Raw genomic sequence first — 72,089 nt, 5'->3', positions numbered from 1 at the left:
TGTGTACACAGCATGCAGCTCCTGCACAACCTCCGCCGAACAGCTGGGTGTCACAGGGTAGTGGCGTGCAAATGCATGCACAGCGCACGTGTCCAACTAGGACGCCTGGCCCCATGCGCAGCATACTGGTTGAGACGGAGTCTGGAACCCACCACCGATGCTATCCATAGAAGACAGGGCTATGCTAGACAGGATTCTGGCCTGACAGAATACTTGCATTAAAAAATGGGAGATGAACATGACCCAAAGGTGCTTTTTCAAGAGGTAACTGGACTTTCTGGTTTTCCATTGAAGATGTTCCACTTCTTCAGCTTTGATTGGATAGTGGGTAATGAAAAGAATGGAGCTGGACATGAATTACTCTACTTGGCAAGGGGGGTTTCCATCACTGATTACAACCTTCCCCTAAATAAGGGTTTTTTTCCTTAGAGAAGAAGAATAATGGGAATAATGCTAAATGGTTGGCCTTTGCATTTGAGACAAGATTATATAGAAACATTGAAGAACCCTTACTTCCTTTTTACAGGAAGGTTAGGCCTTAGGGCAAATGGAGAGAAATTAATTTATATGGCAGGGAGCCTCAGGTCTAATTGAACTACACAGGCTGGGTGTCAATATGTGCTGTACCTGATCAAATTTGAATTTTTGCTGTGAATTATTATTTACATTTAGAGAAAAGGATTTGGAGATGGAGCATCGTGAAAGTTACTGAGATTTAACATGTAGGATTTCATTTTGACTTGACTCTGGCTGAAATGTATAACTGTATCCAATTTAATCACCAAAAGAGAAGCTACCAAAAGACCCAGATGTGAATAAGATTATTTGTTTAAATAGCTCTGAGATCAGTGGATAAAAACTGACTGTATGGTTAAATGCTCTAGATAATGTGCAGCCAAGCACTGATTAGGATAAATGGTTAGGGTTCAGGTAGGATTCAACATACTGTTAGATCAGGGGTGTCAAATTAGTGGCCCGCAGTCCGGATGCGTCATGCATTGGTCATGCCCACCCCAGCTCCGTGAAGGGGGAGAACATCGTGTGATATGTCACGTGACGGCAATGTGATGCTATGAGTTTGACACCCATGTTTTAGATAATCTTCAATAGCACTTAAAAAGGTTTTAATTCACATGGAGAAAGAGTCTTGATTATAACATCTTGAACATAAATATTATTTTCATTCATTTGCTGGCATTGTTATTGAGAAGTTTTGCAAGCAAGGAATCCCTTTGGGGAAGCTGCTTATTTCTGCAGAAAGCATTTAATTAAATGTGCTATATGAATGTTAAATACTGAATCTCCCCACTCTCTCTCTCTCTCACACACACAAACACACACACACACACACATGATGCAAAATGATGGATGACAATGCCATACAGACCAATATTTTCTGTCTTTTTTGTTCTAATGTTCTACTTTGAGAGGAATTCTTAGTTTTTCAAAGTAGTATTAAGCTTATTTTGGTATACTGTAGTTTTCATATAACGTCTAATGAAAAATGGCAGCAAAATTCAGGGGTTTCTGGGGATGGAGAAAAATTGGACTACAGGTCTTCAGAATGGAGTACCACTTCTTTTCTTTTTGATCTCTAATAAGTGAAATGACTTTTATATCTCTATCAGGCATTGCAAGACAGCCTGGAATCTATTCTGCTTCTACCATTCAATTCAGATATTTTTCCTCTTGAATATTTCTGAATTCAAGCAGGATGCTGATTATCTTTATTTTGTTTACTGTGATACATGGTGAGTAGCCAGAACTTTTATCTCATTAGCTTTTTCCTCACATGTTAGGAAAGAATGACACTAATGATCTAATCAATGTTCATTCAGCAGTTAGATGTAGGATTCTTGCAAACAGAGAACTATCAAAAGATACCAGGTGCAGTATGTTCAGCCATTTCCTTCTGAACTGATTTTGATTGGAAGGACAAATAATGGAAGAACAAGTAAGGAAAAAAGATGGGTTGACTGGACAATTCTGTGAATAAGATAGGCCAGTGGTCGGCAAGCCGCGGCTCGCGAGCCACATGCGGCTCTTTACACACTTTAATGTGGCTCTTCTGTGTGCCGGGCGCCCGCTCCCCTCCCTCCTCTCGGGCACTTCAAAACAAGCGCCTCTTTCTCTTTTTTCTTTTCGACCCACAATGATTAGGGAGGATCCTGAAGTCGGGCGGGGACGAGAAGTGAGGAGGCAGAAAAAGAAACGGAGGCTAAGGAGCTTCCCCCCGCCTCCTCCCAGCAAAAATCTAACCGGGGAGCCGGGCGGGCAGTAGCAAATTAGCCGATCACGCGGCGTGATCAGCTAATTTGCTACTGCCCGCCGGCTCCCTGATAAGATTTTTGCGGGGGGGGGGGGAGAAGCTCCTTGGCCTCCGTCTCTTTTTCTCCCTCCTCGCTTCCTGGGGCTCCACCAATGGGGGAGCAAGGCCCGCCCAGCGCCAGGCTTTGGGCTAACACAGAGGTCTGCAAAGTTGGCTGTTTTAAGACTGGTGGACTTCAATTCTCAGAATTCTGGGAGTTGAAGTCCACCAGACTTAAGAGCCAATTTTGCAGATCCCTGCCTGAGCTAATTTGATTGATGCCCTTGGTGGACTTCAACTCTCAGAATTCTGGGAGTTGAAGTCCACCAGTCTTAAGAGCCAATTTTGCAGATCCCTGGGCTAATATGATTGATGCCCTTGGTGGACTTCAATTCTCAGAATTCTGGGAGTTGAAGTCCACAAGTCTTCAAGCTGTCAGGTTTGAAGACCCTGGGTTTTTTTCTAAAGGGTTAGGGGTGCAAGGGTCTTGCAACTTGACAGCTTTAAGACTTGCATGCTTCAATGCCAGAGTTTCTGAGCCAACATGACTGGAGGAGGAATTCTGGGAGTTGAAGTCCACAAGTCTTCAAGCTGTCAGGTTTGAAGACCCCTTGGGTTTTTTTTCCTAAAGGGTTAGGGATGCAAGGATCTTGTAACTTGACAGCTTTAAGACTTGCGTGCTTCAAATGCCAGAGTTTATTGAAACTAAAAACAGTGTACCATCCTATGTATTTTCGGTTTTAAAAGTGTGGCTCTCAAAATAAATTTCAATCGTGGTTTTGGCGAGATTTGGCTCAGTTGAAAAAAAAGGTTGCCCACCACTGAGATAGGCTAATAGCATCCTTAAAACAGCAATTGGGTGTGTGTGTGAGGCAACTCCCAAGCTTATTTTGGGGTTCATTTTTTGTGGTTTCCCTTTTCTATGTATATCAACCACTCAATCTTTTATTTATGTATTTATTTATTATTTATGTCCCACCTTTATTATTTTGGTAAACAATTCAAGGCAGCTACTCCTATTTTCCCCACATCAAGAACTGTATGAGGTAAGTTGGGCTGAGAGAGAGGGACTGGCCCCAGGTCGCCTAGCTGGTTTTTATGGTGGGACTAAAACTCACAGTCTCCTACTTTCTAGCCTGAGGCCTTAATCACTAGACTGGCTAATTTATGGACTAAATGGTTTCTTAATCAATATAGCTAATGCCTTGCTACTATTTCTATACTCCATCTCAGCTTTTATTCTTCTTAAACCAGTTCTATAAGTTTGAATGTTTATTTTAATATTGAACAAAATGGCTTTTTCCAGAAGTGTACATTTACATTAAAGAATCTGAAAATAAAGCAAGATATAGCAAACTACATATTTTTTCCTGTTGGATATTTTCAAATAATTAAATATTTGTTAATTGATTACCTTTTAATGTATTAATTAGTAATATTTAAATAAATATTCATATTACTCAGAGATGGATTGCCCCCAGTTCAGGTGAACCGGTAGCAGCGGCAGTGTATGCGCAGAAGTGTTGTGAGCGCACATGCGAGCACAAGCAGACCGGTAGTAAACCAGTTAGGAACCCACCACTGATATTACTATAATTTCTTTCTTGCTGATATAATGAAAGAAGTGTTGCAATAATATAAAATAATCCCACTGACTCCAGTACTACAGTAGAACCTCTGCTCACAACCATAATTTGTTCCATAACTTTGGTCATAACCCAGTTTGGTCATGATCCAAACCTAATTTTGGAAATTTGGCACTTACAAAAAATTGGTGCGAAAGGGGAAATTGGGAAAGGAGGGAAAATGTGAATTTTTTGGTTGGAACCTGATTTGGTCATGGTCAGAAGCTTTCGTGACCAGAGGTTCTACTGTACTCCAGTACTTACTGTCAAATGAGATTATATGGCAATAACTGTAATAAACAAAATATGTTCTATCAATTCATGATTACTAAGATTTTATCTGATTTAACTGGATCTGGGTTAAGATTATTAATTTTCTTTCAATGATTTAGTTGTAAATCTTGTATTTATCTTTCTCTTCTTTTTGGGGGGAATAATTTGCTGACTGCATTCCTTCTTTTTCTTCAAAATAGTTTCAAACACATTATATGGACCAGGTCTACTGATACGTCATGTTGGTGGATCAGTGACAATCAAATGCTATTATGTACCAACATCGGTGAATAGGCATGACAGAAAATTTTTGTGCAACGAAATGCCAAATAAAGCCTGTCAAACTATCATTTCTAGCCGTGGTTTCATTAATCAAAATTACAAAGAAAGGGTATCAATGTACAACAACCCTCAACAAGGGATTTTGCATGTGACAATAAGAGAGCTGAAAAAGAAAGATTCCAGTTATTACAGATGTGCCATTGGCAAGACACATATTGGTTTATATGCTAGAGTGAATTTAACTATTTTAGAAGGTAAGTAAATATCATAAATGTATTCTTCTCCAAAGAGTATATGTGTGTACCTTACTTATAGTAAAGAGTATATGTGTGTACCATGGCTTATAGTAAAATATTACAAAAGCAAGTAGTAATAAAAGTAATATACCAGTATTAATCCTAATATTTTGTGTGTAATCAACTTGATTTTGGATACATATGGATATCACTTGATTCAAAGAGAGGAAAGGAACAAACAGTTTTATATAAAATAAGCAACTAACTCTGCCTTTTAAGAAATTATTTTACACAAAATTATACATTCCTTTACTCTCTTTGCACCAAGTGACATCCATATTTAACCATGCTTATATACTACTGATTGCAATGGTAAAGTTTCACATTTGGACTTCATGTTTGTGTATCACTAGACTTTTGTAAGTACTGTCCACAATGCTTAAAGGGACATTTTTCTTTTTTTAAAAAGCACAAAGATAAGCAATTTAGGGAGAGAAATGTATTAGTTAAAACGCATAAAACACATTTCTTGCTATGTTTCAAATCAAACACCTCAGAGGTGGGTTGCTCCTGGTTCGGTCCGCTTCAGCCAAACCAGTAGTGGCAGCAGCAGGAGCACGCGTGCGAGCACAAGCAAACCGGTAGTAAACCAGTTAGCAAACTACCACTGAAACATATTCTACGTGAGAAGCAAGTGTTATAGCCACTGTGATGGTGAGAAAAGATTGCTGCAATACCATAGGTGTGGAGGAAAATGAGGAAAAACAGGAAAAATACAAGAAAAGTATTTTTATTTTAAAGCTCTTGTTATGCATGCATATATTTTGATGCTTTATCTTTGTGCATATGAGTTTAGCTTGGTATGAAAGTTTTATATATGATACACATATACATATAACAGTATTTCTCTCCAGTAAGACCAACCAATAGAAAGCAATTCCCATGTCCTTTTTAATAGGGCCCAGAAGTAGAGGGATTGTGAAGATGCAGTAACTGGTAGTTTGGTCTGGATACTTTGCACATTGTTTCTCAGGATTAGACTCAGCCTAGTTTGGACACAGGAGAAGCTCAATTTAAGGGCACAGCATAGCTATGGCCACAGTGGATCCAAGGGTGGGCTGCTATGGGTTCTTCCAGGTTCGGGAGAACCTATAGCTATGGCTGGTTCGGAGAACCTTCAAATTCCACCCCTGGATGGCCCTGCCCATTTCTGCTGCCACCCCACCATGTTCCTTCAGGAGTCTCCACACAGTCCATTTTGGATGTGGCGTAAGTGCAGGGCCTGCACGGAAGCTCGGGGAGGAGGAAAAACGGGTCTCCCAGAAGGCCTCAAGAGCCCGGGCAAGGCAGTCTTCACCCTCCCAGAGGCTCAAGGAAACCTTCCGGAGCCTTGGGAAGGTGAAAATGCCCCCCCCCCCGCCGTGGTGCAGAAGGCCAACTAGTCCATGGCCACCAAGGCCAGGTCCACCTAGCAACTGAGCAGAGTACCCATTGCTGAAATTTTTGAAGCCCACCCCTGCTTAGATCTAAAAGTTCTTTCCCAGAGGGTTGTGCCTGGTGCACACTATATTATTTATTACATTTGTATGCCCATCCCAAATACAGGACTATGGTAATTTAACAATGATACATACACAAACAGTGTAAAAATACAGAGCAACCAGGTAAAATGACAAAACATGAATCAATCTCTCAACACAACTACCAAACGGACTCCATTTGTACTTGGAGAGTCCAAGGTCAAACACAGAGCCAAGATTCCAAAGCCTTATAGAAAGCCAATGTGGGCGGCAATCTAATCTCCAGAGGAATGATATTATGCAATGTGACGCCATGGCAGAGAAGGCTTCCCGCTTGGCCCACACACCTGATACTGCCAGATTGGATAGGATGGGCAAAAATCACTGGGATGAGACAGCCCTTAAAAATGTAAAATGAAATGTGATAGTATGTTACTAATAAAGTTATTAAAAAGATATATTGAGGTTATCATAGTCTAGTGATACTGGGAATCTGGGAAACCAGATCACAAAGGAAATCTGTTTATTTATTTCTTTGAATTTATTAGCTCAATATTTAAATGTATTAAGTCATTATGAATGAGTTACCTGAGTGGTTAGAATCACAACAAATAAGCTATAATTGCAAGATTGGTAAGTTGCCATGTGATTTATTAAGCTATAGATAGATTTATCTTTAGGCCTGTGATTTGAACAAACCATGACTGAAGGGGATCAAACATTTTAGTCTGGGGGAAAAAAATCCTCAAATGGTATTGAGATAAGTTTCTGTAATGTTTGATTTAGTTCACAACAGTTTTATGGCAGAAACAATAATCAATGTACTTTGTGAACTATTGACCACATTATTAAACTAGGTACAAATTGTAAAAACCAACCATCCAACCAAACAACAAACAAATAAGAGCTGCTGCTTTGGTGTTATCTTATTTAACTTATCTTCAATGAATATTGTCCATCCATTTCCAAGCTCATGCCTTTTGGATATTCCAGTCTGAGTCATTTGGGAATGATCCAAATGATAATCCAAACTATCTGGAGTGGTTGAAGCTGGAGCAGTTTGGCTCTGGTCCCCAAAGTGTAACAGCTTTTTAGAATTATTTAAATTAATGGTATCTGTTCAAAGCCCAGTATGAAAAAAATGTAAAAAGTGAATGATTAAAATTGCTAGGCATACTAATTTATTTGTTCCTCTTACTGTGCATTTGGAATGTTAGCTGGAATTATATAATGTTTCATTGCTATCTGATAATCAATTTGTCATGTCTTTGATATTTTTTTTAGCAAATAAAGGTCAGTATTTGCCAAAATCTCCTCAAATTGTTTGGGGTAAGCTGACTGGGTCAGTAGAGCTCCAATGCCCATCTGAAACTCCTGGAAGTCCGGAAATGAAGAAATTCTTGTGCAAGATGAAGCAAAATGGTTGCTTTCCCAGAGAGGGAAAAAGTAAGAATAGTCAGCAAAGTCACCGAATTATTATGGCCAATGGAAATAGCTCAGGAACTTTCAGTGTTACTATAAATGATTTGAAAAGACAAGATGCAGGAGTCTATGTATGTGGGACAAGAACATTGGGCAAGAATGCAAATGTAAAAACCATACAACTGCAAACTGTGGAGGGTAAGCATTAACAGAAAAACTATAAAAGGTAACTGTAGCCTCACGAAAGAAAACTGTACAGGAGCAGAGATGAATTGATTTTTCATTGTAAAATCCCTTATTCGGTTTTCTGACTCTGTGTTATTGAACAAACCAGGACTGAAACCAGGCAAATATGCTTTTGTAGTAATCACCTATTGGCTTAAATTGAGGTGCACCTGAGGAATAAGCTCTGCAACATCATGTCTATGACATCATCCTGGATGAATACGTCATCCAGGTCATGGTGGTCCCAAAGGTGCTTTTTCAAGAGGCAACTGGACTTTCTAAGACATTTTGCTTCTCATCCAAGAAGCTTCTCTCTGAAGAAGCTTCTTTGATGAGAAGCAAAACATCTTCAAAGAAAAATCAGAAAGTCCAATTGCCTCTTGAAACAGTACCTTTGGGATGGTCTGCAACATCAGATCTCCAACTCCTGTGATGGCTTTTGGAGCCAAAATGTGCTGCTTCTTGCTCTTCCTTTGAAGCAGACCCTCAGCTGGCATGTTTCCCTTGATGATTTTCCTTAAACAGTAGGTCTCCACATTTTTTGGAAGGAAGTTAAGGGGGCTGACTCTCTCTTCTCACTTGACAAATCTTCCTACCAATATCTTTGCTCTTCTTGACTTTTCCTGTCTCACTCTTCTCCCCACTCTTCTCCCCACCATCTCTCATCTCAACCCTTTTGGATTCTATTTTTTCATTTAATAGATTTCCACTCCGAACAGGCAATTGTTAAATTTCTTACAGTTTTGTGAACTGATTGAAAGAAGAGCTGAGCCAGGGCTTCTAAAATGCCAATCAGCTGTTTGGTGGCTTATGTCATGGCAATATTAACAATGGAGCTGTCAGAGCTGGTTGTAATTCATATATATCAGCACAGAACTGCCTATACTTGATTTAAATTAACATTAAGCAGCCTGAGCATTCTGTAGTTCTATTTGTCTCTACTTAATATATCAAAATGGCATCAAGCCATTGTTTGTTCTTCAAACTATCTGTTTAGTTAAGGGTTTGTGCTTGCAATAATGGTTTTTTCCCCCTTATTCATAATTTAGACAAAATTCCACTATTAAACTAAGCTGCTTCCCAAAATACATGCAGATGGAATCATATGCAAATTTGCAAAAAGTCTGCTCACAAAATAGTCAGTAATTTCTTGAAAACGTGTTGACTTAATACTAATTTACCAAAATCCCTTCTGACTATCATTTGCCTGAAGGGATTATCAAATTCAGCATAGTATAACTTGTCAAGACATTTAGCTTTCCTTATATTAAAGGCCCATTTGAAAGTCAGAAATGATAAATTGTTGACTTTGACCTCTGGTAATTTTGCATTTTTAAAAGAAAAAAAGGAGGAAAACTTTCAAAATAAAATTTCTAAAAGAAAAATCTCTATATATACAAATAGTTATTGGAATTATTTTTCTACAAATATCCTTTGTCTGTAAATATGGCAAAACATCCAATTATGCGAGATTCTACTTGCAGTCTTGCTAATGCTGCTTAAGTAGCATTAATTTTTGAACAGCTGGTGGGCAGTCCAGAATGTTTATGTGTTCATAAAAGGAAGAGCTGAAAATCATTGGTAAAGCATATGCTTTGTAGGCAAGAAGTCAGAGGCTAACTGGATCAGGGCTATCTTAATCTCCAGAGAGTACACGCTGCCACAGAGAAGTCATGATTCTGGGATCCAACAAGATCATGTTATTTAATGGAAGGGACCTGGATCACACTTTCCCTGCTGGATGTGGTGGAGCAAGAAAAAGCAAGAAAAAGCGATGGGAAATAGATGGACCTGAAAATAGCCTTTGGATAGTGTTTGTCATATTCCAGCAGTACTGCTTTTTCTAGAACAAAAGATAAGAATTGGAAGTCCCCTTAGATTTCAGTTTCCAACATTTAGGCTGTCGGCTACATTTCTGGTATGTTTCTGGCAATTCCAAATAATGCTACTCAGATGGAAGGCTGATTTTTAACATATAAAAAGCAAGGAAGGTTCACCTTGGTTTAGAAATATTTTGAATTTCATGCTATAACATTATTCTATTTTATTTTTAAAACAGAATCAGTTTTCTATAATATCTTAAGTGATACCCAAACTACATATGAATCACAGACTACTCCTTTGTATTGGTACTGGCATGTGACATCTACAGATGACGTCTACAAAGAGAGGTATAGTTAATGAAGACAGATGGTTTCTAATTAAAGCATTTTTCCATTTATTAGTGATAGGAATTTTTCTGAAATGTAAGCTTCAAACATTTTATCACAATTTGTCTCCGAACCAGACATCCCTAATCAGTATCCTTTGTAAACTAAGACCCAGGAAAGAATAAGAAACTGGATTGAATATAAATAAATATATTATTTAAGTGCTACACACACTAGAGTAGCCATATAGTTGGATTCAGACTCAATGTATTTCTATTTTTTTAAGTAGGTCCGTTTAGAACATGGCTAAGTCTGAATATTGCCCAAAATTCTAAGGTTTAGTGTGTGCTATTTTTAGAATTCAGCTTCATAATCAACAATGACAAGCTGTCTAGTATATTTCAGTATTCTCTTGAAATGTACACCAGGTATCCCCTTGAATAAGCATAAAATTTTAGGTACCAAAATATACTTTAAAAAAAAAACAGAGTCAACTTATCCCATGAATGGTCTTATCATCAAGTATATACTGTAATACTTGTTTTAAAATACCCATATTTCCCATATATCCCTGCAAATAAGTTCATCTTTAATTTTTTTATCAAAAAATATTAAATTTGGGTGGTATATTTTTTATATTTTAGTTAAACATTTGAAAATTGGGTTTCCCACAGATGGCCTTATACACTAGAATTAAATACTACTTTTCTAGCATAATGCTGGAATATACCAGCAGGGTGAATATACTAGCTTTACTGGAATGCAATAGCATTATTGGATTATACTAGATTGTTAACAACTTCACCAAAAACTATATGTGTTTGTATCATACCTAAGAAAAAATTGGAAATAATTCTTGGGTTTTAATGAATGAATTAATTTATCAATTAATTAAAGATAAGCCAGTAGATGGCACTCCTTTCTTATGGCTTATTACATTGGTGGAGATGTGCATATTTCAGTTAGAAAAAAAATGTGGTTTCTGCTACAAGATAAGCAAAAAGCAGATCATCTGTGTTGTCATCCTACCATCTGATCAATTTATTTTGCTTAATAAGTACAGACAAAACTTCTTAACCATCAATTCATTGATTACGTCCAATGTTTTCAATGTTTATTCAATATTTTTTTTTAAAAAAAATGTTGATTGGTTCAAGAAAGACTTTTAACAGTAAAACATGCCAACTTCAGAACAGGTTTTTCTGCTAAAGAACAATGCGTTAATTTGCACCACTTCTTGTGAAGTAGGCTATTCCCTTTGTTGCTTTTATCACTACAAATGCAAAGTTTGACTCAATTCCTCATGAGTGATTGTGGCAAAAATTAGCAGCTTCCTCTATTGATTGCATGTTTGAGCAATTTATGATGTTGCATGAAGCAGATCCAATACTCAAATAATGAAATATCGACTCACCTTATTCCAATTTCTAAGAGAGTCAAAAAAGGACTCTCTCCCACTCCCACTTTTAAATTTTTATATCAGTGGCATTCATTGTTCAGATTCTTAATAAAGCAGAATTCCATCCCGCTTTCTTGGCCAGAAAAACCATCTCCAATCTGCTATATGCTAATGATGGCTAATCTTGTCTATATCTCAAATAGAGTTGCAACACAGGCTTCACACAATAACTTCCCATTGCAAACTAAAATACTAGAAATTAATAATGCACAAAGAAAGATGTATTCACAATACAGCACACTAATCATCCCCACAATTGGAACATCACCAGCAACTGAACTGAGCAGGTAAATGCTTTTAAATATCTTGGCATTTATTTCCAGTCATCTTCTTCCTTGAGGCTTCACTCCCCAGATCTTTCTCTGCATGCCTAAACAATCTCAATGCAATAATTACAAATTGAGCATGTAGGGCAACAAACACATCCCTGCAATAATTAAATATTGTAACGCTTAAGTGTTGTACCTTCCTATGACCAAACAAATTTGCAGTTCCCATGGTATTCAAAAATAATTTTTGATTAAGTAATCTTGTCGAGCATTAATCCTATCATGTACAAAAGACAGATGCCAGTGGAACAACTCTTAATGATCTTTGCTGACTCCTAATTTTATTTTTACATATTTCTGGTTGTTTGTTTTAATTTGATTTTATGCCACCTGACTTCAGATGATTCTGGGTGGCTCACAAAACATCAGACAATGTGAAAATAGTTTAATATGAGGCAACAAGCAACAAAACCAAAGAACAGAAGAGAAAGGGAAAAAAATTGATAAACTCATGATAAATCCAAAAACGAAAAAAAGATGACACCCAATAACTTTTCACATCCAACAAAAGGGGTTTCCATCACCCTGACTCAAGCCATAGGAGAACAGTCAGATCTTTATAGTGAGTTCAACCTGCCCTTTCATCTGAACTCTCTACTTCTGTCTTATGTTTGTTTCAAATTGACAGCATCAATTTGCTTTCATTTTGCCTTTCCCAAGTGCTAAAACCTAGTGGTTAGACATTGGCACCAACTTCCTCTGTATGGCATTAAGCTGGGGAGACTTTCTATAATATGATGTAAATATGATTCTCCTAATTACTACTTTGACCATGATATTGTTTATTGCAAGGTGTTTGAAACTGAGACCCAATCATTATGTGGGCCAAATCCAATCAATTCTGGCAGGTTTATAGCAATGACCATAATATGCAATGATTTTCTTATAGGATTTTGGTGGTTTTTGTTAGTTTCCGGCAAAAACACTCATTCAAATGAATATGTTTTTTAAACAACTGCAGCATTTGCTTAATGACTGCTCTGAAAAGGGCATAAAATTACTTCTGGTCACATGGGTCCCTCGACTTAGAACCATAAATCCAACTTAATAATAGAGTATTATCCCAAAGTTGAAACTGGGTCAGGCATTTAAGGTCCTCCAGAATGCCATCAGGTGCATCCACGGAGATAAAAGTAACTAGTCTGCCAGAAAAGGCACACTTCCAAAGTCCCTATAGAAGTGTGCCTATACTGCTTAATCAAAGGTGTGCCAACCCTGTTGGATCAAGGCTAACACCGCAAGAAAGGTGCATCAATAAAACCAGGTGAAATAGGGCCTCACAAATCATGATAAGCACCTCGAATCACACTCAAAAACAAAGTAACAACCAATGTAACTCATTTAAGAGGGGTATCATATGCCCATTACTGTTCACACTACTGTTTTTTGGAGCAGTTGAAGTTTCCAGAGGTTTCCAGATGGTCTTAACCCACCAATTATAATTCCTACTCAATTGCTTGAAGAGGTGACCAAATCTATATCCTACCCCCCAAAAAGAAAATGAAAAGGTAGTTTCTTAAAACGCCGGAACATTCAATGTTATCACCTACAATTTTCCTCAGGGTTAGGTGGAATCATTGTGATTGATAAAGAATCCTTTTCATCATGAGAACAGTTACATTTCTTGATGGTTGGTATTACACTAAGTGTACAATAGGCATTTTAACAGCATATGTGATACATTTCTAATCTGTATTTAAGTCTTTTTATGATCCAGATGATAATTCTCCTCTTTGATTTGGCCAATTTCCAGGCACAGGAAGTCCTTAACTTACAACAATTCATTTAGTCACTGTTCACATTTACAACGGCACTGAAAAAAGTGAATTATGACCATTTTTTACACTTATGACTGTTGGACCATCCCCATGGTCATGTGATTTACATTTGGATGCTTGACAACTGGTTCATATTTATTGCGGTTGCAGTATCCCAGAGTGATGTGATCCCCCTTTGCGACCTTTTGACAAGCAAAATCAATGGGGGAAACCAGATTCCCTTAACAACCGTGCTACCAATTTAACAACTACAGTGATTCACTTAACAAATGTGGCAAGAAAAGTCATAAAATGGAGCAAAACAAATTTCTCACTAAGCAAAATAAAATCTGGTCTGAATCGTGGTCATAAGTCAAGGACTACCTGTACTTCAAAAAGGTTGCAAAATACTTAACAATAGATATGGCTTATAGAAGTGATTCGGTTCCTTCCTTGCATTATTAACTATTCAAACTTTTCTTCTAACCTTTAATTATTTTTATATTTCTTAATCTGGGCTATTTATTTATTTATTAAATTTATTTGCTGCCCATCTCACCTCAAGGCAACTGTGGCAGCTTACAAAGTTAAAAGCAATAAACAATACAAATCTATATTTCAATAAAATTATATGTTAAGGTAAAAAGATGGAAAGCGAAGGAACAAGGTATGCAAGGGGCAAGGTGGGATTTGCTATTAGTCCATCAACCACTTCCAGCATGAAACCCACTATGACAGGGGTGTCCAAACTTGGGAACTTTAAGACTTGTGGACTTCAACTCCCAGAATTCCCCAGCCAGCTGGCTGTGGAATTCTGGGAGTTGAAGTCCACAAGTCTTAAAGTTTCCAAGTTTGGACACCACTGCACTACGGGGTCCCAAGTCAATTGTCAGTAGAGAAGGTTCTTTTCCTGAAACCCACTAGCTGAAATTCTTTGTCTGATGGGATTGATGCATTTTTATGGATGGACTACGAATACATAAACTCCAAATTCTAATAATGGACATTTATACTGTATCTGTTTTCAGATCTTCACACAGTGAGCAAAATCTATTGGCAATTGTAATACCAGTTCTTGTTCTACTTCTACTTCTTCCTGCTGTGATTATTTTGGTTCTTGTTAAAATAAGACAAAGGAAAACTGGTAAGTAAAAATAATAAATTATTATTGGGTTCTTCAGAACTGAAATTTTGAAATGAAGGACAAATCTTGGACATAGCACTATCTGCAGCAAACCATAATTATTTTAAAATGAGAATATATACTGTGTTGTTTTTATGCAAATACCACCATTATATACTTCCAGCCTGATGAAAGTTCAAAAGTTGCAACCTTTATGTGACAATGTCATTATGCATGTTTTATCATTTGTCTTCCTTGGTCCATGCAGATTCCCATGCTTATTTACAGTAACACCAGAATATTGGAGATCAGTCAATTGTTTAACATGCAGTGTAGGTTTAAATTAAATAATAAAGATGCACAAATATATGTGCTGAAATAAGTACCATGATAATAAATATCAAAAATATGTCAAGAACTAAGATTGACTTAATTCTGGAAGAACAAGGATTTTCACAGGCAGAAAGAATAACATGGACCATATCAGAGAATATGTTCCCCCTAAAATGCAGAATCCACAAATGATTAATGATGCTCAGTTCTTCATGGGCCTCATTCTCACCTCATCCAAAGCATCAGCAATCAGAGATCTCTGTCCCTGAGAGTGATTTCAGTGGTGAAGGTATTGCCATAATATTATGGATGCAAGCAACATTGGGACTTTTACTATTACAACAATGGCCTGATTTTAACCTCAAAACTAGCTGGCAATTGATGCTATGTTTCCAATAATTGCACAATATGTTCTGTGCAGTTGGCAACAGTAAGTGATCTAAAATCACATTTGTAAACAATGGAGTTTCTCAATAACAGTCCTTCACCTACCCTTACAGAAAACTAATGCAGAATTTACCCAAATATAAATAATAATTAATAAATCCCCAAACAGCAGGCCTCTTAGTCAAAGAAAGGGAACAAAGGAGAGGTGCGGAAAGAGGAGGAGAGAAGAGATGAGGGAAAGGGAGTGGAGGGGAGAGGAGAGATTTTGGAGTCATGGCATTACTAGATGTGATTCTCCAGATTGCAAAAAATTATGATGCATTTATGTTTTGCTAGTAACTGCACCCATTCAATATTCTAGGCAAACCAGGTTCTTAGTTGAATAGGCAGAGCACCTACATCCGTGTTTGTCAAGTCAATAACACAAGACCAGAGTAAATATTGTCTTTTATTTAGAAGAGTCCTAAATCATTTTGAAGCTCTCTACAAGAGGGAGCTTCCATAGAAATATTTTGAATTAATTTTCACTGTTAAATACTCAAAGTCGAGCACATGTGAAATATTTCTTCTCTTTTATATGAAATAAGTATTTAAGAATTGGTTTCACTACATTTTTAATAAGCACTAGGAGCTTTTGAATTGACAAACAGGGTCCAAAATATTCTTTTGGGTGTGTCATATTTATTTCATTTTTTCCAAGTAATAATGAAGTATTAACCTTACAATGTTACTTTTCTACATGGGAATGTAAAACATGAAATGTCTTGAACAAACAATAACTCAGCTAGGCTCATATTAGATGACTGAGACCAATTTTTCTGCTACTGAGAATAACAGAAGGGATTCTTCAAACTTCTAATTACTTTTATGGAATTTTGCATTTTGGGTACAGTCATAACTAAGATTATTGGTAACCCCATAGATGTCACTCCTTAAATCTGGTAGTAAAAAAAAATTGGCAACCAACATATATACCAGTAGTGGGTTGCCAATTTTTGCATATATATATATATATATATATATATATATATATATATATATATATATATATATATGATTTGTTCCCACATTAATCAGGGTACAGTAATTCTATTATGTCAATGATCAATGGATAAAAATGTAAGGATCTGTTTTCTTTTTTAAAGGCTTACTTAATATTCTTTCAAAAAGTCCTGAAGGAGAAATGCGAGAGACTAGCCAAAAGGTTTTGGAGGAACATACCCAAAATGAAAGTAGAAATTCAGCAGATGAAGATGGGGGTGCTCTAAATTCTAATGAAGGTACAATATTTTCACCTTTCTAACTCAAGAGTTCTTCATTTGACTTTGATTCATGCAAATAGCAATAATTCTGACTCCCAAATTCTTTTCAACTTTTCATTCCTTACCAAATAGACCTACTTTATCTGGGTTGCAAAATCTGGCCTATTTGGAAACAAAAAGAAAACAAAACACTTTTTTTTTTGTCATCTAGTAAGTCACCTGGAGTTTGCACATACGATGTGCTTGTCTTTGGATTCAAGTGAATTTAGGTTGCAGCAACTTGTCAAAATCAAACACACTGATGCCTACCAGCTGTTCTGGACAAAAAAAATCATAATTTTTGCTATAATGTTGGAATTAATAAAAGTAAAGGCATCTGAAGGTCACCAAACTGCCTATTCATTATTTAAAAGAGACATTTTGGAAAGTTATCTAGGTTCTTGAGAAGAACCATGCATATGAAAGCAAATGCCAGCTAAAGAACCAACACCTGTGACTTCACATTGTTATGAACAGATGGTAGTATTTTTATTCTCAATAATTCATGTGTTTTTGTATTTACCCTTCCTTGAATAAACTTTTCCAATAATATCACTCTCTTACAGTGAATACAAAATGTTTATGAATGGATCCTATAGCACAGCCATGGCCTTACTTATGTTCTGTTCATATAAAGTTCCAAGAAAGGAGAATATTTGTAGCTCAGAGTTGAAATGTGCAGTGTTTGGTGCTCTCTGAGCTTGGTTGTTTTCTTTCAGATGTTTCATTATCCAAACTAGGTAATATTATCAGTGCTAGTGCAAGAAAACAACCAAGCTCAGAGAGCACCAGACACTGCTCCTATAAAGTTCAGAGTGAGAAAAAAATCAAATGTAAGACTTTAAGATGGTATAGTTTACATTTTAAAAAAGCTAGTAGGTGCATATTTATCAGCTAAGACAGTAAGATTATATAATTGAAATGTAAAGCTTCAGAAAATGCTGAACTATTATAAATTTAAAAACCCTAAAATATTACATGGGGTAGAAATTTCCACTATCAAGTCTTCCTCACAGAATACAAATATTCTAAAATACTTATAAGTCCATAGGATATCAAACTAATTCTTCTCTTTTTTATTCTCTTTTAGCAAATGCCACAATTACTGTCTACTGTTTAGTCAATCCTGAAGACTCCAGTAAAAATGATTGCCTGCCTTCAAAATAACTTGGCTCATATTATACAGAGAACCTATGGAGATACCTGTTAGATTATGCAGATATGGTTACCATTTTTTATTAGCTTCTTTTCCCATTTTAGTTTATAATTTAATCTCATCCCATGCTTATTTTACTGGAATGAAATTTGCTAAGATTTAGCAGTATGCTTAGAAATCTGGGGGTAATGGCGGAGTATGTAGCCATCATGTGTTACAATGTCATTGTGCAAATAATGTGACTTTCTTAATTGCAACATTCTTCAAAATGAGAATGGTGCAAATTATACAATCAAATCATTTGTGTGACAATTTCATGATGGACTGAGACAGTGTCGTGATACACTAGACAGACAACCAATTTGCATCAAAGATTCAAATGATCACCAGGTTGTACAAATTCAGTCCCAGAAATTACAGATATTGCAGATCAGCATTTATTGAACACCATCTTAATTTTATTAAAGAGCACTTGGATATTTGATATAGGCTGTTCCAGTGCAGCAACTGACAGTACAGGAGCTGGTTATAACTACCCTGGTGTTCCCAGGGCTAAAGTTACTCTTTTTCTTTTCTTAAATTATTGTGTTGCCTCATGAGTAAGATGATCCATTTATCTTGCTCATTCAAAATGAAAGGCTAATACTTTGAAAAGTGTTTGTGGAATAAAAATCCTGGTTCTATATATGATACAATCATCTCCCACTTTTGATACTTCACACTAGATTTAATCCTAAATATGGGCCCTAGCAAATTGGTTCTGTGAATGATGGATGTGATGGTTGTATTTTACCATTTAGAGATTTTTTTACCCCTTGAAGTGCTTGTAGTTCTACAGATATTTAATAATTGACCCTCAGTTTAATTTTCACAGTGAGAAGCTCTTTTGGATATAACATCTTGTAGCTATTTTATACAAGTGTTCTTTATGTTCTTGACCAGCTCAATGCTTTTAGAAGATCTTAGATTCATAATTAAAATTACCTTTTGCCTCATTTCCATCTTTTAGTATGATTAGAAACAGTACATTTGTCTACATGTTAGAGATTAAATATAGCTATCAAGCTCTGCTGTAATACATTTGCCTATGTGAAAATGTGTATTTAAAATAAAATTATTAAATACACATATATAATGGTAAAGTACTAGCACAAGCCATAAAACCTCAGGTCACCAATATGAGCACTTCTGTAGAAATATGTAAAATCCACCTAGCTTAAACTGACTTGGAATTTAGTAATGATGGCAAACATATTAAATAGTAATAAAATCAATAATTGTTTTTTTAATATTTTGAGATTTCTAAGAGATGTCTAACACTGCATGCATGTCTCTTTCTCCTCCCCCTCCCTCCCTTCCTCCCCTCCCCCCTCTCAAAATTTCTCAAATGTTGCTACAATAATAGTTCATTTTCTGGCAATGACGTTTCAAAGAGTAACAGCAGTTATTGAAATCTGAATTGAAGTCCTAGCCCTCATTTAAAATGATAAGAACTCATAATTAGTATACAACTCACCATAAATCAGCTGCCAAGCAATAAGTCAACATTTTTCTTTTCAAGTTGCCGCATAAATGAAATGCTCAATCTAAAGAGCTAAACTAAATAGTTCAGGAAGATTAGAGTGGCACTTTAGTCAAATGCAACCTTGGGCAGAATTCTTCTGATAATATTTCATGGCAAAGAGTCAAATAATTCTGCAACTGTAGTTATGCAATCCAGGGGACTTTGGCCTTTTGTGTGTGGTAAATAGTATAGGCTATATGTCATAGCCCTAAAAACTGGAAGGAGTTTAACAAGCAATTCAGATATGTAATCAACAGATAGTTCCACCCTCTTGAACTTTTGTCTCTCAGAATTTTTGATATAAATTACTACAGTACTAATCCTTATTATGGTTGGTTGCACAATCAGTCAGATGTTTCAACTGGATTGACATTTTTATCCACCTATCAAGTCCTTCCCAAAGATTTGGGATAGCCAGATGTTAATAATTGTTTAATAATATTAAAGATACTGTGGCAGGAAGTAACCTGTTCTAAGTAAAACTGCCTTTTGCAATTGACTGATGGTGATTTTGTCAATGCCATGGTATTTGAATGATGCTCCAGACGCTCCAATGGGTTACTATAGGTTCTATCTTTGCTCCTTTTCCCACAGTTGTTCTAGTTCTATTTGCAGGTCTTTGTATTTTGTGATTTTTTCCCCAGTTCTTTCCCTTCTATTCTTTCTGCTATCTCCAGGTATTGCAATATCCATTATCCAGACTTGTTTTTTTTCTTATCAACAGTGATTACGTCTGGGGTGTTGTATGGCAGATGCTTGTCTGTTTGAATTCTAAAGTCCCAGAACAGATTAACTTCTTCATTTTCTGTTATATTGTCTGTTTATGGTCCCACCAGTTCTTGCTTGCCAGTCCAAACTCCAGTGCAAAATATTGACTATATATTTGGACAATGTTAAGCAGTGATTCCATTTCAGATGGTCTTTCCCATACACCTTCAGATTAACCATCTAAAGGGGCTGGCAGATGTTTTTGATGTTTGATACTCATGTCTGACTTGTTCTGTATTGTTGTCAAAGGAATCAGTGCTATGAGAAGCAGTAGTGCTGATAGTGAATTTCTTTGAAAGATTCCACTCTTGATATTAATCTCTTCCAATATATTTTACCATTGACTAGCAACTGTGTCTTCCATTATGCCATTGATATTTTCACAAAGCTTCAGATGTTTTTATTTTTATGCACTTGATTATTTAGTTACGTGGAATCAGATGCATTCTTGTAATCAATCCAAGCTACAATCAAGTTGATCTTCCTTCTTTTACATTTTCCAACATCATCTTGTCAATTAGGAACTGATCTTTTTTTTCCCCCTCTGCTGTTTTTTCTGCTTTGGTGGAAATAACTTTTTAGCAATTTTAATGTTGTTGGTAATTAGGTAATTGGCCAGTAACTGCCAATTTTGGTGAACCTTTCATTAACTTTTGTTGAATCTTCCATTAACAGGTAGGTTTGGCCAGACATTAATCAATATTTGCAATGGTGGTGAATATCTGTAGCTCAGGTGGAAGATGAGGGTGGAAGTTCATTCTCTGAGCTTATGGGTTGGTTTCTGAATTTTTCATTACCAGGCTATGTAACATCCTCAGCGAAGTTTGAAGATGTTACCTAGCCTAGTAACAAAACATTCAGAAACCAACCCACAAGCTCAGAGAATGAACCTCCATTATTCAATATTCAATTTTAGCACCTTGTTGTATATTGTTTAGAAATGTGTGAATGCAGACTGGTCAGATGATTCAACCAAATATTATGCATCTTCATCTGCTCCTGACCAATTCTTGCTCTTCCTTGCTCCTTTCTCCACCATTTCTGCTGTTATCACAAGTTCTTTCATTTCAACGTTTTCCCCCTTCTCCACTTCCTTTATCCAAGCTGCATTCTTGTTGTATTGTTCCATAATTGTTCCCAGAACTGCAGTTTTTTCTTGTCAGATGTTGCTTGATTTATTGCACTCTCTCCACTTATGAATTGGTAGAAACTTTTCTGATTAGGCTGAAATTGGAGACTCTGGCTGTAAGGTGCAGTCCAAGCTTTGTACCTGCTGATTTTCTTGGCTACCGCTGTTATTTCCTGCTTTACTTTTCCCAGTGCTTGTCTCTAGGCGTTATTTCTGGATCAGATATTCTTTGGTCTTTTTTTCATCTTTTTTTTTTACCGCTGTTGTAGCTTGATTGCATCTGATTTTAACATACTGGTCTTCTTTTCTTTCCCTATCTTCCATTTTGGTGGTGCACAGTTTAGTTTTTTTTCTTGTTCATGATCGCTTTTGTATCCAAGGTCTTCATTTATAACTGCAGCTCCATTGTACATTAGTTGGTTTGTTCTTGCAGTGAGCGAGTGCTTATATTTAATATTACAATATTGGCATCTTTTAATATTTTGGCCAGCTGGTTTTTTGTTTGTTTATTCATTTTATTTAAAGCAGACTACTTCGTTTTATTATTTTTATGCTGTTCTAGATGCTCATTATTCTTCATTTCAGTTCTTCTTGTTTTTCAATTACAGGACTTTGTTCTTTCTGAAGAAAAGATAAGAGGAGAAGCTGCTGGGTTTGGGAATGAGAATGGTTCATTAGCTATGCTAGCTTTTCTATTACTAACTCCTTCTGGTTTTTCTCTTCTATCTGAACTACTTCTGGCAAGACTTCGAAGTTTGTTTTTACCTTGGGTAGACCTTTGCAATTCTTCTAATTCTATTTCTGTAAATACTTTATTTCATATTACAAAACACTATTGATCTGCTAGTCTCTGCCCTGTTATTACTGATTCTGGATTCTTTCTAGAATTGGTGCATTCTTTTCGAAGATCCCCTTCTCACTAGTCTTGATTTGTAATAGCAAATCATTATTTCTTTGTTTTCAGTCTTTGTATATTGTGACAGGTAAGCAACTCTTGTTCAATTCGTCCTGCAGCTGCAGCTGTTGATCCTGATTGCTCAGCTAACAGTCCTGATGTCTATGGTCCTCATGTCACCTAGCTATCAAGAACTCCAACACTGACAACAGTCCTTGTTGACCCAAGTGAGGACTGATTCAGTATAAGTTTCTGTAAATTGTAATCCATATTGTTTACAGGAAAAAAATATTTCATCTGGACCCTCTGATGAGATCTGTCCAGCATAGTTGAACCTCTGGCATAGCTCTCATCTTCCTCAGAGAACTGGTAGCAGAAATTTTGAGTAGTTCAGAGAATGGGTAATGGATAGGCACACACAGGCTTAACAGTAACAACAGCTCTTTATTAAGTACAACAAGTGAGAACAATCCAGCGAAGGTTGAGTCTGACAGCAGCCCTTTTATAGGGAGCTGTCAGACCCTTCGACCAATAGGATTAAACCTCTGTTCCCACCGGAACAGAGGACTTTGGTGGAAACCACTGCAGTTAGAACCTCTGCAGTTAGAACAAGTATCTAACAGGTAAATACCACCTCTGACTGGCCCCGCCACCATCTATTCTCTGCCTCCCAAGTCCCAACTGATTGGGAGGAAATAGAGATTTTGCAGTAACCTTCCCCTGCAGTGGGGAAGGGTATCCTTCATGTGGAGTGGGGTGCGAATAGAGATTTTACAGTCTCCTTCCCCTGCCATGCCCACCAAGCCACACCCACGAAGCCACACCACACCCACCAAGTCACGCCCACAGAACTGGTAGTAAAAAAAAATGTATCCCACCATTGATGCAAGCCTACAATTATGTGCTTCACTGCAGGATTGTTATTATTTTAATTCCATTCTTTTTTACCCCACACTTGTACATCTATAACTCAAAGCAGCAAACATACATACTTACTCCTGCCTACTATTTTCCAACAACAACTCTGGGAAATGGGTTGGGCTGAGAGAGCGTGATAACCCAGTCACTCAGCTGGCTTTCATATTTAAGGAAGGCCTAGAATGCAATCCTCTGCTTTGTAGGCCCACACCTTAATCATTATATGTATGCTATTTAGTAAGATGTTTTTTTTTAAAGGTGGGGGAGATGACTGTTTGGATATCTGTTTGAAATGTTCATCAAATGCTAATTTTGTTAAAAAGCAAATGATGAGAACTGACTGAAGAAAAATGTGGTCCAAGTTGAAAAATATCATCTCAATAAATAAAATCAATATTGTAAAATTTACCCGTGATGATATTTTGATGGGGGAAAAACTCTGCAAATAGCAACTAAGCAATCTGTTTCCACCGTATACAGTTTTTAAAAATATAATCGTCTAATACTTTTATCTGAAAGACATATTTTCAAGATCAATTGAACGTAAATATGTGAATCTTCGACCCCCCTCCCCTTACACTGGGAAAATGGCCTTAGTACGAATAGTTTTGAGGACCCCTGTATGGGGTAACAATTTGTATAACATCTCTTCCAGCCCTTTTATGATAAATTATGTAGTACAGGCCAGGGACGTGCGGTCAGGGGAGGCAGGGGAGGCAGAGCCTCACCTCTCTTCATGAAATAATAGTATATAATATTATATACTATATATATATATATATATATATATATATATATATATATATATATATATATATATATATATATATATATATAATATTATATTATAATATTATAATATTATAATATAATAATATAATAATATAATAATATAATAATATAATAATATAATAATATAATAATATAATAATATAATAATATAATATTATTATATACATCCATCCGGCCGCGCCCGGGAGCTGCAGAGGCAGAAATGTTGTCAGCGCTCCCGGATGATGAAGCCACGAAAGCGACTGGGGAACGACGAGAACCTTCCCCCAGTCGCTTTCTTTGCTTCGTCATCTGGGAGCGCCGACAACATTTCTGCCTCCGCAGCTCGCGGACGGACGGAGGTAGCCAGAGTGGCGCTGAGGCAGTCCGGCGGGCGAGTGACCGAGGATCAGGCAGCCTGATCCTCCATCGCTCGCTCGCTCTTTCATCTGCCCCGACTGCCTCGGCATCGCTCTGGATACATCCGTCCAGCTGCATCGGGAGCTGTGGAGGCAGAAATGTTGTCGGTGCTCCTGGATGACGAAGCAACGAAAGCGACTGGGGGAAGGTTCTCGTCGTTCCCCAGTCGCTTTCGAGGACTGCGGAGTGTGAGCCGGCGGAGCACGCTCAGGAAGGCGGGGAATGGGATCACGTGTGCTGGAGGCTGAGGCAGCCTCCGCCTCCAGCACACGTGGTCCCATTCCCCGCCTTCCTGATGACGTCACCAGCCTCACCAGCTATGAACCTCACCGCACATCACTGGTACAGGCAGTTCTCAACTTACAATCATTCACTTAGCAACCATTTGAATTGACAATGGTACCTAAAAATTATTTATGATCACTTTTGCTCTTACATCCATTGTAGCACTCCCACAGTCACATGATCAAAATATGGGTGTTTGACAACTGGCATGTACCATATTTAAGACAGTTGAAGTGTCCTGGAGTCATGTGATCACCATTTGTGACCTCTCCAGCTGGCTTCCAACAAGCAAAATCAATGGGAGAAGCCAGATTTGTGTATTGACTGCCTGATTTGTGTTTGACTGCAGTGATTTACTTAACACATATCACAATAAAGTTTGTAAAATAGGGTGTGATACACTTGACAACTGCCTTGCAATGGAAATTCTGGTCCTAATTGTGGTCATAAGTCAAGGATTATCTACAACTATAAATAATAGCAGGGCAAACTGATAATGTGCTACTACTCCTATTTATATTAGTTAAAAAATCAAATTCTCCAAAATATAGAAAAAGAAAAAGAAATCTTATTGTCAACCATTTGACAGAATGAAGACTAAAAGCCAGAATGCTGTTAATAAGTAATAAATATTGGTTTGGAATTAAAACTTACCTTCCTTTAACTGCAGTAGTCATTTTCATGAAAGAAATAATTTGTACACAAAAGCTATTAAAGAGAATAATAACCATAAGTTTGGATTTCACTTGCCTTTCCTTATTTTATAGATTTGAGCAATAGAAAAAAAATAAATGCATGCCTGCATAAGGACAGCTGAATTTTTAAAGGATATTTAAATCTAAAATATTTTCTACTGAAGTGTGAATGCATGATGACAATCTTTCACCTGTTTAATGATGTAATTGTGGAAAGTAAATCTTAAACCCAAACATAAAACCTGATGTATTGTTATTATAGTTCTTTTTTTTTAAGCTTAAGGTACACGACATATGATTTATAGTAAAGCGAAACTATCTTGTTCATTCTTGTGATGAGAAACAGGAAAGAAGTTTCTGTTTCAGAAAAATCCTTGTCCGTCCGGTTTTTTTTCTTTCTTGTGAAGCCAAATGACAGAAGAGTCTGAAGTCCACGTCTCAGCCACCCTAGACAGAGAGCTCTTAATAATCTACTATAATACATTGTAAATGTTTTTTGTTGCAATATGTTATACCATATTTTCTCCAACATTTCATTTCCCAACCTGAAAAATAGCTTGAGAGACAAAAGCAGGAAGAAGATAAAAAAAAAGAGTTAAAGATGGTGGCCAATCGCACAATTGAAGCCCGACTCCTTTTTTTTGCCCAAGTCACATGTAAAAAAGGACAGGACTCAAGCATATGATTTTAGCAGCCATATTGATTTTTTTAAAGCCACCCCCTGCAGATACCCCTGGTTAAAAACCACTGGACATTCCTTTAGCTTTGTTTTTGTGGTAGCATTCATTGTATGACTAATGATTGTGATTTCATAGGATATTAATATTTCAGCAATTTTTATAATGTGATGTGGCTTTGTGGTACAGTATCCAGTTCTCTGAAAATTCAAAATAGCCCTTCATCAATGAATTTAAGTATGTATATGTATGTATTGGGCTTAAAATGGGAACGGGTATGTATGTATGTATGTATGTATGTATACATACATACATACATACATACATGTGTGTGTGAATAACTATATCCCTCCTTCCCATAATAAGATGAAGAGAATCACAGATTTAATATAAAAAGCTTTAGAAAAGAAAATGAACATAAATTTTAAAAAATTGTGTGGTTTTTTAATTATCTAATTCTTTATTTTCAATTTTTTAAAAAATCATTGTTTTTATATATTTCTACTAAAAAAGAAAACAATGATCTGGAAAAATTATGAGAAGAGTATTCACAATTTATTGATGTGGTATTTGTTTGGGCACTGAAGTCTCAAACTAAGTCTGCCTTTGCAGAATGGACACATTTTTTGAGATGGCACTTTCCCATTTCTATATCCAATGCTATATATCCACTCAGCCATTCAAGCCATTTTTGGCATCTTGGCCCTGCCTTAGTTTGAAAGACAAAGTAGTTCAGGTAAATGTGCCCAAAAAGCAATCCAAAGGTCCAGCACAATAGTTTGCACTGTAGAAAAAACAAATTAACCAGGTCAGAACCAAGGCATAGTCAGCGCACAAGAAGCACAATGAAGAATTATAGAAATCCTGTGAGCCAGAACTAACTGGCAGGAAGCCAAATTATAAGCAACAGATCATACTTTAGTACTGGACTGCTGCAGTCTTACTAGGTCTCAACTATGAGATTTGGCAGTTACATTTGAGGAGCCCTTCTCGAAAATTACAATTTCTGTGTCTATTCCCCCTTGATGACTCTAAAGCAGGGGTGGGGAACTGTGGCTCTTTTGCGACTTGTGGACTTCAACTCCCAGAATTCCAGAACCAACATAGCTGCCTCAGGAATTCTGGGAGTTGAAGTCCACAAGTCGCAAAAGAGCCACAGTTCCCCACCCCTGCTCTAAAGCATCTGCATTCCTTAGCTCCATGTAATAATTTATCTGGATATCAATTTGGCTGAAACTTAACATGCATTCTTACTTTTTGTCTTGTGATTTTTTTTACACTTTTAATAATGACTCTTTATATGTTTATTGTTTTACTAATTGCTGTACACTGCCCAGCATCGCTTTTCGTGAAATGGGCAGCCTTATATATTTGAGATATAACTAAAATAAAGATATCAAAAATTGTGGAATTCGTGTGGGTTGACTCTGTATTCTGGTGTCCACATTTCTGCTATGGAATTGGCAAATATTATGGAGAAAAGTGGTGCTTTCTTCCTTCCAATGTTTGCTAATATTCCCTATTGCCATTATAAAACCATTGGAAATGCAATAACGTTGTGCAGGCTAGAAATCATATTTTCTACATGCATATGCCAGCTCAATTATATGCATAATACCTCTATGACTGTGTGCATTTGGGAGGTTTATATTCCTTTAAGAACCTCAACAGGTGGATGGATATGCAGGGCTGGAGTTAAGAGGAGGTCTTTAAATACTTTCAGTTCTTAAGAAATTCAGTATTGCACCAGCAGGATTTAGTTAGTCCAGGGACAGAGAACTATAAAGAGAGAAGTTTTTTTTTTTTAAAAAAAAAAACATAGTAGGAGAATTGAAAAAGGAAGTTCTGGATCAGTAACTTAGTCTGCTCAGCTAAACGTGGACAGTGAGTAATGCTTTTTTACTATTCCATACCTGAAATTATATAGATGGGTATAATAATGGTCCTAAAAAGCAACAACAAAATCCCAAATTAGAAAACAAAACAGATTTTTAAGAAGTGCTAAAGACTTAGATATCATACTCAACTAATTTCTATCAGCCTGTATGTACTGTATAGTAAAATATTTAACAGTGTTCAATTATCAATCTAATTATTTTTGGTGTTTTGTATATATGCAGAAGAAAAAAATTATGAGGGAGTAGCAACTCACCAAGTGTAGAGGAATTTTCATGCAAGTATTTGCATACATTTCAACTATACTTTCTTGAGGTAAGCCTACAAGGAGTTCACTTCTAGTAGCTCCACTTAGGATTTCAGCCTAAATGAATAAATAAACTTGTGTTTAAACAATATTTGCCTCATTGGTCCGATAGAGATTCTTATACAATCTTAATATGTTTAATATTTATTATTTTGTCACAATCTGAAACGCATCTGAAGATATCACTCATTCTCATATCACTGTTCTGTTGACTTACAGTGGCGAGGTTGAAGTGGTTTCTGCTATAGCCATAACACAGGAGTCAGCAAGTAACTTTCCAAATGTTATTGGACGGCAGTTCCTGTAATATTTTATTTCGGATGCTATTCACTAGATCTGTTGAGAACTAGGGATCAATGTATCTGGAGGGTCATAAATCAATTCCTAAGTGCACATTTTGAAGCTCAGGTTGGCATGCAACTAACAAAGGGTTTGGATATTTGCTCAAATTCTGGACATACATAACAGATTATTTTGTTTTACTCATATGTTTTTAATGTGCATTAAAGGAATGTTACAATTGCACTGCAATGGGATCTACATCACTACAAGTGGGTTAAAATCAATTCAGTATTTTAGTTTTTGTCCTATCCCTCTTACAGCGAGGTCTCCAGTATGCCATTCAGATGATGCCAAAGCTTCAGGAGCAAGCACTGTGAATCTTTCATTAACTAATTTCTGTAGTAATTTACCACTTGGAAAGAAGTCTTAGGTTGCTTAAACTGAAAAACTGTGCCTAAATATTTATTGGAAGCCCTTTGGAATTCCTCTGAAGGAATTTTGTTCAAGCTGGAAATTCCAAATGCCATTAAGTTTACAATGTAAGTGGAATGCAATGGAAATGTACAGTTGCAGGAAATTTAACAAGTTCTACACATTTATTTTGCGTACTTCCTATTGTATTGTGCCAAAACTAAAATCTAAAACTAGATCCAAAAGCAATCCTAAAGTCAAGCATAATTGTTCATACTAAAAAAAAAAAAAAAAACTTAGCCAGGTCAGAACATGAGCCATGGCTAGGGCACATGAATCACAATGCAGAACTATGGCAGTTCTAAGAATCAGAACTGAACAGGCAGTGAGACAAATTATAAACAACAAATCACACTTTAGTGCTGTAGTCTCACTGCACCTCAGCTATGAGACTTGGAAGTGACATTTTATGAGCTCTTCTCTAAAATCTAGCCTTTCTCTGTGTATTACCCATTGATGACCCCCTGATCATCCCTTCTGGATATAGAGTCATAATGCTGGAAAAGATCTTGGGGGTCTTCTACTTTAACTTACTTGCCCAAAGCTGAAGTCCTTATACCATCTTGGACAAATGGCCCAATCTTTGTTTTGAAAACTTCGATGGATGCGATGGGCACCCACAACTCCGGGAAGCAAGCTGTTCCATTGATTAATCATTTTCACTCTCGGGAAATTCCTTGTCATTTCTAGATTGGATCTCCCTCTGATGAGCTTTCACCCATTGTTTGTTGTCCTGCTTTGGAGAATGAATAAATAAATAAATAAATACATAAACAAACAAACAAACAAACAAACAAATACTTGTATAAGCAGACCAACGCTGTGGTCTTGCTGAAACTTAATTTTGTTTCTGGAAAGCAACTAAATTATACGGCCATAACTGGCACTATATCAAACAGCTTGATGTTATTCAAGCTCTTGATTTGTCACTTCTTGATTTATAATACATTCTCATATATTAGCAAAACAAGAGCAGCAAGAAGTTTTGGTTTAAATAGAGTTGGAATTGCAATACAAATTTCATCTGATGAAACATCAACCCAGTTCATAAATGAGGTGCCTCCTAATAATTCTGCTGAATAAGAAAACCCTGGAGTCTTGTCCTGCCTTGATTCTGGTATCCACATTTGTTTTACCGAATTGGTAAGTTGTGCTATCTTCCTCTCGTTGTTAACTAATATTCCTCTTTGCCATTAGGAAACCATTGGTAATGCATTAACAAATAGGCTGTAGATCACAGTATAATAGCATTGTGCAGACTACAAATCATATCTCCTACATAGATGTGTCTGTGCAATTATATGCACAACAATAATTCCTTTAAGAATCTCAACAGGTTGATAATTTGCAGTCTGGAGTTAAGAGATATTTAGACATTCCATTCTTAAGAAATTCAGTATTGCACCAGCTATTAGTGAGTAGAGGAAACACAAAAAGAGAAGTGTTTCAAGATTTTTTTTAAAAAAATAGGATTGAAAAAAGAGGATTTGGATCAGTAATTTATTCTGCTCAGCTAAGCCTTGATAGTGAATAATGCTTCTTTACTATTTCATAGATGAAATTACATTGATGCTTGTAATATAGTCCTGAAAAACCAGCCAAACCAGCATCAAAATCCCCCAAGCCCCCCAAACAAAACAGATTTTTAAAAATTACTTCTAAGCACTAGGATCAGCCTGTACACATAGTGAAATATGATTGTTCCAGAGCTATATTCTGTAATCATTTTCAGCATTTATAATCGTTTTGCATCAGACAACATTTCTGAACGAGTAGCAAAATTGTAGTGGAGTTTTGATGCAAGGACTGTATTTACATACATTTCATGTATAACCAGAATATGGGGAAATGTTGGGGGTATAGCCAATTTCTTTGTAAGGTACATGCTCTTCTTGAGCAGCAAAATGTGCACTTTGGCATTGATTTACGCCCTTCCAGCTGCCTTGATTCCCAACTGTCACCAGGTTTAGTTAATAGCCTCAGAAGTAAAATGCAACAAGAACTACAGTTCAATATTATTGTTGACCCCCGCATTATGGCTGTAGCAGGGATCCCTTCAATCCCCCCCACACCTTGAAAGTCATCAGAGCAAATGAGTGACTGATGTTTAATGCCTCTTCAGACACTGGGTTTCAAATGTGGGACAAAGTAATAAATACTAAATGCATCAATATTATGTCAAAATATTTATTAGCCTTTTAGGGAAACTTAGTTTTCACACAAGTTTTGTATTCACTTAGGCTGAATTTGTCAGTGGAGCTACTAGAAGTAAGTTATATTAAAGATTGTAGGCTTACTCCCAGGAAGCACACAGATAGTCCTTAACTTAAGGCCATAATTGTGACTGGACTTATTGTTACTAAGCAATGAGGTCATTAAGTGAGTCATCCTGTGACCAAACCAATTTTTCAACTTTTTTTTGTCCCATTTGCTTATCTGAAATGGTCAAGAAGATTAAAAATGTAATCACATGGTCCATGGCACCCTGCAACCATCATAAATACATGCTGGTTGCCAAGCACCCAGTTCTTGATAATATGATTGTAGGAAAGGTGCAACAGTCATAAATGCAAAGATCAGTCATAAATCACTTTGTTTAGTGCCATTGTAACTTTGAACAGTGATTAAACAAATGGTCGTAAGTCAAGGACAACTTTTATTCTGAGAAAATAAACATTCTAATTCCAGGTTCATGTATAAGGATTTAGAACTTTTTTTAAAAAGGATGAATATTTAGTTATGTTCTGAGTTATATTTTTATGGACATATGAGAACAAGAAAGAAAGACTCCTTCTCCCTGAATCTCTCAAGCACATAAGAATGTTCTTTAATATGATGTTTTGAATTTAGCATTCAAGGAATTGCAAACACTCCTTTAATTTAGTTAATTATTTCATTATTTGGATATATTTCTTTCTTTGGGCTTTTGAGATCTTAAAATAAAATAATGTTTAACTCACATGAATCATTTAAGTGTATTTCATAGTTGTAATGCTAGAAAAGAACTACCTCTTCAGTGGCAAAACAGCTTGAGGCCCACTTATTTCAATCTCAGGAGCACTTTGCTTTAATTAATACACTTTATAATGCCTTGGTAAGGCCACACTTAGAGTACTGCCTTTAGTTTTGGTTGCCATGATGTAAAAAATGTGGAGACTCTAGAGCAGCGGTTCTCAAATAGTGGGGCGCGCCCCCCTGGGGGGCGCGAGGCTCCGTAAAGGGGGGCGCGAAGGCTCCCTTTCCATCTGGGTGCAACGGCGGCGAAGGCGTGGGCGAGGCATAATATATCCCGCCTGGAAGTGGCAGCACTTCGGACTGTGGATTTTCATTGGAGCCGCGGGCTGGAGCTGTGCAAGAAGCCTGCTCGGGCGGGGGTGGGAGGGAGGGAAGCATGGGACCGCCCGTCTTCGCCACCGCGTAGCTCGCCTCCCCGCCAGCAGCTCTACCGCCAGCATTCCGTCTGGAAGCGGAAGCGCAACAGCCGCTGTTGGGGAAGGGACAAAGGGGCGGCGGTCGCCCGATCTTGCCACCGCCACCCCTTCGCCCCTGGTAACGGCGACTGTTGTGCTGCTGCTTCCAGCTGGGATGCTGGAGGAGCTGCTGGCAGGGAGGGAGGGAAGAAGGGCAGAAGGGAGGTGGAAGGAAGGAAAGAAAAGCAGACACGCCGGAGGGAAAGAGGAAAGAAGGCAAGCAGGCAGGAAGGAGGCAGAAGGAAGGAGGGAAGAATGGAACTGGAAGGGAGGCAGGGAAGGAGGGAGGGAGAAAGGAAGGATAGGAGGATAGGGAAAGAGGAAAGAAGGCAGGCAGGCAGAAGGGAGGGAGGTGCAAGGAAGGAAGAAAGCATAGATAAGCAGGAGGGAAAGAAGGCAGGCAGGCAGGAGGAAAGAGGAAGGAGGGAACTGGAAGGGAGGCAGGGAAGGAGGGAGGGAGAAAGGAAGGATAGGAGGATAGGGAAAGAGGAAAGAAGGCAGGCAGGCAGAAGGGAGGGAGGTGCAAGGAAGGAAGAAAGCATAGATAAGCAGGAGGGAAAGAAGGCAGGCAGGCAGGAGGAAAGAGGAAGGAGGGAACTGGAAGGGAGGCAGGGAAGGAGGGAGAGAGAAAGGAAGGATAGGAGGAAAGGGAAAGAGGAAAGAAGGCAGGCAGGCAGAAGGGAGGGAGGTGCAAGGAAGGAAGAAAGCATAGATAAGCAGGAGGGAAAGAAGGCAGGCAGGCAGGAGGAAAGAGGAAGGAGGGAACTGGAAGGGAGGCAGGGAAGGAGGGAGAGAGAAAGGAAGGATAGGAGGAAAGGGAAAGAGGAAAGAAGGCAGGCAGGCAGAAGGGAGGGAGGTGCAAGGAAGGAAGGAAGCATAGATAAGCAGGAGGGAAAGAAGGCAGGCAGGCAGGAGGAAAGAGGAAGGAGGGAACTGGAAGGGAGGCAGGGAAGGAGGAGGGAGAAAGGAAGGATAGGAGGATAGGGAAAGAGGAAAGAAGGCAGGCAGGCAGAAGGGAGGGAGGTGCAAGGAAGGAAGGAAGCATAGATAAGCAGGAGGGAAAGAAGGCAGGCAGGCAGGAGGAAAGAGGAAGGAGGGAACTGGAAGGGAGGCAGGGAAGGAGGGAGGGAGAAAGGAAGGATAGGAGGATAGGGAAAGAGGAAAGAAGGCAGGCAGGCAGAAGGGAGGGAGGTGCAAGGAAGGAAGGAAGCATAGATAAGCAGGAGGGAAAGAAGGCAGGCAGGCAGGAGGAAAGAGGAAGGAGGGAACTGGAAGGGAGGCAGGGAAGGAGGGAGGGAGAAAGGAAGGATAGGAGGATAGGGAAAGAGGAAAGAAGGCAGGCAGGCAGAAGGGAGGGAGGTGCAAGGAAGGAAGAAAGCATAGATAAGCAGGAGGGAAAGAAGGCAGGCAGGCAGGAGGAAAGAGGAAGGAGGGAACTGGAAGGGAGGCAGGGAAGGAGGGAGGGAGAAAGGAAGGATAGGAGGATAGGAAAAGAGGAAAGAAGGCAGGCAGGCAGAAGGGAGGGAGGTGCAAGGAAGGAAGAAAGCATAGATAAGCAGGAGGGAAAGAAGGCAGGCAGGCAGGAGGAAAGAGGAAGGAGGGAACTGGAAGGGAGGCAGGAAGGAAGGGAAGGAGGAAGGGAGGGTGGAAGGAAGGATAGACAAGTAAGAGGGAAAGAGGAAAGAAAGCATGTGACTACGGTGGGAGACGAGAAAAGACCGGTGTGCTATGTTATGCAGAGGTGTACTTATAACAATTTTATAGACAAATGATACTATTTACAGTCGCGCGGGGGGGGGGGGGGCGAAATGTTTTCTTCTTCCTAGGGGGGGCATGACAGAAAATAATTGAGAAGCACTGCTCTAGAGAGAGTGCAGAGAAGAGCAACAAAGATGATTAGGGGACTGGAGGCTAAGACATATGAGGAACGGTTGCAGGAACTGTATGTCTAGTTTAATGAAAAGGAGAACTAGGGGTGACATGATAGCAGTGTTCCAATATCTCAGGGGTTGCCACAAAGAAGAGGGAGTCAAACTATTCTCCAAAGCACCTGAGGGTAGAACAAGAAGCAATGGATGGAAACTAATCAAGGAGAGAAGCAACTTAGAACTGAGGATAAATTTCCTGACAGTTAGAATAATTAATCAGTGGAACAACTTGCCTCCAGAAGTTGTGAATGCTCCAACATTGGAAGTTTTTAAGAAGATGTTGGATAAGCATTTGTCTGAAGTGGTGTAGGGTTTCCTGCCTAGGCAGGTCCCTTCCAACTCTTCTATTCTATTCTATTCTATTCTATTCTATTCTATTCTATTCTGTTCTGTTCAGAAATTTAATCTTAGAAGCCATGAATAAAACTAAATGCAACAAAGTGAAATAAAGTGTTGGTTTTTTTAAAAAAAATGGTACCACTTAAAATTCATTTATTATTTGGGTTATTTATTTTACAACTCTTTTTTAAAAATCCCAAGTCTTTATTTTTTACAAGTAAGTCAAAGTGATGCACATATCTCCCTTCCTTCTATTTTCCCCACACCTGCAACCCTGCAATATGGGTTGGGTTGAGAAAGAATGATTGGCCCAAAGTTACCCAGCCAGCTTTTATGGTTAAGGCAGAACTAAAATTAACCATCTCTTGGTTTCTAGCCTGATGCATTAAACAGGGGGGGGGGGAATCTATTCTATGCAAAACACAGAAATAAAGTCAAATGTCTATGTTTCCAAAGTCTCTGAAAACAGTGAGAAGCTAACAGCCAGTTGAATAAATCTGTTGAAAGAACCTTAAAGCAAAGGAAGGTGCTATTGATTTATAATGAGCAAATAAGCCACTCACGTTGACAGCGTAACATCTATGTTGACTTAGCCATGCTTTCACAACCTCTGACGGAGACTTTTGATTTTATGACAAACAATATACAGAAATGTCAGAGGAAGGATTAAAAATGTCAAGACAGCAGCTGCATCTAGGCAGTTGTAGCCCTACTCCTTTTAATGTGTACATTGTTGCCAATATCTCAACCATTTTGGTCTGAACCCCAATGTGAATGGCTTATTGATCTTGAAACACCGCTTTGGCTTCCAGTCTAATTTATTTTGGTGTGAGCGCTACTGATTAAAATTAATTGACAGTCACACAATGTGGTGGAACATAAATAAATAAATTTTGTAGATCACGCTCTGTGTGCAACATACTACACAGACAAACTAGAAATAAGATTATTTCCAACAATAATAATCTTATCAGAAAAAGTGCACTGAAATTCATGGGCCTCAGACATTTGTGACAGATGAAGCACCAAAACATTTTTACCATCCCTTTCAAATCACTAAATATTGGTAATATGATTTCCTGCTAGTTTCCAGTGGGGAAAAAATGAAGGTCTACTTAAAGGCTCTTGAAAGCCTTAGTACAGCGATGGCGAACCTTTTTTGGCTCGTGTGCCATAAATGGGGAGAGCGCAGGGGGGTCGTGTGTGGGCGTGCCACACCCATAATGAAATGTGCAACCTCCCCAGTGCACATGTGCGCACCACAGGCACCCCCCCCCATTTTTACATGCTTTTTTTTCCCCTCCCCAGGCTCTGGAGGCTTTATAGCAGCTTGGGGAGGGGAAAAACAGCCTCCCCCCCGGACGCCCTCCAGAGGCTTCAAGGACCGTCAGGAGGCTTTTCTGACACCTTTGGAGTGCTCAAAACGACCCTCCGAGAAAACCGGAAGTCTTCCGGTTTGCTCGGAGGGTCGTTTTAAGCATTCTGAAAGCTTCCCTGAAGCTTCCGGAGCAGTCAAAACGACCCTCCAAGCAAACCAGAAGTCCATTCCCGAACTTCCGGTTTGCCCATAGGGCCATTTTTTTGTGCTCCGGAGGCTTCACGGAAGCTCATGAAGCCTCTGGAGGGCCTCAGGACAAATGGCTCCACGTGCCAGCTGTGGCATGTGTGCCATAGATTCGCCATCACTGCCTTAGTACATAATAAATATCTCCTCAAACTCTAAGAATCCACTTCATTAAAATATAATGCAGAAAAATGGACTCATCAGTGTTCTGTCCCGTGATTCCAATGAATATGCAGACACAGGCTTGGCTGTCTGCCACGACTAATTACATAGATAAAGCCACCCCTTGGCCAGGAGCCTAGAAAGTTATCTTCAAGAACCCAAGATTAAACTTACAGAATGCTTTCTCAATGGCTCGTATAATGGACTGTTGTTTCCTGCAAAGATTCCCCTCCCGTTGCTCCACCTATAAACTCTTTGGGAGGGGCCACACCCTTAACCAGCTGTCCTTACTTGCTTCTATGACATCTTCTCCACAGCTGTTCCTTTCTCTTCTCAGCTCATGTACACGCACATCAGGGACAACCTCCCTCTGTTCCTCCTCACTGCTCCCTGACTCAGATGCCACCTGGTGGCCAACAGGCTCTCTAGTTCCTGCTCTGACTCCAAACACCCTCCAGAGTCTTCCTCATCCTCCAGAGCAGCCCCATAATAGTCTGAGCTGTCAGAGTCCACCAACAGCTCAGCCGGCCGCTGCTGGGCCACAGCAATCAGCTTACCCAATATCAAGTAGCCCTACAACTGAAATATAGGAAAATGTCTCACTTCTCCATGTTTTGGTTACGTTCTTGTGAAATCATTGGCCACTAAAAATTTGGTAATTCTGTCCGGAAATCTAATTACAGTAATTGCAAGTAATTGTCATGTGAGTGATAGAAGTGCTTCTGGATAATATTTACAATGGTAAAATCCTTCTGAACACCCACATTTGATTCTCCCACTAGCTGTTTTTAAATAATCATCTATATGTTGGAATTCTAGTATCGGGTCAGTTTATATTGCTTAAGCCTTGCAATAAAACAATTAATAATTAATAAAATAGGCTAATTTAAAAAAAGGTTTCAGGTCTGTTATCTTTTCCTTCTCTAATCACTTCAGAAAATGTTTCCTGAACACAGATGAAGCAGGAACAAGGAGTACTTATATGTACTCATAATTTCCTAATTCACAAAAATGTTTACCAACATCAATTTTGCCTTTTCAATTTTCTCTACTTGTGTACATTACGTTACAGATTCCCATATAGCATGGCCATTGGGAATGTGCCCCTAATTATAATTGTAATGCAACATATTTGGAGATCACCCAGGTTGGAGAAGACTGATATAAGACAACTAAAATATTTTTCATTCATCAAACTACAATCAGAATGTCAGTATTTAAAATACTTTTATAAAATTAGAAAGAGTATATAAGTCATGGCTTGGGACAAAGGATAGATGCCATTAATTTCTACAACACAATGAGTATATTTTTCTATCTCTCCTTTTTTATATGCTAAGGTTGGCACAAAAAGTTCTTTTATGAAATTATTTGCAATTAAAAAGAATCTCGGTCTAATGCCAATACAAGCTCTGACCTGAATTGCAAATACCACTTTGCTAGAGTTTTTATCTGGATCTTTGGAAAGATACCTGTCTTTCCGCCCAGATAGGATGATACCAAGACCACAGACAAACTTAAATAAGAAAAAAAATATTTCAGTGACTCTCAGTGCCAATACATATGAGTGAAATTTTCTAGGCTAAATATATGCATATAATGTGACCTAACCCATTGTTGTTGTTAGTTGCAAAGTTGTGTCCAACCCATCATGACCCCATGGACAACATTCCTCCAGGTCTTCCTGTCCTCTACCATCTTCTGGAGTCCATTTAAGCTCACGCCTACTGTTTCAGTGACTCAATCCAGTCACCTCATTCTCTGTTGTTCCCTTCTTCTTTTGCCCTCAATCGTTCCCAGACTTAGGCTCTTCTCCAGTGAGTCCTTTCTTATCATTAGATGGCCAAAGTATTTGAGCTTCATCTTCAGGATCTGGCCTTCTAAAGAGCAGTCAGGATTGATCTCCTCTAGGACTGATCAGTTTGATTGTCTTGCATCCAAGGGAATCACAGGAGTCTTCTCCAGCACCAATTCAAAGGCCTCAATTCTTTGGTGCTCAGTCTTTCTTATGGTCCAAGTTTCACAGCCATACATTGCACCTGGGAAAACCATAGCCTTGACTATATGCACTTTTGTTCGCAGGGTGATGTCTCTACTTCTTAGTATGCTGGCAAATTTGCCATAGCTTTCCTTCCCAGGAGCAAGCGTCTTTTAATTTCTTGGGTGCAGTCCCCATCTGTAGTGATCTTGGAGCCCAGGAAAATAAAATCTGTCACTACTTCCATTTCTTCCCCATCTATTTGCCAGAAATTGAGAGGGTCAGATGCCATGATCTTAGTTTTCTTAATGTTGAGTTTCAAGCCAACTTTTGCATGATATGGCAATGACATCATAGCCAATTATATTGATTTATGATATGTTGATTCTGCTGTTGCTACTTATTCATATCAGCAGCATGGAATTTCTCCATTTCCAAGTACTTCAAGATGTAACAGAGCCATTTTAATGAAGAGATGTAGGTTGATTATCAGGAGTAATTTTAATCATAAATGATATAGTCATAATCACTAGCTGATCCGTTTGCTATTTCATTCTTTACAAATATATTATTATATTTTCCTCTCACCTTTATTGTTGGTCATTTCAAAGTACAGTAATATACACTGAGTAATCTGAATGCTCTCCCCACAACAACAGTGCTGTGAGGTGAGTTGACTAACAGAAAAAGTCTGGTCTAAATAGCTGACTTTTATGCTTTAAGAGAGGACTAGACTTTCTGACTTTCTGGCTTCTAAGCCAGCACCTCAACTACTAGATCAAATCTTGGTCCTCTGGTTTCCAAGATTCTAATAGTCTAATTTGAATTGTAGGTACAATGTTTTCACAAATAAAAGGTATAATGGAATAAGAAAAGTGGCTCCCTATCTATTTTATTATAAATTATATTTGAGGCTTAACCATATGTAAAATGATAAAAATGAGTTTGACTCCTGGTAAATACTTGGATATGTCTAGATTGTTTTCATGGTATGTTTAAGCAAGTGGCTTACCAGTATTTTCTTCTGACATGTTTCTTTCAAACTTCCAATCTTATCTAAAGTTTTGGAATTTTTGCATTGTCTACCATCATAATCATTATTTAATATTATAAGCTATCTTGTCAGACACGAAAGACCAGATATACGTTGAAGTTTCAATTAAGCGAGAAATTGCTAAAAGCCTACCACGGAAAAGCTTCTCAACTAACAGTTAGCACCTGATTATAGTTAGAAAAAGGCTGGATCCCCCTTTTCACTCCACCCCCAGATTCTGCCATTCCTTCTTCTACATGCCCAGTGAGACTAAGGGGGAGCCCCTGGGATCTTACTCCACTAGTCGTTGCTGACTATAGGGGATGATGCTCTTTTCCGTTTCAAGGCCATTGAGTCAATGCTGTCCTAAGACATTTCTGCAGTCATGTGGCCACCATGACATCAAGGAGTGCTATTACTTTCCCACCAAAGTTGTACTTATTTATCTACTCCCATTTGCATGATTTCAAACTGCTAGGTTGGCAGGAGCTGGGGTGAGGATGGGAGTCCAAAAAGACTGGTAGCATATAAATGTAATAAATGAATAAAATTACATATCCTGAGGCAAAGCATGGTCAATTAAGAGTGGTTCCTGATGCAGAATAATAATTTACAGTAAGTTTCAATTTACGAAGAGTGGCAGCACACTGATTCAATTGCAAAACACAGGGATTCAAAATTTTAATTAAAAAAAAATCACAGGAAAGATGGATAGTTTAAATTTTATTATGTTTAAAATATCTATCCTGTTGTCAGGGTTACAAGTAAACCCATAGCAAACCAAACTCCGAGGCAGGTAGATTCCTCAAAGAATAGCTTAACTCAGTGTTTCTCAAACTTGGCGACTTTAAGTCCTGTGGACTTCAACTCCCAGAATCCCCCAGCCAGCATAGCTGGCTGGGGAATTCTGGGAGTTGAAGTCCACAGGACTTAAAGTCGCCAAGTTTCAGAAACACTGGCTTAACTACTGTAGCTATGTCATATTGGCACAGATCTGGTGAAAACTGATGATGAAGGTTCCCACGATTTTCACTTAATTAAAAGTAAAAGTTTTCCCTCAACCCCCAACAATCAGTGACAAGATCTAATGAAGATGTTGCGTGGTTGCCTAGTGACATCACTCCTCCTTTCTCGGGCCAGGTGTGAGAATGTCCTTGGTTCCCAAGAGAAAGTATTTTATTTTGGCTACAAAACCCCAGCTATCTCCAATCCCCCCCACCCCCCACCCATATCACAGCTCCAGTGTGGCAACACTGAACCTCCCAGGTGGCTTCGGTCAGGTCAGCTTCAGGGTTGACACTTGTTTGTTTTTAACAGCTTTCAAAGTCCAATATATATTTGAAATAATTGAAATTCCATTGAAATCATTTGTGATCTTCAAATATAATGAAGAATTGTGGACTCATTTTCTGGCACTAAGACATAACATAATCTAGGATTAAAATATAATTTAGGATGAAAAGGTGAAGTATACAGCATAGGTAAAAGAATTCTGTGTCCAAATGTTTTTGTCAGTCCCTCTCCCCCCCCTCTATCTATCTATCTATCTATCTATCTATCTATCTATCTATCTATCTATCTATCTATCTATCTATCTATCATCTATTCAATTGTTTACAATATTTAATTTTTAATCCCTTTTCAATATAATAAAAAACTTTATTTTAGTTTTAGTCCAATGGAAGTCAACAGATTTGTATACATGGTTGTTAGAGTTTGTTTCAGTTTCTAAGGTTGTGCTTGTAGAACACACCTTGGAAACATGCATCAACATTGTGAAAGCACAAACAGACACTTCAGAATGAGCTTCCATTAACCAGAATACAAATAATTATGCAATTGATTTCAAGGGCCAAGGGAGCTTTACATTGTAAAACATATGGGTCGTTAAAAACAATTATAACAGCAAAGGTTGTGATGCATAGATTAAATTATCAAAATTCTTCTGGTTGTGATTAAACCTCTGGTTTCATTACTTTCTGAAAGCAACAATAGAAAGCGGGTTTTTTTAAATATCATATAAATTGGAATAAATCTTTAACCTGCTATGCAATTTGATAAATTTCAGTATTATAATTAATAGCTACATGAAGAAAATCTTTTTAGAACACTGCCAGCCTTCTTCCAAAGTTTTACTAAGAAATTACCCTGAAGTTTAAATGTACATGTTTTCAGGGTGTTTATAATGACATTTCTTAAAGAGATTTTAAGAAAGTTACACACTCGCATCTGCACACACCTCAGAATTACTTTTTTAGATGTAAATGCAGAATTTTGCATAATTCTAGTGTCTATATGACAAATGAGATATTACCGAAAAGATCTCCTTTTGCAGAAATTAAGATCATCTATGAAGAAATTGGTTATGTTACCATTTTCAAATAGGTGTAATACTCCATCAACTCTGTTAAATATTTAGTAATAGCAGAAGTAAGTCTGGGAACAGCATTACGCGTTTTTCTCATAAATCATTACATGAATAATAAGAATTTTAAAAATACTCTAAACCACTGCATAGCCAGATGGTTCAAGAACAAACATGCAAATTTACTTGCTCAGATTAAGTCTGCTTAATACCACAAGTTCCTGTAGTTTGATACACACATCTGTGATTTATATTAGTCAAATTTAACTTTGTACTGGATAACTCACTTTTCCCCTGTTGCAATAAGCAATGAACAGCAATGTTGAGATGCTATCTTTAGTTTTCTTTTTCATGGTTGCCTGTTGAATATTTTGGACCATACAATCTTATGTCCAAGCTTTAATTTAATAAGGGCTAAATTCGAAGGTAGAATTTACATATTGCACACACACATACACACACTCTCTCTCTCCAATAGGTAGGTAGGTAGATAGGTAGATAGGTAGGTGGGTGGGTGGGTGGGTGGGTGGATGGATGGATGGGTAGGTAGGTAGGTAGGTAGGTAGGTAGGTAGGTAGGTAGGTAGGAAGGTAGGTAGGTAGGTAGGTAGATAGATAGATAGATAGATAGATAGATAGATAGATAGATAGATAGATAGATAGATAGATAGATGTATATCAAACAAAAAAAAACCCTGCATATTGTTGAAAGCACTCTGATTTTTCTAGGAATATTGTAGTTGTAGAGTAGGGAAGATTTAAGCAAAAGCTGAAGGGACAAAAGTGCATTGAAAAATGCTCTAAATGCAAGTATAGTTGAAGCCAAACTTACATCTGGTGGCAGAATATTCCGAAATATGGGGGTTGCCATTGATAAGGCTATCTCACGTCCATGCCCCTTTTGACTTTTATAAAAGAGATGACCTAAGTTGAGCTTGGCCTGGCCCTTCCCATAACCAGCACATTTAATGGGCCCAGAGGTCTACTGGAAATCAATGTGGTAACCTCAAGATGGGCAGAGCTCTGCAATAATAGATTTCCTAGCTAGTAGTTTGGTTACCACAGTCTAAACCAATTGCATCTTACAAATCATTTTTAATCATGTAGAGTGAATTGAAATAATCCAACATAAATTAATATGATGGATTGTGTTTATGAGAGGAGAGTTGGTGCAATAGACTATAGTGAAGCAGAGTTTCCCAGGAAGAAGGGAGCATATTCCAAGAGAGGCAAGACAAGGGACAGCACAGTCTGAAGCCTGACTGGAGAAAAAGGAAGAGATTTAGGATAACTACTCCCTAGGATTTTTCAGGGTATATGTATTAGGATTAGAGTAATATAGGTTTAGTGTGGCAAGATTCTGCCTACATGATGTGTGCAACTAAAGCACTGAACTTTGGCTGGAATGTCCTATGTTGTTCTTGGGCTGGGCCTGACAAGTAGGGCCATAATTGGCACAACAGCCAAAGTTTGACAAAATTATACTATGCACACTCCAATCATCAAGGCTATAGTCTCCACCTTCTGTTCAAGCAACATTTAGTGCAAAATTACCAAGTGATGGATCAGCATTTTTGGAAGAGCATGATCATATCAAGAGCAATTACCAAGTTGAAGTTATCACATAGCTATTATGTTTATTGTTGCATAGAAATTCTGTCTTGTCTTGGCTTTATTCTGGGCTTGATTCTCCCCATCCAATTTCCTATATCCTCCAGGAATTAGTGTCTATGGTTCTCAATCATCCAGGTCATGGTTGTCCCAAAGGTGCTTTTTTGAAGAGGCAACCGGACTTTGTGGTTTTTTCTTTGAAGGGCTATGACATCATCTATCTCCAATCTACAACACAGTCCTTTCAACAATTCCAAGAAGGCTCCACACTAATTCGCATCACTCAAGCGACCCTAATGACACAGATACACCCCGTTAAGGGTGACCTTAATGACCTGGTAAAAAATGCAAATGAACAGCTGTCTGCAAGGAGTATAAATTTTTCCATTCCCCACCATTCAGCCAGAGCTAAAGAAGTTTTTTGAATGAGAAGCAAAATGTCTTCAAAGAAGAAACCAGAAAGTCCAGTTGCCCCTTGAAAAAAAACACCATTGGGACTCCAGGAATTACCGTATTTTTCGCCTTATAAGACATACTTTTTTACTCCAAAAAAGAGGGTAAAAATCTGAGTGCGTCTTGTAAGCCGAATGTAGCCACTGGGTCATATGAAAATGGGGCAGGCAAAGAGGGGGCTGCAGAGATTGTGATGGCTGGAAAGGAGAGAGGTTTCACTTTCAGAGCTCCCGCTCGGCTGGGCTCCCAAGAGAGCTTAGGCGTGGTGGCGGTGGCAGCGGCTCCTCACATTGTTGGGGCGCTGCTTTAAGCTGCCCTCCTCCTGCAAACGAAAGGTGCCTCAAGGCTTTGGCTCCTGAGACCGGTGCGCTGCCATCCAAAATGCTGGTACCACGATCGCTGCAGCGCCCCTTTACCTGCCGCTTTTCGGGCAGTTCCAGGCGGCAGAGATTGTAGTAATTGCATTTTGGATGGCAGCGCACCGATCTCAGGAGCCAAAGCCTTTGAATCAAGTTTGATTGTGTCCCATCTAGCGTTCTCCACCCCCAACCCCAAATCTCTCCGGATCTGCTTATTGCTATTGCTGCTATTGCGCCCAGCTACTGTATCTCTTTGCTGCATGACAGATCCGGGCGGATTGGGGGTGGGTGGGTGGAGAACGCTAGATTGGGAAGTTAAAAGTTTTAGATGAGCCACTGGCTGGAGGGCTGGGGCCATGCAAGAAGCCCGCTCAGGCAGAGAAGGAGGGAAGGAGGGGAGGAGGGAGTGAGAATAGACAAGTAAGAGGGAAAGAGGAAAGAAAGCAGGAGGGCAGAAGGGAGGTGGAAGGAAGGAAAGAAAAGCAGACACGCTGGAGGGAAAGAGGAAAGAAGGCAAGCAGGCAGGAAGGAGGCAGAAGGAAGGAGGGAAGGATGGAACTGGAAGGGAGGCAGGGGAGGAGGGAGGGAGAAAGGAAGGATAGGAGGATAGGGAAAGAGGAAAGAAGGCAGGCAGGCAAAAGGGAGGGAGGTGCAAGGAAGGAAGGAAGCATAGATAAGCAGGAGGGAAAGAAGGCAGGCAGGCAGGAGGAAAGAGGAAGGAGGGAACTGGAAGGGAGGCAGGAAGAAAGGGAAGGAGGAAGGGAGGGTGGAAGGAAGGATAGACAAGTAAGAGGGAAAGAGGAAAGAAAGCATCTGAATGTACTAAACACGAGTCTTCAGGGAAAAGATGGATACATTGTGAAAACTCAGCTGTCAGTTGATCTTAATGTTATGAAATGAAAAGTATGCCATTTGCAATTAACTTGGCATAAAATAATTCATTTGCATTTAATTGTTATTGTTCAAAGAATGTTCGGAAAAATGTTCGGCCCTCCAGCATGTTCACTTCATCCAATCTGGCCCTCTTTGAAAAAAGTTTGGACACCCCTGTGTTACATGGTTGACATAAAATTGTTCTTAAACTGCTGTTAACTTTATACAGTTGATATAAAATATTTTACTATAGTATTTGGTTCAGAATCTTTTTTTTCTAGATTTTCCTCCTTTAAAATTGGGTGCGTCTTATATTCCGGAGCGTCTTATAGGGCGAAAAATACGGTAGGTTCAAAATTTCCTTAACATCTCCAGTCCAGCCTGGGGTAGCAGTGTATAATTGAGTGTCGTCAGCATATTGAATGAGACCTCACTCCAGAGTGAGTTGCCCAATGTAGAAGTTAACTAACATGGGATAATTCAGAAGAATATAATATTGGAGGGTATTAAGTGCTGCCAAGGTGCATAATTAGATTATAAGAGAAATGGTCCTCCCATCCTAAAGCTAATGAAATGAAACTCTGAAATGAAATCATGTGATGTAATCTCCAAACTTTTGGAGATTTTAATCCCTTGTAAGGCTTCTAATAGAAGAAAAAAATCAGTCACCAGAAAGAGAACATTAAATTCTACCGCAGATAAGCGTCCTTGGGTTCACGTTTGTTTATTTTAATGAAGCCAGTAGCTAGGATGTGTTTTGAAAGTTTACTTTGGTCTCTAAATTTTAAAAGACTTTTTTTTTCACTGCTTAGCAGTTAATCAACAGCCTGAAGCATTTAGTTATTGGGCAATATCTTAGCAAGAGGAAGAAAACTCAATAAAAGATTATTTAACCAAAGGAGGAAATAAAAGATTTTTGTTGTTGGGAAATACCCTTTACAACAAAGTCCATACTTGAAGGCCAGAAAATAAATCCTTTGGTAATTTAAAACCATCTCTGAAAGTATTAAGGATGAAAGCATCATTTTACGGGCATTTACACTGATACCCATTTGTTCTTGTTAATAAGGAAGTTGAAACAAAATTTTACTTTCCTAATAATCACACCCACAGTTCAACTATACTTTTCAGGCACAAGTATCCACTGTGTAGAGAAGTGCATGTATGTTCACATTCTGCAAATGCCACAGATTTTGTAATGCAATATCATTGTGACATTATTGTAGCTTCTAACATTGGTATCCTCATACCATTTACTTGGAATGATTTCCATGGCTTTCAGATAGTTTTATAAACAAATAATAATTTTCTTAAGTTCAGTACACAAAAAAGGCAGCACAAAAGTAAAATCACAGCAAAACAAATCTTAAGTTTAAAAATAATTGCATGCATATTGTAAATGTAAATACAGCTTTCCTATAGCAACAAGAGATATGGGCCCTGTTGCATGGCATGTCTAACCTAGTAAGTCTCTAATCTAGTCATATGTTCATCAAGGAATAACCATTTGTATGTCTCTCCACCAGCCCCTTAAGAAATACATGGAGTATGGATCTGATAATAGGCCTTCCAAGGTGCATCCCCCATTCTATGAACTCCATCCCCTTACCAAAGTACCAATGGTCTCTCCCCTTTTGGCATTTTGCAAAGTACCCCTATTTCAGCAGGTGGCTTAGGATAATGTAAGTTATTAAGAACCTACGAGGATTTTGATCTGGTTTGCCCAGAGTAAACCATGACTGAAAACACAAACATTTATCTTGTAAACTTCATTTTCTCCTTCAAAGTGGACAAGGAACAAAGATCAAATCTGAAGTAAACTTAGAAGTTTAAGGAGTGGTTTTGGCAACTCTTCAGTAGCCTAGGACTCTCTCTTTCTTCTTCTGATGAGTACTTGTGTAAAAGAGCACAAGGAGAATGCCAGGAAAAAAATAGGGGGAGAAAAAAGGTAGGTAGGAAAGCGCAATAATGGGGTAAACTTCTAAAGAGTTTTGTTTTGTAGCATCTTATCAAAATTGCCTATACAGTGAAGTCCCCAGAAAGTGGGCAGAGGCATCAAATTTCACTTTGGTATAATTCCTGGAAGGGTAGAGAAAGCACCTGTTTCTAAATTGGACTCTAATGAAAGTTCCTTGGTGTGGATCTGGATTCTAAATAACTTTTAAAAATCTTACCATTTTAAATATGAAAATTGACTTTTATTCTGACCATTATAAAATTAGGCAATCTCTGCCTTATTCTTCAGCTTGGCTTGGTTCAGACATTGATTCCACAGAATAATTATCTAAGCCTACTTTTTTTGTAAAAAAATATGTATGTTTTCATTTATTTATTTTACAACATAAAACATAGAAATTCAATATCTATATAAACAGTGTGCTGTCTTAGTACAATTGAGTTTGAGATATAGTATTGGTAATAGTAAAAATATTTTCTTAACATCAGCAATGATCACACAATAATAGTAATATTTACTTATCGGATTTAGTAAATCTTCATTGTAATTAATCTTTCTCTTAGATTTTTAGGCTACTAACTTTTTCTAACTTTTTCTATTGATTAGCCATTGATAAAACAAATCCCATGTTAAAAAAATATTCTTCTTTCTCCTTAATTTTAAGAGTTAATCTATTCATTTTTGCACATTCTAATATTTTTATTACAATTTCATCTGAAGGAATTTCTTCATTTTTCCATTGTTGTGCAAACACAATTCTGGCTGCTGTTAACACGTTAGAATTAGATATGTATTCCCTTTATTGTATTTCTCTGGTAAAATACCCAACAAAAATAATTTGGCTTTTGATCTATATGTTGCTTTACTATTTTTTCTAAGCATGTGTATTTTTGTCCAATATTTGATAGCATTTGTAACATAATGTCTTTTAAAATATCTATGTATTTTATTTTCCCCATTCTATAAAAAGATGTGCCACCCCAATTGAAGGTTATGCCCCTTCAATGTTAATTATCATCTATGCCTCAGATTTATCCACTCTTTCAGAGTGGATCAGACGCCTAATAATACAACTCCCAATCTGGCAATCCAAAATCCCCTTTGTTTTTAGAATCTTGTAACATTTTCAGACCTATTCTTGCTTTTTCCCTTGCCAAACGTATTTTGATATCATTTTATTTTATTTTATTCCGCAAAAAAATATTTCCCAGCTTTATCGATATTGTTTGGAACAAATATAGTAATCTTGGCAAAATATTCATTTTTATAGAAGCTATACTTCCTCTGAAGGATAATTGTAAGTTTCCACTTCTCCAAGTGTGATAAAATTTGTTGCAAGAGCTTAGTGTAATTGTCTTCTTTGATGGTAGTATATCTTGCTGTTAAATGAATTCCTAAATATTTCACTTTTTTAACTATCTAGATATCTCTTTTCTTCATTAAATCTTTTTTCTGTATATCTGTATGATTTTTAACTAATATTTTAGCTTTCTGTTTATTTTTAATCCTGCCACGTCACCATACTCTTCTATTTTTTTTTATTAGTTTAGATCCAGTTTCTTGTTGTTCTTCTAAAATAAATACCAGGTCATCTGCAAATGCCTGTAGTTTATATTTTTCTTTCTTTACTTCCATACCTTTCATTTCTATATTTTGTCTAATATTTCTATTTCCAACATCTACTTCCAACATCAATATAAATATAAAGGGGACAATGGACATTCTTCCCTTGTGCCTTTGTTTCTTTTAAAGTTCTCTGTCATGTTCCCATTAACCATCACCTTTGCAGTCTGTTTAGAGTATATTGTCTTAATCATATTAGTAAATCTTTCACTAAAGTCCATATATTTTAATTGTGACAACATGAATTGCCAATTTATGTTGTCAAAAGCTTTCTGCGCATTTAAAAAGATCAATGAACACTGATTCCACAGAATAATTATCCAAACAAAAGTATGACTGAATATTAGTACAACATTTACGGTGATGATAAAGGTAAATACGAAGAGTTAGAGACTGGAGAAACAAGTCTTGTTTACAGATTTCTGAGTATGGTTGCTTTCTGTTAAGGAGAAACATTAAAAACACTGAGGAAATGAACTGGTTAGGAAAGCTTTTGTAAGAAGACCACAAATGGGGTTTTGACAACAAGATCTTCTCATAAACATACAAGAGAACCGTAAGTGCTCCTGTCACAGTTAGTTAGGAATAAGCAACTATTAGGGAGAAAATAAATCTGCAAAAAGGTAGGTTGCAACATTCAGACTCCAAAAAGTATGCTAGAAGTATCTATTCCAAATGTAATATCTCAGAATCAGTCGAATTTCTGAAAAGTTTCATTTGTTATTAAGAAAACTTAATAGAAGTTGTGTAAATGATACTGATCCAATGATGTTAAATACCAGAAGGAAAATCATGAGAAACAGAGGGATGAGGCAGTAATGATATTCTATTTTCTTCACTACCGCATGCGCAGAAGGTCCTTGATGATGTTTGGGTGGGCGGGCAGAGCCTTGCACTGCCGCCATTACCGATTTGCCTGAACTGGTGCAAACCAGCAGCATACCACCTCTGGGATAAGGGTGTAATGCATATGAAAAAAATAATAATTCTAGACAGTGTAATCCTGTAATCCTCTAATTAAAGAGTCACATGATCTTTGAAATTAGAATAAATTTTCATATTGGAAATGCATATCATTGGAATGATATTCCTAGACAACTTTCAGTGTAGGCAAACAACAGGAGTGTCTCGGAGATTAACCAGTGAGAAACAGCAACTTTCAATTCTACAAAATTTCTTTCTTTCTTTCTGTTTTCCTTCCTTCCTATCTTCCTTTCTTTCTTTTTCTTTCTTCTTCATCCATTCTCTCTTTTCATACTTTAAGAATCTATGCTACACATTCTCACTAAAATCAGAAAAAAACTCCCCTACATTGAAGTTAAAGTTATAGTTCAGACTCTCTGAAAAAGAAAGTGGAGTTTTGATTCCTAATGGGATAATTCTCCCCCAACTTCCTCTGTGGTTTGAAGGTTGTGAGGCTGAGAAAGCTAACAACATATTCCCTTAGCCAATCAAATGAGAATAGTGCAAAGGGTAAAGGGTATTTACATTTATTTTCTTCTTGTGCTGTATTGCAATAAATTGATTGATTATCCCAGGAAGGAAGGAAGAAAAAAGTTAAGTGTAGGACAGTAGGTGAAGACAACTATGCCCTCTTGTGGCTATTGAAAACTATTAAAAGTCATTTAATTTTTTTAACCAATTAACTGATTAGCCAAAAAAGTATGAATATAGTATTAAATGCTAAATTGTTTTGTGAATGTTTAGTACTGAAAGTTAATTATTTTGTAATTTTATATAGTGCTAGTTCTGAAGAAACAATCTCAAACCAGATACTGTAACAGCTTTATCATCCGTCTGGTAAACTCGCAAGATTCGTTTTTCTCAACATGTTCATGTATACATCCGAACTAGACTGTGACCCTCTGAGAGCTGTATGCAATGACATTTCATTTCAATGTATGCCGATTAGTGTACGTTCAAAGTGACAATAAAGTTATTCTATCCATCTATATAAATCCAACTGAATTAAATTACAAATACGAGGAGTAAGATGTGTTGGATATGTTCGCTACCTGGAGTTATTTATAAAAAAATAAAATAAAAGTGCATTGTCCAATTAGGAAAAGTTTATGAGTCAAATTGCAACAAGCGCATAAGATATGATTTAGGCTATGTGCTTGGAGCATGTCTTCCACAATATCATAATGAAAATAATGGGCTACTGCAACATGTAATGACATGCTTATGGTATGTGAATCCTGATACTCATCATTGCCAAATGCAATATGGTTTTAATGCTTTATTATTGTGTGCTGGATGGAGCTTTTTAAACAAAGTCAATGTTGGCCGCATGATTGAAGGTCCAACTATTATTTATATGTCTAGCACATACACACATGTCACCATAGCTACCCTCTTGACTTTTCGAACTCCCCATGCAGATATCCTTGGCCAGGACAAGATAATACATGTGATTACATTTATTATTGAGTTTACAGTTAGTTTCACTCATTCTCATAATAATTTTCCCTTTCTACATTACAATTTGGGAGGAAGTTGCATTTGTGGTTGAAGATTAGTGCAATCTGAAACCCCAGATTCTGCACTTTAATCATGGTGTGTTGTGCCAACCAATCACTGTGGCTCCTGTAGTAGTTATAATGAATTTATTTCATACAATGTTTATCTAGTAGGGTGACTGTTCTAGGTACGAATACTTTCCCATCAGTTTTCTTTTTCCTAAGAACTGTAAAATGTATTTGTTTATTTAGAACAATTATTATAATCCCTTATCATATATTAAACTCTGGGCGGCTGCCAACCAACTAAATTGACTTCCATTTTATCCAGAAACATGCAACTTGGCTATTTATTTGCTTCTGCTGACAAAAGGTGCCTTTTATTTGTACGGTGACAAAGTTCAAAAGTCATAATTGCTCTTTGATCAATGTAAAGTTAAGCTGTATATTTGCTTTCTTTTTTTTAATGCATATGACAATATTAGCACATAATACACATTAGTTTGGAAGCAGGGGTGTGTGTTTTTATTGTACATAGGTATCAGGTTTGTCTATATGTTTATGTAGCTAGTGATTGATAGCAGCACAGTATTTGAATATTCTGAGAGGCATCTCATTACTTCCACAGGGCTTCTCTTTCAAGTAAGAGTCCTATGGCACAAAATTACTGATAATCTTGAAATGCAACCACATCGATGCTGAAATCTAAGTAGTAAGGGAAGATAAAATAGCCTCTCCCTTTAAGCCTACCTGGTACTGCTTGTATCTTAAAGAAAGCTCCAGTGTATACAACACAGGTGGTATTCAGCAAGTTCTGATAGGTTCTGGAGAAAATTTTGAGTAGTTCGGAGAACTGGTAAAATACCTTTGACTGGCCCCACCCCATCTATTCTCTGCTTCCTGAGTCCCAGCTGATTGAGAGAGAATGGAGGTTTTACAGTATTTATCCCCTGTCGTACCCACCAAGCCACGCCCACCAAATCATGCCACATCCACCAAGCCATGACCACAGAACAGATAGTAAAAAAATTTGAATCCCACCACTGTTATGCAGTCTTCATATTGTTTCTTCTGAGTTATTTACTTGATTGAATCTATACATACATCTAAGATACATTAAATTTACAAGGCTATTTGATTTTTTTTTTCAAGGAACTTTGGGTTTCAGGACTATCTTGTGAAATGGCTCTCCTGTTCTTTGTCTTGGTCTTAACTTTTATCCAGGCGGAATTTGAAAGCGGTGAGTATTTAAATAAGCAACAGAAAAATTAACTATGTTAAACAAAATGTAGGTGTTGTTTGTCCCCTTAGCACACGTTGTTGGCTTTCAACCCACAGATACCTATGACAGAGCAAGTAACAATCAAGACAGGCTTACTACCGATACATTTCATATCTCATATTGAATTAAAACAGATTTAATTAAATCAAATAAATATTTTAGTCATAGTCCAGAAGAATTTTAAACATCTGAGTTTTAATAGTTCAGCTTTGTTTCTTTCCATATACATATATTTATTTTAAACATTTATTATAATAGTAAAATCTAATACAAACTAAACTTAAAGGAAAATTAGAATAGAAAGGAGTAAAAAGTGCAAGAAAAAAGTAAGAATATAATAAAGAGAAAAACATATAAAGAATTAATATTCAGCCTTCATCACACGTATATTAAAAAAATAGTGATTCTTTACCTGCCCCCAAGGTTATAAGCATTTATATCCTCATTCCAAATCCTATCATCTATAATATTATGTTTAATGCATCTTATAAAAACCAAAATAAAATCTATTGCACATAAGAAGCTATCTTATCTCTACAATTAATTACAAAGCCTTCATTCTGCATTTTATTTTTACATATAATATTTCTTACTTTCGTTATGCCTTCTAAAAACCAAAATTAAGTACATCACTGCATAAATTAAGTGAATTGTGCAGTTTAATGGATTATGGTAATGATCTTGGGGAAATATGGGAAGAGATGCTACCCAGGAAACAATCAGACAAGGGAGGCAGGAGCTCCCAGTAGCTTAGCAGTCAACAAAAGACTCTTAGAAAGGACCAGGGGTGGGTTGCTGCCGGCATTACTGCTGGTTCGGTCTGCAGGCATTTACATTTGCACATAAATAGGTTTGCACATGTGCAAAATGTTAAAAAATGAAAAAAAATCACAATGAAATTGTTCTGCGCATGCGCAGAACCGAAAATCAAGATGGCACCACCATAGGAGAACTGGTTCGGGGGCATGGCAGGCCTGGGTCGCTGCAGTTCCAGCAACCCAGTTCATCAAACCACTACTAGTTCGGCCGAACCGGGCCGAACCGGTAGGAAGCCACCACTGGACAGGACCCACCCTCAAGGATCATGTAGAAAAAGTGATGGCGGGAAGTTTTGAAGGCTTACTAAGGTTCTGTTAATGCAGCCACACAATTAAGTAGATTTAGGTCATGTAGCTGTGTTTCTTGTCTGGGTTACCTTGGAGGACTGACATGCGATGGTTAAACAAATCTGGCTTCCCCAAGTGACTTTGCTTGTTGGAAGCTGGCTGGCAACTTTTCAAATCGCAATCATGTAACCGAAAGACATAGCAACTGTTGTAAATGTGAGCCAGTTGCCAAGCATCCAAATTGCAATCATCTGACTCCAGAGGTGGTGTGACAGTTATAACTTCAAGCAGTGGGTTGGACTAGAGGATCTCTGAGGTCCCTTCCCTCTCTATGATTCTATGTTCTGTATTCTAAGGATAGGTCATAAGGCACTTGTTTCCAAGACCTTTGAACCTTTGAATTGTCATTAAATGAACAGTAGCAAGTAAGAAGCAAACAACCAATCAAGACTAACTGTATATGGTTCCATAATGCTGAAAGCTTCAGTTGTCCTAGAAAATTGAGACAATGAAATCCCTCAAACTAATCAGTTCAGCTCCCACTCCAGAGGAAAAACTAAGGCTCCAATATTCCTATTATGCTGAATTTCTTGACAATAAAGGGTTAGAAAATGTGGGTTTAGTTGTTTTATTCAGAAAACTGAAATAATAATGAAATTCCACTTGAATGTCAATGATGAAAATAGGGCTTATTTTTCTCTTTGTCAGAAAAACAAATTTGTCAGGTGTGTTACATACTAGCTTCAACTATAGTGGTTTCCACCAAGGTCCTCTGTTCCGGCAGGAACAGAAGTTTAATCTCATTGGTCAAAGGGTCTGACAGCTCCCTATAAAAGGGCTGCTGTCAGACTCAACCTTCACTGGATTGTTCTCACTTGTCGCATTTAATAAAGAGCTGTTGTTACCATTAGCCTGTGTGTGCCTATCCATTACCCGATCTAACACTGGCTATGAAGGTGGGATTGGAAAGCAACTAGGTGAACCAAAAAGAGCTTAGAAATCCAGCCAGTACATCCAGCCCGGAGCTCAGCGCGGCTTCGAGCAGCCATTTTTGAGCAGCAAACTCAAAATGCTCTCAGGTCACAAAATGGCCATACACGCCCCACTGACTCTGTATGACCCAGTCACGGAGCACTGCGACTCGTATATGCTACAGTTTGACTACTTCCTTGAGGCCAACGACCTCATAGGCCTTTCTGAAGGCCGCAAGAAGAACATGTTCCTCGGTTACTGTGGACGGGAAGTGTTTGAAACTGCCAAAGACCTGTCAGAACCAACACCGCTACAATCGGTCGCTTGGTCCATGTTCCAGCAGACGCTGAGGACCCACTATGCTCCCAAGCTGTCTATGCACATCCGCCGTCATGAATTTAACATTTGCAACCAGCGGGAAGGCGAATCAATCAATGAGTACGTTGTGATGCTACAAAAGGCCACAGCATACTGCAAGTTCCGAGACCTAGACAAACTCATTCTTGACCGCATAATTTGTGGTGTGCAGGACATTAATTTACAGAGGAGGTTACTTGCCAAGTCTAACATCACTCAACCAATTGCTTTGGATGAGGCCAGGCATCAGAATCGGCCGTCAAGTCCACAGAGACACTGCAGCATCAAAACACTCTGCAAGACGCATTGAAGAATACACACATTCACCATGAAGCTGCAGAGGCAAAGAGCTTTGAAGGCGAAGAAGATGACAACTGCTGCATGCGCAGTAGCCGCACCAAGCTGGCATGCAAATTTGAACAACAATTCCTGCCTTGTGTTAGCTGCGGAGAAGGTAATGCCCGATCGGCTTGCCTTTTCTGCGACTCTACCTGCCAACGCTGCGAGCATAAAGGGAACATCGCCAAGGTGTGTGCAAAAGCGAGCACCCCATGACCTACGTTCCCTCTAAGGTGCACGGCTGCGCTAGCGCGCAGGTGGCAAGAAAACACCGCACAGCAGTTTTCAACTGCCGCGCAGTGATTTCTATTGCCACAGGCTTTGGAAGCTGGGGAGGTCCTTTGCAGGCAGCTAGAATGGGCCGCCTGCAAAGGACTTCCCCAGACTTGCTTTGAGGAGCACGGGGCGACTGAGGCTAGTTGTGAAGCCCCAAAGCCCCCACCGCCACCAGAAGAACTGCTGCCACCTCCTCCTCCTCCTCCTCTAACAGGCAGCACTGCCGGATTTGCCGCCCGGCGCTGCGGCTGAGATGAAGCCGGCAAAGCTCCAGCCGGCATCTCCGCGCGTGGCAGCGGCGCCTCCCCTCTGCTCGGAGCAGCTGAGCTCAGTCAGCGCTGGGTTACCCCTGCCTGCCCCCTCCTCCTCCTCCGCCGTGCTTTTGAAGAGCCATGAGGCTGCGGGAGACAGTAGGAAGGCGGGGAGGGAGCAGGGGGAAAAAAAGCCTCATGGTTCTTCAAAAGCACGGAGGAGGAGGAGTGGGCACGGGTTACCCAGCGCTGAGCTCAGGAGCAAATCTGGTGGTGCTGTTGGAGGAGGAGGAGGTAGCAGCAGTTATTCTGGTGGCAACTCGTCGGCAACTTCAGCAGCAGCCCTGCCCACAATGAAGAAAGCAGAGATGGAGCAGATCCACGCAGATGACGTCGCTGCAACATGACTGGAGGAGGAATTCTGGGAGTTGAAGTCCACAAGTGTTAAAGCTGTCAGGTTTGAAGAGCTCTGCATTTTTTTTCTAGGGGTGGAAGGGTCTTGTAACTTGACAGCTTTAAGACTTCCATGCTTCAAATGCCAGAGTTCCTGAGCCAACAGGACTGGAGGAGAAATTCTGGGAGTTGAAGTCCACAAATCTTAAAGCTGTCAGGTTTGAAGACCCCTGGGGGTTTTTTTCCCTAAAGGGTTAGGGGTGCAAGGGTCTTGTAACTTGACAGCTTTAAGAGTTGCGTGCTTCAAATGCCAGAGTTTCTGAGCCAACATTTTGGTTGCTAAGCAGGAGCGTTGTTAAGTGATACTGATATTATATAACACTTTGAATTAAGCGGGTACCTTGAAGAAACATAACTTTGAGTTTCAAATAATACTGATTTCGTTGTCTTAGGTGACATCTGTGAAAAAAATTCGGGTGCTCAGGCATGAAAATGTGCCGCTCAAACACTATACTTTTCTGCTCACATCGAAAAAAAATTAGAGGGAACATTGCCCATGACGACCTGGCAGCCAAGAAGCCGAGCTAACCACCAGCAGAGGATCAACCAAGGGACATGGCAGAAGCCACCACGGCACTCAGAGGGCAACGCCAGTCACCTACCTCAATCGGCCAAGTATGCACTAAGCGGCCAAAACTGAAGGTCACAGTCCTCATCGAGGAGTCTCCATGCAAGATGGAGATTGACACGGGGTCATCACTGACCATCATGCCATGGTCCATGCTCAAGCGGGCTATCCCTAGCCTGAAGAAGCAGTATCTACGTGCCCCTGACATCTGTCTTCGCGATTACCAGGGGAACCGAGTGCCCATCGTGGGCCAGGGCACCTTCTGGGTGCAATTTAAGAAGTACAGCAGCCAGCTCCCAGTGATGGTGGTCAGCAGCGACCTGCAGAGGCTCCTGGGGTTTGACTGGTTCGAAGCCCTGGGCCTAGAAGTGACCAGTATCAACACCTTGAAAGACGAAAGCGCTGAAGCAATTTTTAAGGAGTTCGAGGACGTCTTCAGCACTTGTCTGGGTAAGCATGTGGGGACTCCAATCTCCTTTAATTTGGACCCCAACATAGCCCCCATAAGGCTAAAGCCCAGGAGAGAACCTTTCGCTCTCCGCCCTAAAATAGATCTGGAAATTGACAAGCTCATAGGTCAGGGAATCCTAGAGCTGATTGATCATCCACGCTGGGAGACTCCTATAGTAACACCTATCAAATCTGATGGGTCTGTCTGCATCTGCGCAGACTACAAATGCACAATCAATAAAGCATTACAACAAAGCGCTTATCCTGTACCAATTGTACAGCACCTATTACATTCATTAGGCCCCGGCAAAGTATTTGCTAAATTGGACATGGTGCAGGCATACCAACAATGGAGGCCCAAACTACGGTGATGTACTACGGTGGAGGCCCAAACCACTGTGATGCACAGGGGTGCATTCAGATGTCACTGCCTGCAATTTGGTGTTAGTATCGCCCCTGGACTGTTCCAAAGCGTCATGGAATAGCTTTTGCAGGGGATTCCAGGAGTCATCCCCTATTTCAATGACATTTTGGTATCGGTTGCAAATGATGCACAACTTTTCAAATGCATACGAACTGTTTTGGCTCGAATTAGAGACAAAGGCCTCCATCTCAAGAAAGAAAAATGCCAAATTAACATGCCAAAGGTTGAGTTCCTAGGGTACCTAATCGATGGCTCTGGAATGCATCCGACCTCGAAAAAAATTAAAGCAATTCAGGATGCCCCTACACTTCGCAATCAAACCGAGCTACAGGCGTTCCTCGGACTCCTTAATTTATACAGCGTCTTTCTTAAACAGAAAGCCACCATTGCTGAGCCCTTACACCATCTCCTGGCTAAGACTGCAAAGTGGTCCTGGGGCAGAGCTGAAGCCACCACATTTGCAGTGGTAAAAAGACTTCTCTCAGCAGATACTTTCCTGGTGCAGTACAGCCAGACCCTGCCACTGGTGTTGACCTGCATCAGAGCCGTCCTCAGCCACCGCATGCCCAATGGAACCGAGGCTCCAATAGCCTTTTACTCTAGGACCTTGTCCGCTGCCAAGTGGAACTACAGCCAGCTGGACCATGAGGCTTTGGCAGCAGTGGCCGGAGTAAAAAGGTTCCATGAGTACCTATACGGCTGTGATTTCAAACTCATTACAGACCACAAACCACTACTGGACTTACTGGCTGGGGACCAACCTACTCCTGTGTCATTATCACCGCGGATGACCAGATGGACCATCTTTCTTGCTGCCTACTCCTACCATCTCATCCACTGACCAGGCTCCACTTTGGGGCATGCCAATGCCTTGAGCCACTGCCCGCTGCCAGAACTTCTTGCTGACCCTATCCCTGAGACGCCAGTCCTTCTCATTGATTGCCTAGAGACTGGTCCTGTCTTGCCCAGTGACGTTGCCCGTCACTCTGCAAAGGACTCCACCATCAAACAAATTTTGAACTGGGTGTGGAGGTGGTGGCCCAAGGGGCCTATTGGGTCTGAATTCAAAATGTACCATGGTAAACGTGACGAATTATCTGTTGTAAATGGCTGTTTGCTGTGGGGGGACCGGGTCATTGTTCCACCCAAACTATGCATTGCAGTATTAGAGGCTTTACACGTAGGGCATCCTGGAATTGTCAGGATGAAGTCTTTGGCTAGGAGTTACGAGTGGTGGCCAGCATGGATAGGGAGATCGAAGAATGGGTGGCTACCTGCACACCGTGCCAGGAGTCCAGACCAGCTCCCCCAGAGGCACCCACTAAGGAGTGGAAGTCACCTCAAGCACTGTGATCTAGGGTGCACATTGATTTTGCTGGCCCAGTACATGGCCAGACATTCCTCGTAGTTGTGGATGCCTACTCAAAATGGGTAGAGGTAGTCCTGATGACCTCTACTACGGCAGAAGCGGTCATCAAGGTACTATGGAGACTTTTCTCCACACACGGCCTGCCCGACATCTTGGTCTCTGACAACGGGCCCCAATTCATGGCCAGGCAATTCGAGACCTTCTTAGCAGCTCAGGGAATCAAACATGCCCTGGTGGCGCTATTCCATCCGGCCTCCAATGGTCCGGTGGAGAGAATGGTGAGATCTGCAAAAGAGGCCCTCTCTAGGAAGGGCCCGGGAGATTGGCAAACACGGGTTGACCATTATCTGCTAATCCAACATATCCCACTATAGGGAGAAGCCCCTCCGAGCTTCTCATGGGTCACCGGCTAAGGTCCCACTTGGACCGGCTACACCCAAACTATTCTGCCGCATCACCCCCTGACTCCACAAGCAAAATTCGGAACTTTAGCATAGGGGATTCAGTTTACGCCCACAACTATGCCTGGTTAACTCTGTGGATTCCTGCCACAGTGATAGACACCACCAGGCCTCGCTCTTATCTCGTAGCGCTTGAGGACAGTTGGAATTGGAGAAGGCACATTGACCAACTCTGTGGCCAACTCCACTCTTAGACAACCAGAGGTAACTCCTGCATGAGTTAGCCAAAGCCCTACCCAAAGGGAGCAATACACCATTCCTTCCACAGGCAGCTCAAGCCCGAGGGGACCGGGGAACTTATCTGGTTGTGTTGCAGGCCCTCAGTGAGCTCTGAATGAACCTGCTCTAGAAGCTCCAGCCACGGCCTGTGAAAGGTTCCAGGAGCTTCCACCAAGTGGAGCTGCGGAGTACACAGGTCCGCCTGACCTGCTCAAAGAACACCCTTTCACTAAACTGCACAGGTCAGGCAGAGCTACCCAAAAGAGCCCACCCACCTGCAGAGCCCACCCACCTGCATGACTATGTGACCAGTAGGATTGTTCCATCTAAGAGGGGAGGGGTGTTACATACTAGCTTCAACTATAGTGGTTTCCACCAAGGTCCCCTGTTCCAGTGGGAACAGAGGTTTAATCTCATTGATTGAAGGGTCTGACAGCTCCCTATAAAAGGGCTGCTGTCAGACTCAACCTTCGTTGGATTGTTCTCACTTGGTGCATTTAATAAAGAGCTGTTGTTACCATTAGCCTGTGTGTGTCTATCCATTACCCAATCTAACAAGGTGTGTTGAATATTATATAAGTATACATATACTTACATGTTCCCATATTATTTCCTTTTCTCAGTTTCAGCTTCAAATGTCCTCTTTGGCCCAAAGCAGATAACTGGATTGGTGGAAGGTTCCGTGAGTATCAAATGTTTCTATCCTTCCACTGGTGTGAATATTCATTCCAGGAAATACTGGTGCAAGGAATCAACAAGACATTGTTACACCTTTATTTCATCAAATGGTTTTGTTCTCAAAGATTACAAAGACAGAGCCTCCATAACTGACTTTCCAGAGAATGGCATGTTCATCATAAAAATATCTGACCTGAGACTCAAAGATATGGGTCTATACAGATGTGGCATTGGTTTAAATGACTATGGATTGTCCTTTAAAGTCAAGCTGGAAGTTACTCAAGGTACTATTTTCTAATCCTCTCGATTTTCTTAGATAATACATTAAGATTGCTAAATGTGGACCTTCCCTAGCAGAAATGTATTAGGTTTATTTAACCCATCTCAAAGAGAAATATTTCATGAATTGTATTATAGATTGAAACATGTGTGTGTGTATACACACACACACACACACACTTTTTAAATAAATGCACAGCTAAGAATTTCTTAAAATAAATACACTTTGTGAAGATAATTGATCTGTGTTATGTTTTCCCCTTTAATAAAAATGTATATACTTTATAGTTTAATTCTAAGAAGACATTCTCTGAAAGAGCTACCTGACAAAATTGGTGTATGGGGAAAGGATTACAGCACAGTATAAACTTTAGTGGGTAGGGAGTAAAAATGTCTTCAAGTTTTCTGTTGCTTGCTACATTTGTTATGTCAAAAAGTAGACATAGAAATTTAAAATGTCTTTCAGTGATTTCTTTCCATACCACAATTGGGTATGGAGGGCGGGGTGGAGACAAAATGTTCATGTAGTCCGAGATATCATAGTAACATATGTCTCAGACCTGCAAGCCATCTTTTCTTTTTGGACTTCAGGCCTGCAACACTTTCTATTGTGGGAAACTGAGAAGGGGGGTTATGTGGAGTTGGGTGATGTGTAGCCATAATAACATTCTTCTCTGAAAGTCAAGGTCAACTTTGTCTCTGCACCTGGCCAGATCTGGATGGGAGGAATCTGTCTTCGTGGCAGTGAAAGATTGGACCATGTGATGAACTTGTGGGTGTTGGGGCAGGATCTTGAACTTTCAGTTGAATGGGGAAAACCTGGAGTGCCAACCAGGATTAAGAACTGCATGCATACTTTTGTTCCTTCATATGTTCATTTACGTGCACACCATACCATATCCATATACTCATTGTACTAATAAAAGTATCATTCCTGCTCTTTCTCCCCCCACCCTTAACAATTAATCATATTGTGCTTTTATCCTAACGAGAACCTATGGGGAACTAGATTGCTTTGTTTTGTGTCATTAATTGCAACAGAAAAACAACAGTCCATGCTGATCAGCTGGCCAGAGAGAAAAGTGAGCAAACACTTTGCTTTTGGAACAGTATTTTTTGTGACCAAGATCCAGAAGCAGCTCCTTCGTGTTAAGAGAATGAGCTCTATTTGTAGGGTGCCAAGTTAGGCACAGTTTACCAGGGTCACCAAGTTTTGATAAAGCTTATTATTAAATAAGCTTATGGTTTATCAAGCTACTGTTGATAGTACTTATCTGTTATAGTTGTAGCTAAAATGCTAACATAATATAAATAACTGTTAGTCAAAATGCTAATATAAACCATTGTGTGATATTGCAAGAAAACAGTATAAAGGAAGCAGAATAAATGCATCTAATGACTTGTCATTACTTTAATGCAGACCAAGTACTACCCGAGGAAGCACAACTTTATTATGCTGAGCAGCAAAAAACAGTGACCATGACCTGCGACTTTGGTCTGCAGTATGCAAGTTACAGGAAATACCTGTGCAAGATGACAAAGAGCAACTGTAACAATGTGATTGATACATATGGAAATGTGGAACCAACCTACTTAGGAAGAACTCTGTTGACCAATCTTGGTACACCTGGATCTTTCAGTGTCATTGTGAGCCAGTTAAAGAAAGAAGATTCAGGTTTATATCTTTGTGGAGTTGGGAATTATGGAGCAGATGGAGAATCCAAAAAGTTAGATCTACATGTCTATGAAGGTAAGTGAAAGAACTCTTGGATTCCAAATCTGTCTCTACAAATAATTAACTAATTGAGAAAACAATTATAATAACATTTTTTTATAATTTTATGCTTATATTTCTATCTGTAGATGGATTGGCACCTAAACAACAGTCAGTGTTAAATGGAGTCCAGGGTGGCTCTGTGACTGTTGAATGTCATTACAATCCAAAAGAAAACAATACATTGAAATACTGGTGCAAGTGGAGAAAACATGGATGTACTGAATTAATAAGCAGCAAAGGCTTTGTGCTGGATTCCTATGAGGGAAGACTTGTGATGCATGATGATCCAGAAAATGGCACATTCACTATCATACTGAACCAACTGCAAAAGGATGACATAGGCTATTACTGGTGTATGACTAATGGAAAAACGGAAAGGAAGTCCTCAGTAGAGGTGAAGATTGTAGAAGGTACTGCTTGGTGCTAATGTATCTTAGGAATGTCCTTTGCTTAACTGATGAGTTCCTGCAAAAAATAAACCTAAGCCATATCAACCATTCTCTTGGTTTTAAATAAGATATATTTACAGAGAAATGCTATTCTGCATAATTAATATAAGGCCACCTGCTCAAGCAACTAATTAAAAAAAATCCAGCAGATTAAAACTTATTGCATCAAAGACAATTAGCACATTCAGACAATTAAAATGGACTCTCAGATGAGCATGTCCTTAAAGACCTTTTGAAAGCCAGACTGGCTTGGGCTACCTGAATCTTTGGGGGTTGCTGTTTGAAACCCAGATGGAAAGTCAAAATAAACACAATAGAATAGAATAATAGAAATAATATGTAAATGGTAAGCAGGAAGATGAGTAAGAAGGGGAAGTAACTCTTGTCCCCCTTGCTGTTATCCAAGCAAAAAGTTCTACTAGGTAGCTTGTCTTTGTTTTGAAAGTATCATTCCCCACTGTCCATGATTTTTATTCATTTCAAATTTAGCATCTCAAGATTTCTATAATAAATTAAAAATAAAATAACATATACATGTATATACATATACATATATAAATACAGTATTTATATCTAGCTTGCAGTACTCTTAAATCCTGTTGTTGCTGTTTTGGTAGGAGAGGTAGATAGAAACAGAAATTTAATTTGCTGTTGAAATATTGGGTACTGAAAGACTCTTTATATCTATGTCACCATTTCTCCATCAGGGAGCTTTCAGGTGGATTGGGAATGCAAATTACAGAATTCCCAGCCTTTTAGCATTATAGATGTCTATAATACAATACAATACAATACAATACAATACAATAGTAGAATTGGAATGGACCTTGGAGGTCTTCTAGTCCAACCCCTTGCCTAGGCAGGAAACCCTATACCGTTTCAGACAGATGGCTATCCAACATCTTCTTAAAGACTTCCAGTGTTGAGGCATTCACAACTTCTGGAGGCAAGCCGTTCCACTGATTAATTGTTCTAACTGTCAGGAATTTTCTCCTCAGTTCCAGGTCGCTTCTCTCCTTGATTAGTTTCCACCCATTGCTTCTTGTTCTACCCTCAGGTGATTTGGAGAATAGTTTGACTCCCTCTTCTTTGTGGCAACCCCTGAGATATTGGAACAATGCTATCATGTCTCCCCTAGTCCTTCTTTCTCTTAAGCTAAACATACCCAGTTCCTGCAACTGTTCTTCATATGTTTTAGTCTCCAGTCCCCTAATCATCTTTGTTGCTCTTCTCTGCACTCTTTCTAGAGTCTCCACATCTTTTTTACATCATGGCGACCAAAACTGAATGCAGTATTCCAAGTCTGGCCTTACCAAGGCATTATAAAGTGGTATTAACACTTCACGTGATTTTGATGTGATCTTATAAATATGTGTCTAAGTTATTACATTAGTTTGAAGAAGGGTAGACATAGTTTTATCCAGTGCACCTCAGTGTCAGGCCAATAATTCTCAACTTTAAATTTCTACATGTTTGATCAGGATGCATCCATAACCAAAATCTTTTCCCCGTTTATTTTTATTTTTTTAAATCAAGAAAAAAGTATAAATAGAACCCTGCTGCAACCCCAGAAAGTGACTTCCCACCCTCACCACGACAACTATAAACAATTCCACAATCTCTTCACTTCTGTTTAGCTGACAAATGTAAAACTTTTCATCTCATAACCCATAACTTAACAATAAGCCAATCAAATAAGTAATATTATTCTTCATCCAATTACCAGCAAAAGATCCAAAAAAAAGTTCTAAGATTTTAATATAATTAACATATATAATATTTCACAATACACATCCCAACTCTTAAGCATAACAAAATCCTATTAAAAAGATATAAAGTGGCCCAATAAACTAATATAAAAAAACTAAAAAAACTACTCCAATTTACCATGACAAGAAAGACCATTTCTCTGAAAAGCAAGCTCCAATATACAACTTTCCAAATACAAACTTATCCTGTTCAAATATATATTGCATGTGTCTACTCTAACCCATCAGCACATCTACATTTCAGAAATGTGCAGCTTTTCCTTTGACTTCATATTATCTTTTATTGTTCTTTCCAAAATTCTTAATAAGATTATTACAAAAATAAGTACATAAAGGAAAAAAGGAAAAAAGACTTTTACTTCATGTCAAATGTAAGCAAATCCATATTTTCTAATCCCGGACAAAATTAACTGATTTAATAGTCCTTCTTCCTTCTATAAAGGCCTTTCTAATCCATTCAGATGATTTTTGACTTTCTTACAAATTTCTTACCATTTGAAATAGTCTCATTTATAAATGCGGCAAACAGAAATTATTCCAGTTGTTTTCTAGGATTATGATTTTTATTTCCTTTTTAAGTTTTAAAGCCTAATTCTGTTTTCTCTTTATATCTGGTGACAATTTTTTATTCAGAATATCATTTCTATTTTCCTCAAGTAAATTGTTGCATATCTTGTTGTGTAACATCTTTGTTTGGGGAAAAAACTTTTTTTTTCAAGAAGACAATTAACTGGCTAATGGAGATTTAAATCAAGATTTCACAACACTTTAGCTACTATATCACAATGCAATGTGTGCAGTTTACCATGTATGTTGTTCTCCACATTAATAACTAAGGTTTTCATATGAAAGATTCATAGGAACTACCATCTCTGTTAAATTAGTTAATTGCCTAATTCAAGTGTGACAGTTACCCATTGATTATATGCCAAAGAAAGGACGGCAAGTTTCTGCTTGCATTATAGCTGTGTAGCTTCAGTGGGTAAGGAAGCTGCATTATGTTGACCAGATAATCAATCATTTTAGTGATGGTAAAAATCAAGCGCTCTGTTTTCAAATGTTTGGGAGGGGTTATTACACTTTTTTTCTTTCTCCTGACACAGGACAACCTTCATTACTAACAAAGAAACAAGTTCGTGCGGTTGCTGGCTCTCCTCTGACTATATCATGCTCTTATCCATGCAAATATTTTACATATCAGAAATATTGGTGCAAATGGAAGAACACTGAATGTAAACCACTCATCTCATCTGAACAAAACCAGACCGGCTTGGTAGTTAGCTGTGACAAAGATAATGGAATTTTATCTTTGAACTTTGACCAGGTGGCACCCATAGACCAAGGATGGTATTGGTGTGGTGTTAAACATGGACAGCAATATGGAGAAACAGCTGCATTGCAGCTACAAGTACAAGGAGGTGAGTCTAAACAATAGGGAACCAAATTAGATTATACCCCTTCCAATTTTCAGCTGCACTTAGTCAAAGTCTTATCAAAGTCTTGGAAGTTATTTCTGCATCACCAACATAGAACTGTTCCTTCTTTCAGGATGATATTCTCAACTTCCTTCTCTATGGTATAATTGTCTTCATTAGCTGACTTATGTAGTTTTAAAGAGATGCGGTGGCTCAGTGGCCAAGACTCTGAGCTTGTCGATCAGAACAGTTGGCAGTTCGGCGATTTGAATCCCTAGCACTGCATAATGGAATGAGTTCCCATTACTTGTCCCACTTTCTGCCAACCTAGCAGTTCGGAAGCATATAAAAATACAAGTAGAAAAAATAGGAACCACCTTTGGTGGAAGGTAACAGCGTTCCGTGTGCCTTCATTGTTTAGTCATGCCAGACAGGGCTGGTTCTTTGGCTTTGAAATGGAGATGAGCACCGCTCCCTAGAGTCGAGAACAACTAGCACATATATGTGAGGGGAACCTTTACCTTTACTTATGAAAAAGAATGTAACTTAAGTATGATCTCATTGATTTTTTGCTGTTTTTTTTTTCTTGGCTTTTATGTTCTCATTTGCTTCTGGGTTACCAACTCCCCAAATACTCCTAAATAGTACTTCTAAATTTTGAAGAAGCATCCAGAAGAAATGAAGACCCCAATGAAGAGATTGTCATTCCTGAAATAAATCCTGTTAATAGGAATTCTCCCTTAGACAAAGCCAATCAGGCAGCTGGAAGTGAAACTTCCTTAGGCAGGTAAGCTGCTTTGAAAATAATTAATAATGATTTATGAATGCATGCATATAGAGAATCAAAAGTATTTAAGGGGAACAGCATCCCCATATAATTATTGGCTTAAATAATATTAACCAGTAGAAAATTAATTTGCAATTCTGGAGAACCAAAAATGATGTAAGAAGTGTCAGGTTGGTGCGTTGTAAGTGCTGGGTTATTGCAATTGCACAGAAACACAATTCAGGAATTCATCTCATTTCTAGAAGAGAAATATAACTAGTTTCAGGCTATTTCAGTCTTAATCAGATTTTTAAAGTCAATCCAAATTTGTATCATGCTGGTAAAGCACTACGTTGCTCAACAGGATATTATCCAGGAAGGTGGCCATATACACCCAGTATTCCCTAGTATACATGACTGCTACTGAGACTAATGAAAAATAATTATCATAGCTTTCCCCAGGTCTATACAGTATGCCATTTCATTCTGTACATCAGTGTGGGCATATGTGGGTGTTGTAGGCTTTTTTCTGCAAACAAGGAAAACTACAACCAATCAAAAATTAAAAGCTAATGTTCCCAATCTCTTTCTTAGAGTCAAGATGGAAATATTAACAAAAGAGAGCCTTGATGGAATGAAGTTCATTCCTATAGCATTACATTTTGGAACTTCTTCACTGGCTTTCTGAAAAGTATTATTAAAACTGTACTAATACTGTATATTTGCTATGCCAATTTTGCTTCTTTTCCAGCCATGGTGAAAATAAGAACTCTGTTGTTCTTCTTGCCACTTTGATCCCCTTTGGACTTGTGTTTCTGCTTCTCATCACTGCCTTTACTATAAAGAAGTTCGGATTATTTAGGAATTCTGGTGAGTCTATACTAAATATAACCTCCTTGGAAGCCATTTTAATTTCTGTACTAATTGCTTTAGCATAGTTTTGAGCATCAAATAGGGCAAAGAATGCTTTTACATATAGAAATAAAATTACGAGGTAAAAATTAGAAACTTTACAGTCTGGATTAAAAATGTACCATGGCTGAATAATTCAAAAATAAAATAAAATCATTCCAGTATTTTTTTCTGTTCATTCTCTCTCTCTCCCTCTCTCCCTCTCCCCCTCCTCTCCTATTAAACCCAGAAAGAATGAATTAATGTTATCTGTGTTAGGGCTGTCACAGTTTATAGATTTCTTTAGTGTGGTATTAGAAGAGCTTAGATTTAGTCCTAAAACCTTCTCTAACATACCTGTGGATTGTGGCCCTTTAATTAATGGAACAATGCAAATACCATGTTGTGAGCTTTTCTGACCCAAGCTGCATCTCTGGTAGCTCCTTCAAATAGTACTTCAATAAGATTTCAGCAATAAAGCTACAATCTATATTAGCTTTTCTCTTCTAAAATTAATACAATATGTATATAGAATCTAAGGTGGAACAAATTATAGTGAAATGTTCTTTTTCTTTTTATAGATCTTGTATCAGTTGGAAGCTACAGGACAAATATCAGCATGACAGAGTTTGAGAATGTGAGACAGTATGGGGCAAAGGACAATGCACACATGGAAGAATTTTATGAGACCCAAATGGGAAAGAAGGATGGTAATGCTATTCAACATGTATTTTGATTGTGGTTTGATACTTACTAGCCAAATATAATTGTCACTTTGTCAGCAATGAAGTTACATTATTTTGCCAATTATAGAATTGATGAATACATGAAGTTTTCTTTTTTAACATTCAAACTATCTTGTATTCTTTTCAGAGCAATCAGGCAGTCCTAAGGGTAAGCCAAAGAGGGTAAGGACAAATTATATTATTTTGAGAGGACTATAATGGATTAATAGTATTCATTTGTATGTTTATTTATTTGCTTTTAGAGCTTAAGATAGTATGCAGAGACTTTTCTCTATTAATGTCTTTTATATCATTCTCTCTTTTAGCAATACTTTTGTCAAGCACAAACTTTCTTATGGTTGTCCCTAACTGCAGAATTTTCTGTACTTTGGAGTAAAGTTGGCTCAATTTTGAGGAAAATAAATGTCTTCTTGTTTCATAGTACTATTCTAGCTCATCATAGTGATAGTTTTGGAAGTTGGATAAATTTATTCATTTATTAATCAAATTTACATAATACACCAATATCACCAGAAAGGACTCTGAGCAACGTACAAAAAGCAATCGATGTTGGACCATTTAAAAAAGATTGTCATGTTATTTTGGTTTTGTAATTATGTAATTTTACATTATAATTTTAAATGAACAGCTTATTTTATTTGATATTGTAAAACCTTCTCCCAAACCTTTTGTAAGCCATATTGTTTGAAATATTGTACCAACTATTGTAGACTGGAAGATACATAGTTTAGCAACAATTCCAGGTTCAGTTCTGTTTCTTGCTGGTTTAGCTGGGGGGAAAATGGATTTGAAACTCTGAAAGTTGTTTCTCATTAGTGTCAATAATGGGTTAAATGAACCAATGATCTCATGCAGTTTAGATTCCTAATATTGTAGGAAGTAATTGCATATTGCATTTACTATAATGAATATTAGCATGAAATTATAGCATTAAAGTTTAGGCTGCAATACAATTATTAGTATTTAAGGCAGCCATACTGGCTGATTTGTAGAGCTGAGATTATATACCTGGAGAATATCCAGTTTGGGGATGACTGTTTTAAAAAAGATGACAATTTTGGTTAGGCTCCTCATCACGTTATCCTCAGGCTCCATTAAAATAATGCTGGGATTTCTATTCATTTTAGGGTTCTAAAGAGGAAGCTGAAATGGCTTACACAACATTCCTGCTTCAGTCAGAAAACATTTCTTCTAACGTAGCCTCAGATCAATCATCTGCATAATCTCATTTGGGGAAGCTCTGAAGATCCATGAAAACTAATTATGCCTTAATGATTGAAGACAGATCATGACTGGAATCAGCAAACACATTCTTATACTCATTTTGATAATTTCTCAGATAATTTCAGTGTCATCACTTATCCAATTACACACTTCTGAGTCTGATATATTGATTTAAGAGTTAAACAGCTTTTTTCAAATTGAACAATAACCTTCTTAATCTTATAAATATAACCAACTGTGTTTTGAAATGATATTCAGAAGTTTTGCATATGTGATTTGGTTGTCTACAGAAATTCTACAGATCCTAATGGCAATGTGTTTTCATAAAATACTGGGTTAATCAGGGGGCAAAGAAGGATTCCGCTCCCTCCCTATTAGATTAACCCAAGATTAAATATACTGTATTTTCCCTGGAGAGTTCAGGGAGTGTGCATCAAATTATCTTTTTTTTTCATTTTGACAACTTATGATGTCTATAGGCAGACCAATAATGGCTGGTGGTCTAAGTACATTTCAAGACAGGACAGGGATTTTAATCACATGACCCTACCTCTAGTGCGCCCTAGACCTTCATCTGGGAGAAAGGAAGACAATGAAAGCAATGGCGCTGGGTTTCGCATAAGGAACTTCACCTCTGGGCTGGGCTTCACATCTAAACCATTGATATTTTGAGTCAAGGCAGTAAATTTGATGAATTAAAATGTAATCCTGAATTAGTTGCACATTGTGTGTGTGTGTGTGTGTGTGTGTGTGTGTGTGTATAGTCATACCAGGGGTTGTAGCATATATATATATATATATATATATATATATATATATATATATATATATATATATATATATATATATATATATATATATATATATATATATATATATATATATATATATATATATATATATATATATATATATATATATATATATATATATGTGTTGTATTTGTAACAAATATATAGCCATACCCTTACTGGGATTCGAACCTGGGCTGTATTATATCTTAGGCAGAAGTCTTAGCCACTAAGTAACTTAGTAACTTAGTAACTTAGTAACACAAATACATATATATATGTAACACATACATACATACACACACACACACACACACACACACACACACATACATACACATATATACTGTATATCCATTGATAGCAGCAGTCACAGCAACAATTACACCTATAATGCAATAAGACTATGGTTGAATAGGGGTCTCCAATGAATGCCCTCTCCTTGGCCCTTTTACAATTTTACAAAGGCTCAGGCGACAATACACTTAAAAACTCCACTGATACCAAATGTTAGAATGCTTTAAGTGTAAATATATTTAAGAATGGGACAATCTAGAAAAAAAAAAAACTCTGAGCAACAGGCAGAATTAAATCTCTTACTTTAAACTAAATCCCAAGAAGTAATAGACTCACTGCTACATCTGAAAAACAGAAAAAGCCCAAGCACAAAAGTGCAATAAGAATAAATTAAAAATATTTGTGTGTGTGTGTGTTTTATTGTGCAAATTAACAGCTGAGTATTTCCATGATGACTGCAGGATGTCAGCTATGTAGTCTGCAGACCCTCTGCAGATGGTTGTAGTTTTGCAACCATCTCCATCAGACAAAAGTACTTAATAAATTATTAACTGGGTGTACTAAAATGTTCTGCATTCATGACAATGAATTTGATTAAAACCATGTAGAATAACAATCCTCCTATAGATATTTTCAAGTCAAAACTGAAGGCAAAAGCATTTGTTACTGATTATGATCCCTGAATCCTAAGTGATCCTCTGCTGAATTTAGCTATTGATGTGCTTTTGAAAAATATATATTTAAAAACAATTAACCATATTTTGTAATGCTAATGATTTTATTTGATCATTATGGAATAAATGTTTGAAGACACATATAATGTTTATTATGTTATGATTTCATGAATAAATATTTGATGAAGAATTTGAGTGTGACAGTTGGGTTTATCTTTATTAGCAGCTTTGAAACATAATTCTAAATACCAAAAGTCCCCTTCATGTTTCTCACATCAGGAAGAGAAAGAGGGAATAATATAGCAGGTTATGGGATTTTAAAGCACATGGAGACCATTTGTTTTCTTTAGTTTGTAGAGCCATAGTAATGAATTGCCCTCAAATTTTCATATCATTACTAACCACAGTAAGCAAATATAGTTCAGATTTTGGAGATACATTATATATAATCACTGCTAGTTCAGATTGTTTCTCCTGAACAATATTGAGACAACCTTGAATAAAAAAATGTAATGTATTTCTTGTACAATTGTAAAGAGATACATTTTGCCATCATTAATTTTAGAACTTTTATTAAGTTATAAACTTAATTAACTACAATAATAACATTAATACAACCTAAAAGAAAGAAGAATGGAAAAAAGTGAAAGATGCAAAAGAAAAGAA

The 72,089-nt window shown here is 38.2% G+C and overlaps 2 protein-coding genes across 6 annotated transcripts in view; both read left to right on the top strand.

Moving 5' to 3' along the window:
• LOC309390055 (polymeric immunoglobulin receptor-like) overlaps positions 1–19,205 on the top strand; it is a 20,901-nt gene extending 1,696 nt beyond the window's left edge. For 2 of the 3 annotated variants that reach the window (XM_081949132.1, XM_081949133.1), the window contains exons 2-9: positions 1,629–1,751; positions 4,407–4,742; positions 7,529–7,864; positions 9,951–10,062; positions 11,644–11,787; positions 14,615–14,730; positions 16,575–16,709; positions 17,821–19,205. In XM_081949132.1, the coding sequence (XP_081805258.1) occupies positions 1,715–1,751; positions 4,407–4,742; positions 7,529–7,864; positions 9,951–10,062; positions 11,644–11,787; positions 14,615–14,730; positions 16,575–16,709; positions 17,821–17,897 (1,293 nt within the window). In that variant the 5' untranslated portion in view covers positions 1,629–1,714 and the 3' untranslated portion in view covers positions 17,898–19,205. The remainder of the gene's footprint in view (positions 1–1,628; positions 1,752–4,406; positions 4,743–7,528; positions 7,865–9,950; positions 10,063–11,643; positions 11,788–14,614; positions 14,731–16,574; positions 16,710–17,820) is intronic. The other variant, XM_081949134.1, reaches the window with a different exon arrangement.
• Positions 19,206–27,736: 8,531 nt separating this feature from the next.
• On the top strand, positions 27,737–70,400 carry PIGR (polymeric immunoglobulin receptor). Of its 3 annotated transcripts, XM_081948851.1 has the most exons (12): positions 27,740–27,892; positions 28,129–28,219; positions 52,293–52,380; positions 60,291–60,629; positions 62,045–62,374; positions 62,488–62,811; positions 65,723–66,037; positions 66,680–66,821; positions 67,552–67,670; positions 68,273–68,401; positions 68,565–68,599; positions 69,565–70,400. In XM_081948851.1, the coding sequence occupies exons 3-12, from the start codon at positions 52,323–52,325 to the stop codon at positions 69,658–69,660; spliced, it is 1,887 nt and encodes a 628-aa protein (XP_081804977.1). In that variant the 5' UTR covers positions 27,740–27,892; positions 28,129–28,219; positions 52,293–52,322; the 3' UTR covers positions 69,661–70,400. The 3 variants fall into 3 exon arrangements, with proteins under 3 accessions (XP_081804975.1, XP_081804977.1, XP_081804976.1); XM_081948849.1 differs by lacking the exon at positions 28,129–28,219 and having other exon boundaries at positions 27,737–27,892; XM_081948850.1 differs by lacking the exons at positions 27,740–27,892; positions 28,129–28,219 and adding an exon at positions 46,988–47,046.
• The last annotated feature ends 1,689 nt before the right edge of the window (positions 70,401–72,089 follow it).

The sequence above is a fragment of the Natrix helvetica genome, assembly GCF_964273705.1.
Source record: "Natrix helvetica genome assembly, chromosome: 3".
Taxonomy (NCBI): Eukaryota; Metazoa; Chordata; class Lepidosauria; order Squamata; family Natricidae; genus Natrix; species Natrix helvetica.
The sequence above is the reverse complement of the archived record's forward strand: the minus strand, read 5'-3'. Positions and strand labels throughout refer to the sequence as shown.

Excerpts from the sequence above, each read along its gene's own strand:
- PIGR (XM_081948849.1), top strand. The coding sequence starts at position 52,323 with ATGGCTCTCCTGTTCTTTGTCTTGGTCTTAACTTTTATCCAGGCGGAA. Across the intron at positions 60,630-62,044 it reads CAAGCTGGAAGTTACTCAAG|ACCAAGTACTACCCGAGGAA; the intron begins GTACTATTTTCT and ends ACTTTAATGCAG. Across the intron at positions 62,812-65,722 it reads AGAGGTGAAGATTGTAGAAG|GACAACCTTCATTACTAACA; the intron begins GTACTGCTTGGT and ends CTCCTGACACAG.